The following is a 72,089-nucleotide window of genomic DNA, read 5'->3' as shown; positions in this document are numbered from 1 at the left end:
TTAATAAATGTAACTTGAAGGATCATGACTCAGTCTGAAGCTGGAACACCTCTGTGATAGCTGAGATTGGCATGAGGCGGTTGAGATGGGGCACAAACATCCTCCAGCTGCTATAAACATAGTCTATCCAGAATCAGCAAGTGCACAGCATAGTTTAGAGAGGTCAGTTTCTGTGGTGAGGCTGCCAGCCTCCAGACTAGTTATGCCCATCTCTCTTCAGGAGAACCACTGCCAGCAAGGCCAAGGTGAACAAGAATGCTGACTGCTTCGATTGGTCCTTAAACTGAGATCAGGAAGTCACAACCAGTTTCTTTTTTTTTTTTTACCTCCCCCTCTGTTCCTAGAGTGAGAAATCTGAAGTATAGGCCCTGGTTCAGTGGCATAAATGGATGAAAAGAGAGGAGAGGAGAGGAGAGGAGAGGAGAGGAGAGGAGAGGAGAGGAGAGGAGAGGAGAGGAGAGGAGAGGAGAGGAGAGGAGAGGAGAGGAGAGGAGAGGAGAGGAGAGGAGAGGAGAGGAGAGGAGAGGAGAGGAGAGGAGAGGAGAGGAGAGGAGAGGAGAGTGCGGTCCAAAAGTATTTGGTAGGTACGATGGCAAACATGATAAACAACAAACACTAACCAGAAAAGTCTTTGTTGCTCAAGGGAGAATTGCACAGGAACACGAAAAGAAGCCAAAAGGAAGACTGAAAAGAAGAAACAGGCCAGCTGTAAGAAGCAATAATTACTAGTGTGGCTAGTCTTGAAATTAATGAACAAAACAAGTTATTTGTCACATAAACTGTGAAAAGGATAACAACTAGCATCTCACTAAACATGTTAAGTGTTAGAGCTGTATTTCTGTTCTCATCTACAAGATGTTATTGCCTTTGAAAGTATTCATTTTACTTGCTTAGCAAATAGAAGTAGATTTTGATGAAATATTTATCAGACACAGGCTCAGTTCTCTGTTTGCTCTATAAAATGTCATCATTCACATTTGTTTTGATTTTACATTTGCATAGCAACAGGAGACCATTATTCACCAACAGGAGACCGTTATGCTGGGGTCTCCAAGGTATATGGCAGATGGGGTTATTCCAACTGACTAATAATTTAGTTACTTCTGCTGCAGCTATCCGTACAGAGTAATTACCAGCAGTACTAATTCATGCTAATCCCATATATGCAAGGGAAAGGACATAATGTCTCCAGATAGGATGCAAGAGAATGGTATTTAACCTCTTTCACATTGTATCACAGAAATGAATAAAAATAATGGAAACAAACAAAATATTAGAGCAGTGAGCTGTGCAACCACAGGATATTAGCTTGTGCCAGAGACCACATTTTGCTACAATGCATGTCAAAATATTGACGTTTTCAACACCAAGTATAAAAGCTACTGGAGCTGAAGCACTTGCCAATAGAGTTTTGCAAATAACATTGCTAAGCCATTCTAAATTCTCTTAGGAATTGGAGGTTAATAAAGGAGAAAAAAACATAGGAATTGAGTGTGCACATAGCAGGGCTCAGAGTCACTTTTCCCTTCCCGCTGTGTTTACTGACAAGCCAGCACTGGAATATGAATTCAGGAAGCATTGCGGTAGGCACATGCTGCATCATCTCAGATTAATATGCCTGATACAAGTCTCACTAAATTCAGTGGAAGTTTTCTAATTACCTCCAATGGACACAGGATCATTCTTTAATATCTTCCATCTCTTGTCAGGCAGAGATAAACATGATGTCTAACAGAGTGCCCAGGATGAAACAGACACTTTCCAAAATTCTGTGAAATTTTCTATCAAATGTCTCAACACTGCTGATACATGAAAATAGGTGACATATTGGCCTGACAGGAGAGCTTAAAGCCCTGAGAGTTCACTGTGCTTGGAACTCTGTGCTTTAGATAAACAAAGCAGGGGCTGAGAGGGAAAATGGAAATGTGGATGGGTGAAGGGTATTACTATTACTAAGGTCTTCTAACCTTTGTAATTCTTTTCTTGTCTCACATATTTCTTCTTGCATTCTGTAGTTTGTAGCAGACAGAAGTGTCCATAGATAGCATTGTGCCACAGTTGCTCTCTGTGCCATGCTGTCAAGTTGAGAAGTGACATACTCTTACTTATTTAGGGGAGGTGCATATGCCCAATATGCTTTGTGTGCATATACATCCATGAACAAAATATCTGAGTTTAATGGCATTAAGATAAGAAGAACAAACATTAAGAATATACACAAAGCAGGTGAAATCCACTTTCTTCCTAGTTCTAAAATCCCTGGTGGGCTGGGAATGAGAGGACAGGAAGAATGAGTGACAATCAATGAAGAATCACTGTCTTCAGTAAGTATATATAGTCTTCATAAGTGTTACCAAAGTTATGCAACATGGGAGACGAGGAGGGGTAGAAGGACTGGAGAAAGTGGGTAAGAGAATAAAAATTATACGATGAAGAAAACATTGATCAGAAAAAATACTTCGATCTGCAACATGAAGGTATCTTTAAACTTGTATCTTTCATCTTAAATTATTTGTGGAATTCTGTTACTAAGTGGAAACTTGCACCTCTTGATATTGAGCCCTTGAAATAAATAAAGGCTAGAAGACACAGCTAGATTTCATGCTGAAGCCATCTGTTTATCTTTTGTTTTGATACCATTTCATGTTGTGCACATTTTAAAGTTTCTTGCCAGCCTACTTCTCTTTGCACTGTTCTGTTTTCTCTTTCTGTTTTCAGGGACTTATTTTTCATAGTAATCTTCCTCATAAGTTACTAATTCTAGCATCAACAAAACACTGAATGATTTTAACAGGGAACTAAGGCTAGGTTTGGGTATGGTCTCATACTAAAAGCTGAACCTTGAGACAGCTAAAAACGGAAAGGGTTCAGAGTCTTATCTCAGTGTAATTTAGAACAGCTGCAGAGCAGTTCTAAACCACTCTGTCCTGCCATTTCCCAGCAAGAAAATTCCTGGGTATGACTAATAGTGGCATACATGGGAATAATCAATGCAACATAGAAATAAAATCAATTATTTTTCCAAGTACCTATCTGTCTGACTATAATATACCTTTCTCCAAGACAGAAATATATGAAATATGTTCTTCTTAATGCAAGAAGACAGAGGGCTCTAAACAAAGGATTTCTCTTCCAAGTTCTACAATAAGGTCCTTGTGCTACACAAAATCTCCTGAAAAGCAGTGTTCCGGCATCTTAGTGTGACTCAAAATAAAAACAAGCAAACAAATAACAACAATAACAACAAAAAAGCCATATCCACAAAGATTACTAGCACCTAGTTGCTGGGGGAAGATGACAAACTTGCATGACAGGACATCTGCCAGACTTGCATGTTGGGAGCAGGAAGGAGCGTGCGAGTGACTGGCAGGTTGGTGCATAGTGGTGGAGGAGCAGCAAATGGAAAGTCAGTGAATGTATCACATGAATGCAGTTATTCCTGATCCCTGAAACCTTGTGCTGCAGCCTGGGAAACATCTGAAACCCCAGCCCTGTTGCCAAGCATTGAAAACACCTGAAGCAGAATTTACTTATGAACATGGCATGTAATTCAGTGTCACAGGGAGCTGTGATTATTTAGAACCTACCACAATTATGGCAATTCACAAAGATGATTCACGTGTCATTTTCTTGTTAAAAGCTTCATTATTAAAATCCTCTATGATTGCCACAGAATATAAAATGCATATTTTTTCTCCAAAAGAATAGTTTCTTAATCAGCTTCTTGATCTTAGCCACACAATGTAGAGCACGCCTACTCATAATGGAGATACACGGCAGGGTTTCAGTAGTGGGGGTCACAGGGGTCTCTGAGGGGGCAGCTGGAAGAGCCCTGTGCTGGTCACAGCCACCGATGACATAACCCAACACCTGCCAGGACTTCAATCCATCAGAAGAGCACACGGTGCCTCTGCTCAGACTTATTGAACAAAAAGAGCAATAGCCACAGGGGGCAGGCAGCACAGGAGGACCTGAAAATGGAGAAATGGCATGTGTGGATACACACAGGGGATGTGAGGACACACACAGGAAAGTACAGCTGGAGGCATGTGGAAAGGGATATAATTGGGGACATGGTTGGACTCACTCTTGGAAAGAGGACCTCCATACTGGAGGAGGCACCTCTTTGAGAGACTGTGATTGTGGACATCAGTGCCAGGACAGGGACATACCAAAGGACCATGGCTATGGGTGACCCATACTAAGACAAGGACACCCTGAGGGACTGAAGGCCGTGGAGGAAGTCATGCCGGAGCAGACAAAGCAAGCAAGAAGAAAGGTGCAGGGGAGTAAGAAAGAAGGAGCAGCAGGAAGAAATCACTATGCATTGACCCCAACCTCCTGCATGGCCTGTCACACCTCCAAGGGACCTGGCCAAAATCTGTGCTGCAAATGAGGGGAGTGAAGATGACAAAGTAGGGAGGACAGGTGCCTTGATTGAACTTCAGCCTGTGTGGAAGGAGGAAGAAAGGACTTTTCCCTAAGTGTTTGCTTAATTTAATCTTTTTTTTTCCTCAGTACCCAAATCAGTATTTAACAATTTCTGTTAATTTGCAATAAATTAAATTATGTGGAATTCCCTGAGTCATCACTATTTTACCTGCAACCTTACTGTAGCGTAAAGAAGTTTTACTATAATTGTTTCTCTTAATTATTTCGGAGGTTAAAAGTAATAAGTATTTTCACCTTATACACAGAAACCTTGACTTGAATTGGCAGAAATACATCAAAAAACTTGATCAGTTATGAGACGCTGCTTTACAGTGACATGGAACTATGAACTGGGAGGCAATGGACCTATTCTAATGTTTTTTATTATTTCAATCTGAACTTGAGTAATTTAACTCACATCTCTGCACCTGTGATTTCTCCCTCTGCTTCTTAGATTTTCCACTAAAGAGTATACTTCTTGAGTGGTTTAACCATCTCACTAAATAGATGTATTATATTTCTTATATCAGAACCACAATCCAACTTTGGCCTGCTAGATACTACTCTAATGTAAAAGTAAAAATAAAATAGCTAATAAAACTAAAACCAAAGTACACTAACTAATAAAAAGAAGCTATAAGCATGTGAGATTTTTCTTTTAGGTCATGACAAAAGACAACATATCTCTTGCTGTCATAACATGAGCCTACAAGAGAAAAAAGCACATGAATATTGATCACAGCTTGTCTGTTTCTTCTCAAGAGACTGAGATGTATTGATTCAGAATTATTCTACAACTTCCCATTCAGTCAGGCAGAGAAAAAATGACAATTCAAGAGATGAAAATGTATTTTCTTTAGAACTCCAGTTGCATAAATTGATCCTGGGTACTTATTTCTCACATACACACTACATCATGTAAAGGTACTCAAACTTTAAGATCATTTCCAAAAAGTCCTCTAGGAAAGTAAAGTAAGATCTAAGAACAGTAGTGCCTCAGCACAAATTATGATCTTGAAAACTCTACAGTCTAATCCTAAACCCAGCTAAACTCTATAGGTTTTTAGAGTTGCAATATTTCATCTTGACAGAACAGTCCTCTTCTTCCAGGACACCATTAGCTATAACCATAACTCACGTTCTTTATTTCTACATGGATGTTCTTACTTTTGACCATTTTTAGGAGAAAAAGAGAGTTAAAAGTTTTCTTCCATTTGCTTTTACGGTATCCAGAAAAATCCATCTCTCACTGGAACTGGTAACGTGTCTAGTTCCAGGACAGTATCTGATAATTTGATTTGTCAAATGAATATGGATTCAGGTGTAATCTTTTCCATCTTAATCTTTGGTTCTAATGGAAATCTTTTGTTTTGTATAGGATCTTATTCAGCTCACCATTTAAATGTTATCTTTATATCAAAACAATGATTTCTCAGAAAACCCTTACCTGAAGTAAAAAACCACAAAAATACAATCAGTTATTGAATTATTTAAAGACACTAGTTTGAGCTGCTAAGGAAGTATTTTAGATAATGGAATGCCAGACCCAAGTCAATAATTAAAAGCAAATTTATCCGAGTAAAAAATTTAGTCTGCTTCTAAAGTTGCTATAAGAAGCATAATTTAAGTACAGAAATGATGACTAGTATCCTTCAAGTAAACAGCAAGACAAAAGCAATTTTTTGTGAGTGATATCCTTTAACTACTTTCTCAAGAATTAGGCATGAATTGGTACATAACTCAAATCTAAGTGGCGGTGCTTTTTCTACTCACTTTTTTCTGAATGAATTTCCTGATGTAGAAGGAAATGAAAGAAAGTATTTTAAAAAGAGAAAAAACTATTGGAAAAGTACTGCTTATCAAAAACATCTCATGTACACAGAATTTATGTGAAAATGTGTCTGAGGGCATTCAGTCCACTGAAACATTTTCCATATTGCCTATTTTCTGTCTTCAGTATCAAAGACTTGGAAATACTGTCTTTTTTTCACAGTAATTATTGCTTCACCGGGAGGCTTTTCTTTTCCTACTGATGCAGTAGTCAGCAATTTATAAATGCAGCTTCTGCTCTTCTGGAACACTTAGCCCCTATGTTGCTGTCAGTCACTTTGAGCTGAAAAAGCAAAGTAATTCAGAAGGGACCAAATAGATAATGTGCAGCTTACCTGGTCATCCAGTGTGCACAAGGAATCAAGTATATTTTATTCAGACAGCACGTAGTGCAAAGCCATCGAACAATTTCAACTTAAATTCCAAATCTTTTAGAAGAAAGAGGTACAACCAAGCAGCAGCGTTGTAAAAACCCATTTTCAGAAGCTTAGTACTACCAGATGAAAAATACCATTTGGATAAAATTTCCAATGCTTACTGTCAGTCCAAAGATTTGGAGTGTGTGTTTGTGAGTATAGTTGGTGAAAATCTCTTCCTTTTCCTAAGACAAAGTGTTTTTCAGCTGCTTTTCATCTCCAGCCTTCCATATTTCTCTCCCAGTGAAACTAAATAGGGCATCTGTCCAAAAAAATGCCAGATGCATCTTGACAGATGAAGTAAAAATGAGAGAAAGAGCTCACACAACACAAGGAGATGGCTGGAAATGTGAGAGAATTGCTTATCCAAAATGAGGAGAATGGGTGAAATAAGTTGTTTTGGTGTGGAGAAAAATGGTTACAAAACAAAGAATAAGCCTCTGAAATGTAATCCACATGCACAGTACCATTCTTCCTGAAAAGTATTGTTGTAACATATGCATTCTTGCCAATTCTTATGAAAGATGTGTGGAATATATGTCATATTATTAAGTATGAGCTTACAGAGTTAGACAAAAGAATTCTCCATTTGTTTCTTGTTGCTGCTGTTATTGGTTTCTACCAACTGAAATTGTAACAGATCAAAAAACAAGCTAAAAAATTAGATCTTTTTAATGCAGGTTCATGATTTTTAGATTCTGAATTATACCTCTGCAAACCTTGGCAATTGAAGGTACCATATAGGATACATCCTTGTCAATACTAACAAAAATGTTACATATTTTGTAGTAACTACATTTGGCCTACCTTCTGCCACAAAAGAAGTGAAAGCAACAAAAATGTGCTGTGCTCAGAGGAAGGCAGTTACAAGATTACTGATTTTACCATGATCACTCAAGTCTGCGGTCAGGAGTTGTGACCTTAACATGCAAGACATTGTCAAGTTGGCCATTATCTAGAAGGTTTGTGTAATTATAACCAATGAAGAGGAGATGGCAGAGAAGGTAATATTAGGACATAAGCCATTGCAAAGCCAAGTATCTTGTCTAAGTAGGTTCAGCTTTCACTATGGTCACAGAGAGACAGGGAGATGAGGGGAACATCCCTGTAAGGTAGTATATCTAATCACATAAACAATATTAAGATAGGCACTTTCCAGAGATGTTTGATGTGGATGACCAGCTTCAACTAGATCCCTAATTTTCACTAGGTGACAGCCAGTCCATCTGTACAAACTTTCTGTGTCATTTACTTAGCTAGGATGTGTTAAAGTCTGTAGTCCATCACATCACTTGTTATCTGCTGTAGTTAAAGCTTCTGCGTGTATATGTGCACATCTTGGAGTCAGATATGCAGTTGCAGCTTTGTTCTACCTGATACAGAACCAGGTAAAATTAATTTCAAAAGTTTTGTGAAAGGGACCATTCCAGTAACCTGACCAGGACTGACACTGTATTTAAAGCAAAAGAGTTCTTTAGAAATAAGAACAGAACATGATGTTTGTGAGATACTTTCAGAAATGGTTATCCTAGGTAAACAAAGTCTTAGGTGATTTGAGTAGTCTGAGAATGCGGCTGTTTCTCCAAGACCAAATTATACTTTGCTAAACTTCTTGGAGGTACTAAAAACAGACTCCTGAGATGTTAGGAAGATTTAATTAAAATATCATGTACACCAGAAGCCTGGAAGGTGGTGAATAAGTCCTTGCTCTTTCTGTGAGACATTAAGAATCAGTTTTAGATTTGCAAGGATCATACCTAAGCCACATCAAAACAATTGAAAAAAGAAACCAACAAGTTGTTAGTGACATTTATACAGCGTTCAGATATCTGTAAGGGTCCATGGGCAAATGAGTGGAGTTTCTGTTCTTCTTGTTGTTGTTACATTTTCCAGAAAAAGATATTCAAAAGCTCTAGAAAGGCCTATGGAACTGCAAGTCATTAATAAAGCACATGCTCCATAGCTAGACAAATCCCCTGTGGCAGAAGTAAAGTAAATCTTCGGACGGCCTTCAAAATCTGCCTTTAAAGCTATGGAAGAAGCAAACATTTTTCTTTTTTTTTTTCTGGTGCAACCATCTTTGCACAATGCCTGTCATGTATTCACCAGTGCTGTGATGTTCATCTTGAGTATAGGGTTTCCGTATCTCTAGGGAGCCAAAGATCTGGCAATAGCATATACAATTCAGATTTTAAGTCCAAAACATGTTGAACCAATTGAATTTCTTGAATACATGCTTACTGTCAAGACACATGCACCCACCTGGAAAGTGCTGCACCTAACATGCCTCATTTCTATTGTTGACTAAGGAACTTCACCAATGGAAGGAACATACCTTGGGTTTGGGCAAATTCTACGTACTTGCAGAGACTGCAACAACTACACAGCAAGAAACCATGATGGTCATCCAGAAGTATTCAAATTCTGTCACATTAATTTTTTTAACTGGAAAGAAAAGCTGACTCCATTGAAAACTAGAGATATGGTAGCCCTCTCTGAACATAGTCAGTGTAGAGCTGTGATAAGATTCTACAGATTCTTCATGTTAATAGCCAGAAAATGCTAATAAATAGCATGTTATTAAGTATTAACAAATCATCATGCTAATAATAAACAAATATCCTACATTAGCTATTACTTGCAGTTATAAAATAGTTCAAGTTTTATCTTATTTTTTGAACGGTAGCATTGGGCAATATTGACTAGATGAATGACCTGCAGGTAGAAAACTTCTTTGTTACTGATTGCAGCTTCTTCTCCGACTTTATAGAAAACTAACGAGCTATGATAGTTCTGTTGTTTATCTCCCCACTCCCAATACAATTTGTGTAACGTTCCACCTCTTTTTGTAATTTTATTTGATACAATTACATTAAGTACACGAGCCGGTTGGTACAGCATCTTAAACTAATTTATAGCCTCTGGCAATCACTGACTCCTAAAGTTTCATGCCAGTGCCAAATTTCTGTAAAACTTTCCTTTGCAAGCCACCTTCAATTATAAGGAATTTATCATACATTGTAGAAGGACATTAATTTTACGTGTGGTGTCTACTCAGCCAGCCTACTTATTGGTTATAGCAATTCTAAATTCATATTTTAACAGGAGAAAATAAAACCTGACCTCTCCACTCTTACAGTGTTGTGGCCCAAATGCAGGTGCAGATGAGTAAATTCTCACATAACTGCAACCATGCTCTCTATGTAGACATGTCTTAGAGCGTAGTGACAGAAAGAGTCCAATTTGTGGGGTGACATTCTGGGCCCATTAAAGTCAGTGACAGAATTCCCCCTGACATCAGTAGGGATTTTACTGATCCATTTCTTTGTTAGTGTGGAAGCTCTGATTACTCTATATGCCATAAGGCCTAATCCTTCATACTTTCCCATACCACACATCATTGTAAGGATAAAAGTCTGCTTTTGCTAGCATAAAAAACATCACCCATTAGTTCCTTTTACCTTTTTTTCTTTTCTACTGCCCCCAGCCCACATATATGCATAGTCATCTTAGAAAGTATAAATAAAAGGCAGGAGAAGACAAAGTATGACAGTAGGACAATGGAGCATAGAGAAGCCTTGGTACAACGTGTTGACTATATGTTCCTGCTGCCTGGCAGATCCTGGTCAACTTTGCACAGTATAGCAGCCTTGGCCAAAGGGCACTATACTTTCTTCTTCAGTGTAACAGAAACCTAAATTCTTGTGATGCTGTTTCAGCTCCTGTCTGTAATATGTGATTTGGGGTTTGGTTTGTTTCAAATCATAGGTACGGTTGAAGAGTCCATTGTCATCAGGATCTCCCTCAATGAAGTGAACAGGTGCCTATACTGCACATTTCTGAGAACCTGAAGTTGTAACTATTTGGAGAAAAAAAAACTTATTCAGATTCACCTTTATACACATCTGGAAATATTTAGCTACTCGTCACATAGATGTATTCTATAGATTTGGCATAATACATAGTAGTAAGGTTGGAGCATTTAATAAAATCCACAAGTATGTAGTTCAAAATATTTACAGGGACTACATTTAAAACTGCTAGGAAAAGGAAGGCTAGGTCTCAACATTTTGTTTGCAGGTTGTTTATGTTTTTTTGTAATTATGATCTTTTAAAGCAAAGTATAAATTCAAGATTAACTGATATCATAAAGTTGACCAAGTAAGGAACCAATTTATATAAATTCACATACTAGATATCAAGCATCTGGCTCTTGCTGTAAAAGGCATAAATGGCACCTAAATCCAGTATTTACATTGGACACTATAGATTCAGTTATCAGGCTTTACAGTCACTGCTGTAACTTTATTTTTATCTGCTCTTTATTATATATCCTCTACTGAGTACGTATTTTCCTCGGGTAGCTGGAATTCCAAGACTTTTGGTCATCAATCAAGTCCTGCAGAATGATAAAAAATAAAATAGGACTCTTTTTGAGGCAGCTGATATGTATATGATTTCCTGCAGTTCTTGCATAAGCAAAATTTCTTTAAACAGATAAACTGACTTATGCAAGAGAAGTGGAAGTTAAGAATTACAGCTCTGGTCCTACAATGAGATCTTTCTGTGTGAGACCATGGCAGGAGTGCAGTCTGACTCATAAAAGCTTTAGAGGTACAACACTAAGGCAATCTCTATAATGGCAGAGCTGGAAATTCATTTAATACTGCTCACATTTTTAAGAGTGCACTCTGTGAATATTCTTTAGAGATTCAAATAATTGCCAAGATGTCCATCATGATAAAATACCTTTTTTATTTTGTAACTGGGAAATCGAAGAGTTAGTTCACTTGTATCCATTTATCTAATAACCATAAGTGTGAGCAAAATATGATTTGTTATAAATCCTTTCTTTGTTAATTATGTAATGTTATCCTAACTTTGTCTTCCTCTATTTTTTTATATATACTGCATCTGTAGGATCATCTCCTATAAGATATGGCCCAGGGTAATTTTACTTCTTCACATAACTATTTCACTGTATAGTAATTGCTTTTAAAATGTTGATATAGAAAAAAAATAAATTGTTTTAAGAAGTCATTCCTACCTAACACAAACATTTAAAATAATAAAAATAACCTTATTAGGTTTTATTAAATAAGTGCTCATAATGTTTATTCAATAATATGACTATTAATAATGTGTAGCATTCCTTACAGTGTCTATGCACAATTTTTTTCTGGCAGTTCCTACCTTTGAAAATGTGTCTATGCAAAAGAAATTAAGTTGTTTAATATGGTACTGTGTAATATTATGCATACCATTAAATAATATTTTCAAAGGTAATTTCAGATCTCATTACAAAAAAAAAAAAAAAAAAAGTGTAATAATAACTGGCTTAGTGAAGAAACTTCTTTATATAGGCATGCTCTTGTTCTAAAATGGAGCCATACTGGTGTGGGCAGGACACGATAAAATTTGACTGTATGTAGCAAAGAGGATGTAAGAAAGAATTTGCTCATTTCAGAGCCACAAGTTCTGGTTTAGTTGTGCAATTTTTAACATAATCATGAAGATCAATAATGGATGCAAAGAAGAAATTCAAGTATCATTTTAATTTGTTATTAACAAAACAATATTAGCTTAGATTCATAGTGGTCCCTGTAGGCAAAGTTCACTGCAAGATGTAAAGGATGCACAACCAGTTGAATAAGATCACCTGCTGGGCTAACAGAATTGCACGAATTTACACACTCTGGCATTTAACTGTGCAGTTTTCCAGCTTTAGCTTAAGATGACTCTTGCTCACTTTAGCAGCACATGCCTCTAATCCATTAGATCTGACAGTCACAGATGGTTTCACAGAAGTTTTTCTGGTATACTGGCTACAAAAGCTGGTTTGGATTTGGAATCAAGCTGTTTATTGCCGAGTATGATGTAACACACTGATGGTGGGGAATCAATTAGGTGTTTCTGCAATAGTTTGCAGAGCAAAACCAGCATTTACTGCCAAGTAGTAAAATGATTAAGTAGAAAATCTGGAATCTACTTTTTTTCAGGTGACTAGAGAGAACATTACCTTTTATAATCATTTGGAGGTCCCAGAAAGCAATCCAAATTTATGGCAGTGTAGGCAGGAGGCTCATCAGCTGGTGGGGTGTAATGGATGAATTATGTCCTGGTTGTAGTAAATCTGGAAGTATTGTCATACTCTGCACTCTAGTGACCAGATTGTCACAGCCTGTTTATATACCTTTCCTCTTCCTCAGGCCCAAGCATGCTTTACCTTAGGCATACAGCTGACGCAATAACAATATGTGCTTGTCTCTGAGCTAGGCTGCTGTTCTCTTTTTCTGTAAAGGGTACTCAGAAACCCAAAGAAGACAGAGAGATTTCCATACACCTTAGAACACACTTTTGATGTGTTGGAATTTTTCTACCTTGCACACACCATTACTTTTCTCTGTATAATTTAATGTTTCTGCCACAGAATAACCTTCATTTACTTCGTTCATTGCTTTTCATTACATCTGAACAGAATGAATTTAGTCCAGATTCCATCAATACACTAATCCCTGTGCCACTAAAATCTAATATAAGATACAGAATGGTTCGTTAATGTCTGGATTCGAACTCTGTAACTGGTGGTGGGCTGAGTACTGGGCTTAAACTTATTGTAAGGGTTGAGAATATTCACATACTGTAGAAATCATAGCCCTGAAAGCTTTGCTACCAGAAAAACAAACAAACAAATAATGCAACAACTTAATTTTGGTAGAAAAAAAGTAAACATTAAAAAATATATATAATCACTCTGTGATTTAACGTGATTTTTCAGAATTTCCTTCCTTATGCCATTGGTATACTTGATACACAGATTCTTCTGGTTGGGTACAAAATTCAAGCCCCAAAAAGCTTTCAGATACTGTCTTACACTCTCATAGACTCATTTTGGTTGGAAAATGCCTTTAAGATCATTGAGTCCAACCATTAACCCAGCACTGTCAAGTCCACCTCTAAACCATGTCCCTAAGAACCTCATCTACAATTCTTTCAAACACCTCCAGGGATAGTGACACAACCAGTTCCCTGGGCAGCCTGTTGCAATGCCTGACAACCTTTTTCATGAAAAATGTTTTCCTAATATCTAAACTGACCTTCCCCTGGCACAACTTAAGGACATTTCCTCTTGTCCTATCCCTTGTTACCTGAGGCTTTTGCTGGGATAAGAGTTAATTTTCTTCCTAGTAGCTGGTATAGTGTTGTGGTTTGGATTTAGTATGAGAACAATGTTGATAATACACTGATGATTTAGTTGTTGCTAAGCAGTCAAGAACTTTCCAGCTTCTCATACTGGCCTGTTAACAAGAAAGTGGGGAGTGGACAAAAGTTTGGGAGGAGATCCTAACTGGCCAAAGGGAGATTCCATAATATATGACATGATGCTCAGCATAAAAGCTGGGGGAAGAATACAGAAGGAGTGGACATTTAGAATTATGGTGTTTGTCTTCCCAAGTGACTGTTACATATGATGGAGCCCAGCTTTCCTGGAGATGGCTGAACATCTTCCTGATGATGGGAATTAGTGAATTAATTCCTTGTTTTACTTTGCTTTCCCTATCAAACTGTCTTTATTTCAATCCATGAGTTTTCTCACTCTTACTCTCCTGATTTTTTCCTCCCTCCCACCAGGGCAAGGAATGTATGAATACCTGCATGGTGATTAGATGCCAACTGGAGTTAAATCATGACACACTTTTACAAAAATTACATGAGATGCTATAGATTCTAAGTCATTGCTAAAAATTAACACTTCCCTTTTTGTCCTTTTTACTGTTAGAGAATGACAAAGATTTAACGATGTTAATTAGAATGTAAATAAACAATTGACCAACCAAAATCTATTTCTTAAACGTAGTCAGTATGCAAACAGAAAGTCAGTTAAGAGACCTGTATGGTTAGTAAAATGAGAATGAATAAAGCAAATCCCTTAACATATACTCCCTTATCCAAATGGGAGGTTTATGCTTAGCTTTATGTTATGTTATGATTTAAATGTAAGCATACTACTCCTTTTAAAGAGCACAGAGTACTTTCTCAATGTAGAAGAGATATAAAGATTTGATTTCTTATTTTGTTTTAATTTGGTCAAATTTGTGGAAGAGGTCAAAAACATTCCATACTGTTTGCTGCATGCATATTCTCCCCAAACGTATCTGTCACATCTCTCTTTCTTTAACCAACTATGTACTTGTAGTTATATTCTATACAGTCTGTTCTTTTAGTACACTGGACACTAGATAGAAAAAATTCCCTTGGCACAAAGTCCTATTGCAACAGCCAGACATATTAGTGAGTACTAATCTGCGTTTAACATTACTTAGATTCAAATAAAATTCAACTAAACAGGCTTAGGTTCTAAATTCCCCTCCTCCTAGCCATTAGTGGGCCGATTCCAAATATGTTGATGGGAAAAACCTCAAGAGTTTTAGTAGTCTTTTGACTGAGCTGTCAAATATCTACATTATAAATCTTATTCTTTTTACAGTCTTTTTCCTTTTGATTCAATAGTAGAAAATCAGGCTATTCAAAATGCTTACCACACACCACATATATTCTGTGACAGGAATGAATCTACATTTCAGATACATAACTGTGGGGTAAAAGGAGGCAACAGAGTTAGTCTTCATATATTCATTGGAGAGATGAAGGAGGTATTGATTATGCCTTCCACCCATCAGAGAAGATGCAGTCTAAAGTGGACTTCCCCAGCCAATGCATTTAGGAAAGTCAAGAACCTGTGGAAGTTGATCCAGATCCCTTAATGAAGGTATCTGCCTCTTTCCATTGACAGTATATGAATTCTACTGGGAAGTCTATAATGTCTGTAGCTACGTTAGGTCCAGGCTGTCTAACAGTACTAACTCATTCTCAAATATCTAAGGGCTAACGCATAGCATGGTTAACTCTTTTGGCAGCACGAGGTGGTGATGCACTTTATGATTTTCTCAGTAGCTTTGCAGTTAGAAGACTTACTTTGGAAGTGTAGGCCTCAGCTGCAGGATCTCCACTTGTGGGTGATGACGTAAAACCAATGTCTCCTTCATCACAGTATCTATGGCATTTTGCTAGGAGCAACACCTGTGCCCTTGACTGTTCTGTTTTGGAGTCTTTACTGTTTTGGTCACCATCTCTTGAGCCTAATCACTGTGCATTTGATGTAAAAGAGCTAAAGACCCTAACTTTCACTTGACTTTCACAGCTTTTGTCAGAAAGTACATTCATCTAAAGGCTTGTAGGATAGAATCTGAAAAAATTGGTAGGAGTAGGGTAAAACTGTAGGTCTTACTACCACAATTTCCTAGCAATAAGCATATACCTGCTAAGCTTGAGATAAGTTCAGCACCCAGGTTTCCTCTTCCTCAGCAAATATTTTAGTTAATGTCATTGTACAAAAGCTGAAAGATCCCATCACAATTAGCTGAGATGCTTACGCAGTAAGTCATCACTGGAAAATACAAGAAAAGTGTCCTGTGTCTGCATCTGGCCAATTAAAGGGAGATTCAGCTCTGTGTTAACTGGGCAGGATGCACACCTTTAAAGGAGTCTACTCAAACACTGCAAACTATTCCCCTAAACCTGCTGTCCTCCTTTTGTGTTTTGCAGAAGGCTAAACAAAAAGATCATGAAGCTCTTTCTCATCACCTAAAGTTCTTCTGAGAGCATGTTGTACTCTTGTCATTTCTATTGATGACATGTGTTCTTATATTCACATTTTTCTTGAAACGTGTAAAGCCACAATATTTCAAGTTACACTATAAATCAAATTAACATGGGACAAAACATCACATTGTCACACATTTTCTAAATTAATAGTATTGTTCATGTCGTGGTGTTCAAAAATCAGGTCTTTTCATTTGCAGCTTTTTAAAGATAATTAAAAAAACATCACACTGTTTTCAGTAATTATCTTGTTATTTTGCCTGTCTAGCTTTATTTGCCCTAAAATGGTAAGTATATCTTCTGAAGCAAGTTCAATGCCCCGGGTGCAATTAATTGATTGTAGTTTCTGCTAGTTTAATTATGCTAAGCTTTGCAACTGAAATTAGAATATGCCAATTAAAAACTTCATCAAGTTGTAATGTATCAAATGGTAAGTCTATAATAGATTCTCTTTCCTGATTTTTGTAAATACATTTAGTAATTCATAAACCATCGAACTTATTGCAATTCATAATTATGAGATGGTCACAAGGTTTCGTTTAATTAGGTAGTGTCACAGAATACATTAATTTACTGCAGTAAATTATGGCCAAGCTTCACTAGTCTGCATACAAACACATTTCAGTAAGAAAACTTGACAACTTCGAAAAATGTTTTTGAGGGCTGATGTCTGTTGTGTAGTAATTCATGTCACAATTTTTCTTAAGCTCTTTAGCCTTCCCTGTCAGAGAACACATTGTTTTATACATAACTTGGCTATGATATTTTATTCAAACAAAACACATCAGTGGCCACTATATACAGTTTGAACTAAGCAGGGTAGTAGAAACTTGGAGCTTCGATGGTCTAAAACTAAGGGAGAAGCAACTTGTGCTCTGTTAGCACTAGACAAAAGACATCAGGCTCATACCTCAGCTCATTCAGTGGCCACTGGAGAGATTCCCTCGTTTATTCATAGCACTGAACAAATGATGACGTCTTTACGGAGGATCAGTAGTAAAGCTTTCAAAATGTCACCTTGTTTTAAATCATTGCTGAAGTCAAGACACTAGATTAAATTAGCAAATACTTATACTCCTTAATAACTTCATTTTCATGGCTCTTTACATTACGGAAACATACATATAAAGGTCAGGTTCAATGAATGAAATTCAGAGTGCCAGTAGAATGTAAACTACTGAAGCTGAAACTGGAGCCCTGAAAACCCTCTTTCATCAATGTTTTTTAAATTTGAAGCCACTTGGACTTCTAAAATCTCTTGGTTTGTGATTCCAAATATAGTCAGAAACTAGGCAGTTCTAACATATCTAAGACTCATGGCCAAGCTCAGCCATGGCACGGGATCCAAAATCTCTGACTCTCAGATCCAAAATCTGAGTTTCTGGAATCATTTCATCTTGTAATTATTCACTGAGGATGGATGTTTAGTACACTGACAGGCTGAAAATCCTCAGAAAATGTGCCAATAATCTCATTTTTCTTTTAGATTACAACCAGAAATAAAACCTTACACTGTAGAAGTCACCCACACGATGCAGAAAACATTTCTGAAGAGACTTGGGTGCATTGCTCCTGTGTTTATGGAGACACTTTGCTAGTGTCTACCCTGGTGTATGAGGCACATGAGAGGAAGAAGCAGAGGAAAGTTTCACCATGAACTGTATTGTGGGATGACAATGCAAACTCCTCTGGCCTTGAAGGAGAGCACAAGAGCAAGTTTAACTCTGTAAATTGCCTATGTTTGCAGGTATACTTGTATTATGGACTGTTCTTTTCCATAGCACGCAAAAAAACAAATCTCTGGAAAATGTACTAGGTCCTCCTGAGGACAGGATGCCTTTGTGCTGATGGAAGAACTAGGTTAGCATCCCTACTGTTGCACTGGACCAAATGTCACTGGTCATAGGAGAATCCCTCCAATATCAAGCAACCCTTAATGTAGAGCTGGTGTGCCCAGTCACACCAGTTACCAAAGGAACTCGTGCGTATCTCCAAAGGAAAATGGCCAGGGATAGTTTGTATCCTAGCACTCCTTGGTTTCTTTCCTGACAATCACGAGTCAGCCAATTAATACATGGCATCATGCATCACGGTTTAAAAAAAAGCACTTGAGCATGTCCAAGTAAGAAACTGTTTGCAATTAACTGTTTCAAATTAAATTCATGTATAGGCTGTTCTTATTGTGGTGTGAATCTCATTCAGTTTAGTATAATTCAGTTCTGAAATTAAACATTTCTTTGGATTAGAGTGGAAGAGTTACACCTCACTCAATTGCCAGCACTGGAGCAATTAATTTTGGAATAAAGCATTCTAGTTTATTTTCAATTGTTTTGCGAATAAAATGTGTTGAGTTGATAAAATCATGGATTGTCTTAGAGGTGAAATACAGTCTCCCTAAGATTGTTGCAAACAGTATATTCTGCACGGTGCACTTCATTTTTTTCCCACCCTGTTCTCAGTAATGGGCCCTTTCTGCTCCATTCTGTGCTGGTGAGGGGGCAGCACACATTGGGGGCAATTAGTTGAGCAGCAAGAGTGACAGAGGTTTGGAAAACATGGCGAAAATGTTCAGTGAAAGAAGCAGGTTTGTTCAACCAACAAAATAGAGTCCTCTTGACACAGGTCTTTAGATATGTGAAAGGTTTCTCAATAGATTTGTTTTCCCCAAACAGCAGGTATTACAGTGTATAAGAGAAATGCAGAGCTGCAGAACGTAGAGGAAGCTACTGAAGGAATCAGTTTGCTTTTCAGTAAGTTTTAAAATCCATGTATAAATGTTCTTCATACCTTTGAGCCTTAACAGGCACGTTTCCTTCAGTATTTGTCATATCTTTCAAAACAGCTGCAGAGCTGAATGACCATATTTGTTCTCCATATCTTCTCCTATTTTATTCTGTTTGATTTTAATGCAGTAGTTGTTATAAGAATACATTTGTTTGTTCCAAAGCACTAAAACTAATCTAGATATCTCAATGTTTTACCTAAGTAATCATTACAATTTAAGCAACCAATAGAAGACATTGTAATTTTTACTTCATATTTTAACATTAGAGTATTAAAAATATTACGTTTTATCTGAGGTGTTACAAAGAAATGAGGATGTTGAAATTTCTTTAAGCTTTAAACTTTCTACAAGGAGGCCAAAAAGCTGTGAGATTCACTTATTCTGAATATTTCAGTTGTAGTGTAATTTCTTCAAAATAGTTCTGATTTCCAAAGATTTGTATTTTAAGTAGTCTAAAGAAAAAAAATCGCTCCTGAGCTGAAATAAATTGCCTTCTCCTAGAAGTGGTATGAATTATCATTACCACATTTATATATAATCTGAATTTCTTATCAAGGAAGTTAATATCCATCAGCAAAGTTAAATGACTGCAGAGCTATCCAAGCATGTACTACTTGTTAGAAATTGTTTCACAGATCTTAAAATAAATTTTTACCATGGACACGAAGAAATCCACTGAACTCAAAAGAAATACTTCCCACTTTCCTGCAGACAAAAATGTAAAATCTTATTAACTGCTAAGACTTACAGATCTCACATCAATGTGACATTTGAAATGCAATTATGTTTATGATTGCATTTTATTCTTGATGACAGTTGCCAGCAACTACAAGTACTGAACTTTTCTAATGAAGAAGTACTTTTTCTGTTCTCAATTTTCAGGAGCTGCTTTCAACAATTTTTCCTCAGGTTTGAAGATCCCATTGTGAAGTGCACTGGTGCCTAACGCTTTTGATTGATTCTTCTAACTAATGAGGTCATACGAATGTTCTCATGCTGTCATTCCTTATAAGCAAACACAATTCTCTTTCATTAAAGACTAACTTAAAGTAGGAGTCATAGCCTGGTGTTTTGAAAAACAGTGGTGGCCTAAAAGGAAAAAAAAAACCTGTTAGGATAAACAGTCTCTTTACATATTCAGTGCATTAAAAAAGTATGTCACGAAGTGCCCAAGTGATTCAAACTCTATACACACTTATATATACATCATTTTGCGTATACAGCTTTTGCTTTTCCTGTTGCAGTGTAAGTCAACAAAACCCACTTCGTTGTGGATTCTTGCTTTCTGAGTGACATCTACATTATCACCTCTTTTTGAGTCAGCCTTTTGTCCTTGTACTACTGACATTCCTGGGGAACTCTAGTTCTTACTTTATTCCTTTGCTTTTGAGAAGACCTGTCTGTCACAAACCAAAACTGCAGATGTAGTATTATGTCTCAGTCATGCAGGCACCTCTGCTGGCAGAAGTGAAAATGTGCATATCCCTTATCAAGGCAGAAAATTCCACATCCCTCAGATCTCCCAACAGTGAAAAAAAAAAAAAAAAATTAAGACTGATAAAGCTGGAGAAGGAGAAATAGATTCACAGAACTAAACGCAGGGCAACTAGAAGGGTATATTTGTACACAGAACTGGGTTTTAAGAATGCATATCTCTAAAAATAACAGGTGTATGCACTATTAGGCCATAGATGTACACTGGAATTTATGGTTTCAGCCACACAATTGCAGCTGAAAAAGACGGAATTGGCATAGCTTTCTAGCCTCTCAACTGGTTCAAACTGAAAGCTTTCCCATTTTGAATTTGAATTTGTCAGTGATTGTTATATGAGTCACAGGAAAAAAAAAAAAAAAAAAGAAAAAAAGAAAAAAAAGAAAAGAAAGAACTTACTTGCAGAACTTACTGTCTTCATTTGACTGCAAAGAGCTTTATAATGTGGCCAGGGATACAACTAAGGGTTTTGAAGGAAAATACTATTTTTATTATTTTTATTAAGAAGCAACAACCCCCACAAAAATACATATTTGACCTTGTTCACATGCACAGAACAGTTGTCATATTGGTTTCCATTGGTGAGGGTTAATCAAGCAGAGCATCTGAAACTTGCTCCACAGATGTTCTGTTGCTGTGAAAGGTTAAAATTAAGAGGGCAGATTGTAAACTTGGTCATAAAGGATTTGCTTATTGACATTGCCACTGGCAGTGTTCATTGGACCTTCCCACCACTAGGACAATATTGTCATGGCTGCAGGTGGGGTCTCATTGGTTTTGTGAGCAGTTGGAATATGCTTATACATTGTTATTTTGGGTGTGCTCACCTGAAGATTGTGGCCAGACAGACATTGTACCCCAAAGCCAAGGTCATAAACTGTGTGAGCAGGAGAACAGATGGTTAAATAAAGTGGGTTTGGGCTCTAGGGGGTTCTCTTAGAGGCTACAGACCAGTTTTCCATGAGCCTTGTTTGTTTTCCAGGTATGGTCTGATTTGCCTAAGATGAAGTATTAGCATGCTGCCAATTCAAATAAAAATCAACATTAGAAAGGGGAAAAAAAAGAGAGAGAGAAAGAGAAATAAATAAAAAACTTCTGGGAAGGAACTTCCATGAAACTGGCAGATAGAGACATAATGGAAAAAACTTATTACTCCAAAAAGAAAATTGGCAAAGAGGAGGAGATGTTTCGTGGGCACAGCACCAGAGTGCTTGGCTCTGAAGTTATGTTATTTATGACTGCTGCAGTGCTGGAAAGTATGTAAATAAATGCTGAGGTTGTATCTTTGACTCCGTGTCAGCAGGGAAAATAGCCTCATCACGTCTCAAATCATGACTTTTCATGCATATTCTTGCAAATTCTTTGGCTATAAGATCAAAAATGATCTGAGGCATAAATAAGAAAATTTGGAGGAAAACAAACAAACAAAAACCAGGATAATAAATACCTGAATGACCTTTTATATTTCTCTCAAAATATAAAGGATGGAACAAAAATATCTCTCTTAATATCTCTGAAACCTTTGTTCTCAGAAAGATCACTAGAGACAGATTTATTGTTTTACATGATGTACTCTTACTTCTAGAAAATGGTAATACGAAAAACACAGACTCAAGCGATAAACAATTGCTTGCTGTGAAGAAATGTAGCTTCAATAAATGTACAAGTGAGGCAAGATATTTTGAAGTACTGATTAATTAATAATAATAATAATAATAATAATAATAATAATAATAATAAAGGTAAGGCCACCAAGGAATTTGTTAACATTTGGTACTGTATTTTCAATAAATATTTCTCATCTCATATGATAGTAGCATACACTTCAGAACTAATAATATAACTTTCCAATTAGGTGTTTTGCAGATGGAAAGAGCTTGGAAAGTAAACCAGAGATTTATTTTGTAACACTAGGATTATATTGTTTTTTTACTCTTAGGCACATTGGAGCAGTAGGAGCATCAAAAGGAATCATGCAAGAATGTGAAGTTCAAAAAGTGCAATTTGTGCTTTCTCTAGAGGTGGCAACTATTGTCCTTATTCCAGTTTCTCCAGTTTTCCCTTTAAATCATATCTACCTGGAACACTGCTGTCTGGGTAGGGTGAACTTAATAACAAATTTCTTATTTTATTATCCTTTTTTCCAATTCTGTACTGAAGCTCATTGATACTCCTCACTTTCTGTCAAGGAGAAGGTAATGACTGGACCCTGCACACTGGCTTGTCTTCTCAGAAATAACAGTGGAATGTGTTTACTTTGTTTGGAGGAGTGGTTGGCTATAATGTACGTGTAATTTCCGTTGTTCAAAAATGTTCACCTATCAGGCAATTTGGCTCAGATATTGATTCTTCTCAGGTACCCAGGCAGGGATAATACTCTCCTATTCTCTCCTGCCCATAGAGAATGGCTTCTTTATGAAACAAGCAAGCTCAAATTATTTGTTGGGTTGATCTTCTTTAGACTACTTCACTTGGCAGAGGGCCAAAAAGCATGTGGAAAACTATGTTTAACAGCACCACCTGGTGATATTGACTTCTTAGAGTTACTTGGTGTAACCCTATGAAGCATCCTGCCTGTGTTGTGTGGGACTTGTATTCAGGGCAGTAGATGGAAAGAGTGCTGAGTTGTATTAACACTCTTAGCAGTCCCTTCTCTTGCGGATGAGGGAAAACAGACTGTAAGCTTTTGAGTCTTTGCACTCAATGTCCTATGAGATAGCAGAGCCTCCACCTGCAAATAAATGTGTCTGCAAATAAACAGGTTGTCAAACATGTCATTCCTTAGGAAAAAACAGATGTTTCAGCCCTCTTCTCCAACCTGATAAAGAAATCCTGGTCAAGAAAGGTATGATGTGTTGAGAGAACTAATATCTAGAGACTTTCAGCACCTTGGGAGAAAAAATAAGCAAGCCAAACTCCTGTGAATTATATGGGACATTTGCTACTGACTTCTAAAATGCCAGGGAGTGAGAAGTAGAGACTAGGACCAAAGTCAAGGATTTCCCACATAAACTCATTTTTCTTTCAAAAAAAGCTTGTTTCAAGGGAAACTACTTTGAGGAGGGAAAAGGATTATAACAACAAACCCAAATTAATGAGGCTGTTCTGTCAATATACTGATAGACAATTTATAGAAAGTGGAAGTCAAACTCTTCTTTGGGGTTCGTTGGTTGGTTTTGGTTTTGCTCCTGTTTTTATTTTTAATTAACTTCGTTGTTTACCATTTTTCAGGCTAATATATTGACAAAACTGGATTATTCACAAAAAGGTCACAACTTCCCTCATAGTCTGTCCTATAATCTTTCCATGCACCATGTGAGGAAAACTCTGTGCCAAAAAACAGATACTACCTGCTAAAGACAAGGGCTTATCACCTGCTTCTCTGAGAGCATGAGGTTCCTGACACCCATGGGAGGGAGACAGCACCCTCCATCCAAGAAGCATGTCCCTTGTACCTTTTGTTCCTCTCCCTTCACCCCACACCCTCAATAATTTCTGGCTCAATTGCCAGATTTGGTGGACTTGGAATAATTCAATCTGTGCTTCCCAAGGGAGTTCGTGATGAGCGTGGCCAAATCATGCTGGCACCCTGAGCTGTTGACCGTGCCACTGCCTCCTCATGCTCTTCCAGTTCTCATGAAATAACTGAAATTCACTATACCAAAAGGAGAGCAAGAGAAAGAATGAGTACACAGAGAGTCCAGAGTACCAGTCCCTGCTCCAGTCAAATCTTAATTCAAAATACCTACTCCTCTTATTGTTCTGTTCCAGTTAAATACCCCCCAAACCATCTAAGAGACAGTCTTTTTCTTTCATTACTTGTCCCAAAGCAGACATAGTGCTTTGTGTGGAGCTCAGATCAGTTAAGTATTTGTTAACTTGCAGCATGTCACCGACTGTGAGTCAAAGCTCTTTTGAATCAAAACCAACTGATAATTGCCCCTATTAAAGATTAAGAATAGAAAAAGAAAAGTAATCTATGGGTACATAGATGGTTAAGATAAGCAAATAAAAGCTTTCACAGCCCAAACAAAGCTGCTGGGTTTTGAGCTTTATTGCAGTAAGCAAAAAAATAAATAAAGCAAAGCAGTAAGTGTTTAGTAAATTTACAGACTGACAGGCCTTAATTTTACCTTAGAGAAATTTTCTAAAGGTTTAAGTTTTCCTTTCAAAAAGGCAAAACTTCTTTAGAATCACCCTAGTTATACCATGCCAGGAGAAAAAGGTAAAACAGTAATAGTTTTCAGTAAGATATGGAAACTGTCTGGTAGCCTGGCCTCAATTCACCTCTCAGTAGGTATTTTCATATTTGCCATCTTACTTGCCTTGAGGTACTCAGCATCACCATCTATCATAAGTTCAAAGACCTCCATTCTGCCATTTTATCTGCAAAGTCAAAATACACAAATGTATATTCAAAGCTGCAACCAAAGGGCTAAGTAACACACCTTCTAACTACTGCATCAGATTTCTTCTGGATTTAGAAAGCTGGTGAAAAGGCTCTGAGTAGTTATCTGCTGTCCTGTAAAGTAGTGCAAAAGATGCTATTTGCTATTTGCAATTAATTCCGGGGTATGTCTATTTTACAAAAATATCTGAACTGCTTTAAAAATTGTTTCAGTGTTGCAGAATCTTTCAACTTGCTGAGTTGTTCCAATGGCTGCTAACCACCAAGCTCTTAGCTATAATGTCTTATTTCCACTGTGATTTTTCTCTAATTCAGTTTTCAGACTGTCAGTTTAATATTACCGATATTACCGTCTGCTGGACAAAGAGCTTTTTCTTCATTTTTTTTTTTTTTTGCTTGTGTTGATATTCATAAACTGACAAAATTAAAAGCTTCTAATCTTTTCTTTGCTAAAGAAAATAGATTCTGTTGTGTGCTGTCCCTCCATTGTCTCTCTCTCTCTGTGCCTGTTTCCCAGTCTTAAAATTCTCATCTTGCATTTAAATCTTCTGTGATTTCTGCTATGCTGTAAAAATGAGAACAAGGCACAATACTCCCTGTACTAAATAAAGATAATATCTGTCCTCCTCTCCCTCCTATTGGTATTATTGTTTATTTGTCTAAGCTCTCTATTAGCCATTTATCTGCACTGTCTCACTCAAGACCCTGTCTTTATTTGATTTTCCACAACAACCTCTCTCTCTCCCTCCTTTACAATCTTTTCCAAAGGTCCTGAGACAGATACATCCACTTCCTAGATATGAACTACAGTTCTTTCTGGCTGCCTGACTCTACCTTTGCCAGGTTATACTTGGACTCTTCTTCACAGAGGACTCTGACCAATCCTGGGTTTGTTTTTTTCGGAGGGAGTTGGGGATTTTGTTTATTTGTTTGTTTGTTTTCCAGAGGTTACTTCTCTCACAGATGTGCAAGTGCTATGTGTGTCATTACCTCTCTTGGCTGGTTCTGCAGGATTTACAGGGATCCATTCAAGTCTTTTTAGTAGCAAATGTTTCTAACCCTGACCTTTTGACAGGAACCAGGTAAAGGGAGGCGTGAAACCTGCAGTTACTTGTGCACATCTGAGGTGGCAGGAGCCTTTGGTAGGAGTTTCAGGGGTGGAAAAGGCAACTGGTTTGGTTCAGTCAAGGGCAGGACAAGGCAGCTGGCAGCAGCTTGAAAAGTGGTCCTTTCCAGAGCAAAGAGGCAAGTCACCGAGGAATACATCACTAAGGCTTTCTCCTTCCTTTGGATGCAAAACTTCCTTCTCAAACTGATTTTTTTTTCCTAGCAGCCTTTCTCACGTGTCCGCTCCACTGAAACAGGTCATATTTCTTATACTTATATGAGCTCAGCTCTCTGAGAGGATATAGGGGGAGTGTCTTGTTTTTAAAGACAATACAGAACTTTGGGGTATTTTTTTCTACAGAAGCTGAAATGGTAATGTTGATTCTGATGCTAGTCAATTGAGATGTGTCTTTGAAATGAGAGAAGTCAGGAATGTTTCACCAAAAAAGAGATTTCCATCAAATTTGAAATATTTTTGCCCAAATTAAATGTGAAAGGCAGTTGACAATAATTTCTGTCAACACTACAGTACTGCTTTGTCTTTGTTTCAAGAGTCTTCCATTGAGTTATTTATTGCATATATACTAGGAAAATTTACTACAAAAAAATGGACTAACTCTACAGTTAAAATAAAGCATGCATTCACACACTTATATGAGAGGGTAAATTTAAATCTATATCTATAGGTCACTACCTCTGCATATCAGAACCAGAACCAGATGTTATAATTTTAAAAGCCTGAACCAGAGGTGTCTGGTCATCTCTGCTTCAATATAGTTCAGCAAGTGCCAGGGTTCTTTGATAGTTATTGTGACATTATGCATGTTTGGCCATTTCCCTCTGTTCTTCTTTCTTATTTCTTATGGAGTATTCCCTGAAATGTCAGGGAGGTTTAAAACTGTGAAGATGTTAAGTGCTGTGAAACTTGGAGCAGACAGTAAAATAGGTGTCATAGCTTCCTGTGATCTTTAAACTTCTTTCACACTGGGGGGGTTTTCTTTGCTTGATTGTTTTCTCCTGGGTAATTGTCGTGCTGATTTTTTTATATTTAACATTGTGTAAGCGTCGGGAGATGGGCACAGCCGCAGGCTGTGTGTTGGGTGTGACACGCTTCTCCCTCCTGCTGAAGATCGCTTGACAAAGCGGCAGGTCCGCTGTCAGAAGTGGATGGGAGCAGAGCGGGGCTACAGGTGAGCTCTTAGCGGCCGGGGGACGAGCACTTACCCTTCGGTCCCAGCGGGATGACCCCTCGGGCGGGGAGCTTTCGGGCGGCGAGAAGCCGGGGTCCGCAGGACACCTCGGCAGTGACCTCTCGCCAGTACCCGGGCAGCGGGGCTCCGGGGGAGCTGGGAGGGGTGTCCGCAGGATCGGGGCGGCGGGGCGCTGGGGCAGCGGGGGTCTGCGGGAGGCGGATGGTGGGTCGCTGCCGGAGCGGATGGCGGGGTCTGCGGGAGCGGGGCGGCCGGGGAGCCGGGCAGGGTGGCTTGGCGGGAGCGGAACGGCGGGGCGCTGGGGCAGAGGGAAGGGTGGGTCCACTGAAGCCGGGCGATGGGTCGCTGCGGGAGTGGGGCAGCGGGGTGGCTCCACCGGTGGGTCCGAGGGCAGGGAAGGCGCTCACCCAAGGAGCGCCCTATGGGGCTGACACGGGCGCCACCGCTCCCTGATGCCGGACCGAGGATGCTGCAATTTTCTAAACTTTTGTGCTCTATGTGCTATCAGCCGTGAGGGATTTCTTTCTTTTTTTTTTTTTTTTTTTCCTTTTGTGTTTTGTTTTGGTTTTTTTAATGAAAAAAATCACTTTGGGACTGATGTTTTTCTTTAGTGGAAAGGTGTGCATATGCCTTCAGTCAGTGTTGAAGAGGGTTAGTTGCTTGGGAGAACAGTAAGAATTACTTTATCTCCAAGCCTGTCTTGGAAGGAAAGATACTGTGCCATTATTTGAGGCAAAGTGCTTGGGATGGTGGTTTTATAAAGAAGCAAATAGGAAGCCTAAGCAAAGATTAGTGTGATATGACAGCTAGGTTTTAAGTCAGCAGTTCAACTTTTTAAAATAATTCTAATTTTCCAATCTTTCTTACTCATTAGAATGAGTCAGAATGACCTTTTCTGCTGATCATTCATTACCTCATATTTATCGAAGAAGACAATATCTTTCCTTTGCAGCAGAAATTGAGTCAAATGAGGCTGGGGGGGGGGGGGGGGGGGGGGTGCAATTTTGTATAATCACCAAGCATTAAAATCGGGGTTAAAAATCAGATGGGGACTTCCAGCTTAAACGGTGTTTCTCCTGACACTGTGCCTTTTTTTTCTTGTGTCAGACTCATGTAAAGTCAAGTCACATCATGTGAAGAAAAATATTTTCTTTTAATAGTTTAACTCAGGTTCATTCACCAGAGTTCTAGAAATAAACAACTGCTTCGTAATGCCAGCTAAGGAGTAGCTAGGGATTTACTGAAAAATTCTGTGGAAGCAATCCTTTTATTGAATTTATATGTCTTACATAGAAATCTCCATGCAGAGCTTCTGCTAAGATGTCATTAAAATTCAATGACTCAATTAAAATGTCATATACTGAGCATTTTCAGTATTTTCTAGGTTTCTGTCGTCACATTCCCACCTGCCTACCAAAAAAACCCCAAACAAACAAACAAAACCTACCAAAGGGATAGTTGTTTCTCTACACCACAGTGGTTTGTTAATCCAGGGTTATTATTTTGGATAACAATGTGAAAAATTTAATATTGGTTTGGAAAGTTGCAGTTGCCTTTGTTAAAAGTAGAAACCCAAATTATCTGCAGTTAACTGTCATACAACTGTGTGGGCAGTAGACTGCAGGAGAAGCCAAGGAAAGGCAAGGAGAGTCTGTTGTGAGTAATGGAGGAACACCCAGAAGGTTTCTTACCTCTCCTGGTGGTAGGCAGTGCAGCACACACAAAAACTAAGTTAGATTGAACTTGACGAGGAAATGTGATATCACTTAGCTACGACCTGGTCTTGAGTTTTTGTTGATCAGATTGGTTATGTGAAGGCAAAGATACAGTGGAGCTGAATGTATAGTGAAACAGGGGAATATAGAAGAAGCATGAGTAGCAGTTCTCCCAGTTCTGTGACAACAACCCACTGAGTTAAAATAGCAGGACAAACCCTAAGCAGGCCAGAGATTAGAGTTTCTGCATTCTCATTTATCTTGGTGTCCAGTTCATTGCTCATTCTGAAATTTAGCACTATGTCCAATAATGGGAAGTATCCTATATTCACTCTTATAAAAAGCCATGTAAGCTGTTCAAATATATGTGCTGTTTCAAGTTCTTCAGCCTGAGAGGAATTAAATGGACAATCTAAGCTGTGTGATGTTTAACTTGCATTTCCAGCACTGGTCTTATGATAATGGTGCAAATGGGCTTGCTGCATGATAGTGGAAGGGCCTGCCTTAGTGATGCTTTACAGAACTAAGGAAGGTATTCTGTGGTCCAAATTTCTTCTTCAGTTCTTAGGCCAAATAGGTAGATATTGACTTAATTACTTTCCTTCTCTTCTGTTCTTCATTTGAACACAGCTACCTTCACCCAATTTTTAGTACAACCCAGCCTTGTTTATGAACAATCTCATTTATCTGAATTTATTTCTTCCTAGAAATAAGAAACAAAATTGTATCACTTGCAAGAAGGGCATGGTTGATACACAGCTAAACTAGTATTTCTCTCAAATTTGTGTCAGAAAAGTAAATTGACCCATTCCACAGCTGCTATGCACTTCAACAGCTTAGCAATAACCCCTTGCCACATTATGCATGGCACGCTGCTCACAGCAAACAGACTGCAAATTTTCCAAGGGAAATATGGTCAGGACATTCTTGTTAACATAGCAGTGTCCCAGCATCACTGAAGTCCTAGCATACTCATTCAAACTGATTTTTGATACAAGGCAACAGTTTTATTTAGGTGGAAGATGACCAGGCTAAACAGTGCTCAGAACATACTTATTTTAAACAATTTGTAGGTAGACTTTTTCAAGAAGCTTTAACAGTGAAATCTCCACAAGTGCCAGAGGAACCATAAGAAGGGAACCAACTAAGGCATTTCAATATTTTGGAAATGGATGGTGAAAAATGTTACTCAAAGGTAGGATATTTCAGCACAAATCACAGTAATTTCCTTAGACAATAACCTTAGACAAATAACTAGTTAACTTTTTTCCACCTTTATTGCCACATCAACAAAAAGGAAAAGATAATTCTTAGCCTTTGTAAAGGGTTAGAAATTAATTAAATTTAGTTTATTAGCTAAATTCAAATATTAGTTTGAGCTTAGTGATCGCATCTTGAAATGGATACAGTAAATGTCATCAGTGTTCTCACTTGCTCCTGTGGCCAGGTTTCTGAACTGATTCAGATTCTGATTCTGATTCTGAACTGAACTGATTTCTGGATGCCCTACATTTTTATATAACTGCTTCAAACAAGTCAGCATAAATTTCATATTTCTGCTCCTGAGTTTTGGTCTTCAGACTTGTCAGCTCAAGGCTCTTTTCATTTCCCAAATCTCTCTTTATCCCTTCTTCTTAATTTGTTCTCTTTTAAGTTTTGTTTTCTTTCATATCATGTAAAATAATATATTTCCACAACAACAAAAAAGAATTAAAATGTATCAGTCATTTGCAGAATTCAGACCTTTACTGACTGAGATTCAAACCACACTTCAACATGAGAGAAGTAGTTTTAGAAAAGAAATAATTTCATAGATTGTTATTCTTCAACTTTGATCACGTGCTTCAAAACCAGAATAACCGTGTTTCATTTCCATCTTTCCAAAACATCCTGAATACCATTCTCTACCTGCTTATACACAGCATCCTGCACTTCCCGAAATATGCCCACTTCACACAAATTCCTTAATAACTGACAGTAATTCCTAGCTGAGAAAAATTAATTACTAAAGAAGATCACTCTAAAAGCAATACACGTATTTTCCAATAAACATCAAAATATTAGTTCTTATAAATCCTTTATAATTGAACAAAGAAAAGAGATTTAAGAGCTCAACCAGAATTAGTACCTAGTTTTAAATAGATTCTTGCAAGATACTTGTCTAAGATACTGGATGTCATGAAGTTTGCCATTATTCCAAACATTCCAAATATATTTTAATCTAATCATATGCTCTTCTCTTTCAATCTACAGTTGCTATTTCCTTCTCTACACTCTGATGGGGATACTTCCAAACATATATTGGTTTAGAGAGAGTCAATTCAAATTGTAAACAGCTGTTTCTAGAGAGAAACAATGTACTAGAGAGGAGCTAATCTGCCACACACAAGAGAAATTATCTAAAACAAGCTATCCACATCATATTCATGTCTGTTGGAAATCTAATAAGTTCTCTGGTAGGGTTGCCTCTGTCTTTTCCTGGACATACCCTTTCTTTTGTCCCAGAAACTGTCTCAGTAAAGCTGTAGGAATCACCAGAGTTTCTTCTACTGTCTAATTTCTAATCTTAAGTGTATTCAAGCACAGAGGTCTCATTCTCAAGAACCCTGAGGTACTGCTGCATGTGCGAAGGGGAGATATTCAGTCAAATGCTTTAGAAACTGGCTGGAATTTGATCTTACACTTCTTTTAAAAAAATTGATAATCAGTGATTTCCAATAAGTAATAAATATTTTAATGAAAATGAGCAGTAACTGGGTTAGAGTTAAGAGAAAGTGAAGTTTTCAGTTCTGTGTGAAGAAGAATCAATGAATTCCCTAATGTGAATTACAAATACATTGAAAGTTGTATGCGCTATTTGATCAAGCATGATAGTGTATATAGCCATGTAGACACTTATTTATCTTAATAAGGAATAAAAACAAAATAACAACTTAAGAACATGTGGTCTATGACTATGAAAAAAAGTTCCTAAAAGCTAAAAGACACTATAAAAACTCCTGCCACCAGCAGCCCAGGTGAGGGTTCATGTTTGCCCTGTACAAGCACAGGTTGCACCCATTGCTCTCTGCTTTTCTCACTTTTTATTAGAACCCTTGTGACAATGCAGCATTGCAATTGAGAATATAGTGTATTTGTAAGATGTAGATTGAATACCAGTATAGAGAATATTTTCTGTCTCTGAATCTTTTGTTGCTTTCCTGAAGGGCAAGGAAAACTTCATAAGCGTCCACATTTTGCAGATGGACTAGCTGGGCAACAAATGACATAATAAATATGCCTGAGGTTGGGCACTGAATCAGTGGCAGAAGCAAGAATTAAACCCACATCTTCTAGTTTTTCTAGAATACAGGAAATGCAGAAGAAGGCAAGACAAAGGATCAAAAAGCAATGAGACAGAAGATATCTTTCCCTAACTAAACAAGAGAAGCTTCTGACTCAAAACATTCAAAGTTAATGCTGAAATCAGTACCAAACTGTAGAATCTTGCAATGGCAAGATGGCTTTCGGACAAAATCTGAGCATGTCAAAGGCATCACAGAAAGTGAGAATAGTTGTAAATGACATCAAAACTGAGTCAAGCAATAGTCAAATTCTGCAGTTGAATTTTCCTGTGTAGGAGACAGTCTGTAACTGGGTGGAACTAAATGAAAAGGTGATTTGTTTGTTTGTTTGTTATTTGATTAAGCTGTCACCAAGAATAGTGCCTTCAGAATGCAAAAAACTGTAGATAAAAGAAGCTACTGTTCTTGTATGGTTTTGCCTCTAGTTAAAGTGTGTTGTGTTACTAAAAATAAATCAGGCTATGTGCTCACTCCTGTAACAGTCCCTGGCAGTTATGAGGAGGAATAAATTTGTAGTATAAATTCGATCTGGTTTAAGTGTCCGAATTGCTTAGTAACAGATATTTAATAAGAAACACATCTGTATACAAGAAGTGAAATTAGGCAGCTTGTATAAACATTTCAGTAGTGTAACTTTTCAGTAGATACAGTCTTTAAAAATCACAACAATTCTATGGAAATCTTTACACAGTTTCATTAGTCAGTTTGATTCAGACCTCCAGAAGAAGCCCTGATCCATGCCCTAAATATCTGTTCTGCCATACTTAAGCAACTTCCTCTTTTCTCAGTTTTGGGGTGGTTTTGGTTTATAGTTTTGTTTTTAAATCAAGTTCACTGTCACAGCGAATTTGTGTGCAGCTGGCTTCTGTGACCTTAAGTGATGAAAAACTATTGGTTTGGATTTCCCCTGTAAGTCTAGTTCATGCGATGGAGTTTGGTTGATTTTACTGAAGATGGTGGCTTGCCATGTCATAGAGGAAAGGACAGGATGGATTGCAAGCATCAATACTCAGCATGTTACCATGACTTTAGCATAGGTCTTGCTGCACTTGCAAGAGTTTGTTTCCTGGCCAGAGTGAGGTACAAGAAGGAGTTCATCAGGGCTCATGAGAGGACATCCCTTTGTTTATCTTCACAATGCTGACTGTATGGGATTTGCTTCTATAGTTGAACTTAGGTGTGCTAAGATGTTGTTCTTACTGGCTCAGCTTTCCATCTTTGTATGGTAATAGCTTGTCAGAGGAAATGCAGACACAGAACAGATGTATTAAAAACTTGAAGCTTCAGAGAGCATATTTTAGATTTTACTTTTTTTGGCACTGAAAAAAGTTGATGATATACTTTTTGAATAATCTGTCCTTTCAGGAATTATGTTAATTTAATTATAAGGCCTTATTTTCTACTCCCTGGCTGAAATTTAAAGGGTGATATATGTCAGTAATTTTGGAGGCAAGCACTAAAATAATGGTCTTTAATAAATCAGTTGAGAGGGGTTAGAAAAAAAAAAAAGGACATATTAGCTTTAAACCTGGTCTCTTGTATCTGACACTCTACTTACAAAAATAAATTATTATCCTTTTCCCAATTCTTTCACAAAGTGTTAATTTTCAAACACTTTTTTTTTTTTTTTTAATGGGCTGAAAAACTCCCACCTGTTTGTTTTACAAACTAGATATTACTCATTTACTTCACAGAAGCTAAGCACTGAGCAGGCATAGTTTTCTTTTTAGCCCAGTGTAACTTTTTATTATTAAATGATCAATCCCTCATTAGGAATGAGAAGTTATACCAATCACAGAAGTAGTTTTGGATTTTCCACTTTTTTAATTCTTGAAAGTGAGTGATTTTGCTATAATATATGTAAAAATCATGCCTCTAATGTAACTTACAAACACTTTAGTAAGGCATGGTTTCAACCATATGTGTGAAGATAAGTTGTTTTCACCGTCGTAGCCAGATTTATTTTGTCTTCACCAATATAAGTAACTCTGTTGTCACGTCATTCACTCAGAATTTGTATGGAACAAATGGTATTTCACCATCAAAAGATACTTTCCTGTGTTTTCCTGTGCTTTTCTGTGAAACATAAACTTTGTAGAGTTCTTGGTGGTCTGTGACTTAAATGCACTATGCAGGTGTAAAAATTACCCCTCTACTTAAGGAACATATTGTTGCAGGTTTCTTCTCTGTAAACAACAGGAAACTGCTTATTTTTAAATTAGATTTTCAAAAATCTGTCCCTGCATTTTATTGTCATTATTTTTTCCTAATTCTGGTAGCCTTCTGGACCCCCTGGTTTTGGCAAGTAGATTCAGTATTTATTACCTACTGCCTTCCTTGTATCTTGAACAGCAGTATCTTGCTATTGTTAATTTGATCTTATTGAAGAGCAGTGACTCATCATCACTTAGTAAAGACTAAAATCCAGGAAAAGGGTGATTTTATTCTTAAATACATAAAGGAATTATATAGTATATAAAGGATTTTTTTACTTCACCTCAGGCTACAATTTTGCTTTAAGATAGTGTATCTACTGAAATAACAATCAAATTTGCTAAAGACATAAATTTAGCTCAAAGTAGGATTAAAAATACACAAGTATGATTTGCCTCTCAATTTCCTGTTTTTAAAGTTGCATATGGGTGTAACTGCAAGGCAGTGTTGTTCTTCAGTGCCTTATCTGAAGTTGCTGGACTCTCAGCAGGGCTTACTGAATTATTTTGAGCAGAGTGCCTTCACACACGTATTCAGTTCCTACCAGCCTGAAGTTACACCAGGCAAATAAAGCAGAGACTCAGGCTGCAGTTGCATAGGTGAATTGGTGGGAAAAGATGATCTCAGAAAAAAATATATCATCTTTACTTGAGGAAATATAGGATTGTAATACTAGGTAATTAAGAATCTTAAAAGTAAAGATGAGTGTATGGGTCAGAAGACAGATATTAACAGTTTTGCTGCAACAGCTGGAGCTGTTGAAGAAATAGACTGTATGCATCTGCACCAATAGCTTTGTCCTCAGGTGTAACTTATAGCTGAGGAAACTATAGTTTTCTTGTAGCTTCACAAGATTAGGGGTGATTTTGAGTTAAAAAAAAATCTAACAACATATTGAACATATTGAGCATTGAACAGGTGAGGTATGAAGAGACAACTGGAGATCACTTAGTCAAACATCCTTCTCAAAGCAGGGTCTACTTGAGCAGGTTGCTTGAAGCCACATCCAGGTGCTTTTTAACACCTCAAGCTGATATTCAAAGAGATGGAGATATGTAAAGACTCAACAGCCTTTCAGAGCAACCCGTGTCCAGGATTTAACCACCCTCACAGGGAAAATTGCATTATTGTGTTCAGATGGATTTTCCTGTGTTTCAGTTTCTGCATGTTGCCTCTTGTCCTGTCACTGGGCACCACTGAAAAGAGTCTGGCTCCCATGTCTTCACTCCCCTGCAACCAACCATTTACATGCATTGCTTAAGTTCCCCTGAGCCTTCCCTTCTCCAGGCTGAACACCCCCAGCTCTCTCAGCCTCTCATACGCCCGATGTGCCAGTCCCTTCACTAACTTCATAGCCCTCCAGTAAGTCCCTGTCTTTCTTGCCATTGGGAAACCGGATCTGGATCCAGCACTGCAGATGCGTCACCGGAGCTAAGCAGAGGGGAAGAATTGCCTCTGTTGTCCTGCTGGTAATGCTCTACCTAACGCAGCACTGGATGCTATTGACCTTTTTTCCTGCATGGGTGCACTGATAGCTCATGTTCAACTTCTTGTTTACCAGGTCCAGCCCAGTCAAAGACAAAGTGGACAGTGGGTTTTCTGAGAGTGGAATAAAAACTGTGATTCTAAAATAGTGTGTCTTGGATGATTACAAAATTATTTAAGTTATCATTGAGTTACTACAACACAGATTTCATTCTGAAAACAATGACATCCAGTTTTTTTATGTCCGATCTTGAATAAACAAAATCTTTTGGTGTAAGGTTTTTTTATGAAATTGAGATAACCATTAAACAGTAGGGTACACTTAGATACTAGAATTAACTAATGATATTCAAATTATTAGTCCACAACTAATATATTTTCTCTTGCTCCTACAGAACTAAGTCCTAAAGTTGCCGAAGAATGAGTGAATTCCAGCTCTCCTGTAAGAACAGTACACCAGGCTCCTTTAACAGCTCCTGGAGTGGACAACACCACTACCAGGTGATTGGTGCTGCAGAGACAATCATCCTTCCCTCTCTTATTGGGGTTATCTGTTCAACAGGCTTAGTTGGAAATATCCTCATTGTATTCACAATAATAAGGTATGGAATTGAATGCATTTTTCAATAAGATTTATTGCTGAAAATATAAGTGAAGACTGCACTAAAAAAATGAATTGCCCAGCAAAGACAAGGATAGCAAGTTTTTCGTGTTCCATTTAGTCACTGACATTTACTTCTCATTAAAAAAAAAATTAAATCATTACTAGAGATAACAGTAATGTATGCTTGCTTAGCCTTTTCTGTTATGAGAAAATGCTTAAGTGCATGGTTGAATTCAAACATATTAAAGGAAACAAAAACACATGCCTTGTTCTCTGGTTTGCATGATAAGTGGCAGCAATCTTCTCAGTAGCATATGTAAAAGCTAGACTGGGCTTTAGTAATGGTACTAGCCAGGCATTGTAATGTTCACAGAACTCTTTTAAGATCAGTTGAAGTATAGTGTTTTTCTGCTCTGAAAACTGCACTGCTATCTCAGACTATTCTAATAACAGAACTCCATTTACCCATTTACATTCCTAGACTTCGTTGCTTTTTTCCAGCATCCCCTTGCTTCTGGAAACAGGGTCTTAAGTGCCAGATGAGGATTCTCAAATGACAGGAATTAATATCTCGAGATATTTTTGTTGTATTCTGGGAAGGTAAAATTGCTGAAGTTGCTAAATTTTGGGGGGTCATAAAATCTGACCCAGTCATCCTTTGTGCAAGAAAATACCTTCTAGTCTCTTAATTTTAACAAAAGATGTCTTTTTCTATATAATAACTTAATTACAAGTGGCTGATGCTACGAAAAACTCTAAATCCATAACCATGTATCTTGAAAAAATTACTTTTATCTTCAGTGCAAATTTAACATAAGGAATTATGACAGCATAAGTCTGATATATGTCACACTCTACAAGGATTAACAGAGGTACTCTACCCCTACATATTGTGCTTTTAAAGGTAAAGATTTCCAAAGACCAACCTAGGACTAAGTGCCTGTCAGACCCTGAGCTTTAGTAAACTTCCCTTGAAACTACCAGAAATCCAATGTCTGGCACACTCAAGAACATTGCAGCTCATGATCTGAATGCAAAAGAAAAACATATGGAAACAGTACATCTAAAGTTAACACAATGGCAATATGATTTTCTAAACGTAAAAATTAATAGAAAGGAAAAAAATAAATCGAGTTTCTAAAAATTAGTGTCTAAAAAAAAATAGAATGTAAGGAAACTGAGAAGGAACAAAGTTTTCTTAGGCCCTGGTTAAAAGCTTTTTTCTATCTTAAATAAAAATATGAGAGACAGAGGGAATAGACACAGACAATGACTTGGGCGGGGGAAGAATATAATTTAAACCGTACTTGCATTCAAATTATGGACATGAACATTTATACACAGGAAAATAATTTGAAAATAATGCGTTAAAAATTTAATGTGGTAGTTACCAACACTTAAAAAGACAGCCACAAACTTTAGACTCTGTGGACGAATCCACAATCAAAATGTAGCTCCATTTTGAAAAATAACCATGTCAAATTCTCATCTTTACACTAAACAGACACGATTCTACTCAGTGGCTCTGTTTCTGAGTTGCATCTTCTCTCTTTACTGAACACATTTTCTCATGCATAAATTTAAATTTTGTTAGCATTACAGAGTCAATTCTTTCAAGAGAAAAAGATGCTAGATTATCTATTTGACTAGAAAGTTATTTACTTCCCAGTAGCAAATACTTTATTGATGATAGAACATGGTAAAGAAATAACCTTGGAATTTCAGCTTCCCAGTTTTGTTTGCAGGTCTGCCAGCTAGGGACAAACATTTCTGTGCAAATTAAAATTATATTATTTGCAACTCACTTGGAGAAAATAACCAAAAGTCCTAATGAAAGTTACGTTTAATAATACACCTGTGCATTGAAATTTAGTTTAAAAATTAGTAAGTCAATGACTTTTGTCTGGCTCTCCATGTGTGAATGAATTTCATCAGTAGGGAATAATAGAGGCATTTGAGATATGTTGCTATTTAATTAAAAAGAAAATGGTGGAGAAAATGCTGCAAGAGGTCAGTGTCAGTCAGAAGTACCCAAGAATCTTCATCCTATAACAGCACCCTGGAAAAACTGGTCCCCAAAACTGCAGTTCTGCTGGAAAACATTTTATGTAAAATTACTTACTTTGTCAGACCAGCTGGTGGGAGAATGGTTATGCTTTTGTGTGGAGGGAGAAAATATGATCCAGAAAGCATCAATTAGCTGCGTTAGCCTGACTTTATATTTTTAAGGAAGAGTATGTTACAGAAGAGAAAAGGGAATCAAATAGAATTATTTATAAGTACAGCTTTTCAGATTAACTTGATTTTTGGTAAGGCAACTAATAGCAAGTGATAAAATAGCATTTCCTAAAATAGATTTTGTAAATAAGTGTCACAACGCTTTTTACTTGCATTCTGAGTCTTCAGCTGGAGAAAGTGTATTTGCAACTGAATATAGGCACCGGAAGTGAATTTTTGGAACTGCTACATACAGCAAACCTATCCAGATCAGAGGTTTTATGTTATCCAGTTCTATATGCTATTTACTCAGCTAAAGAACAATCTAATGAGTTCAAGAATTATAACGTGAAAAAAAAATAGCTGAAATGTGGATGGTACTGGGTGATGTTTATAAACAAGAAGTTTCCTGAAAAGATTTTCAGGAGAAATAGGTTAAGAGGGAACTTTCAAGGACTGATTGTGGGGCCAGACAGATTTCAAATTTGCCCTCAGATACCTGAGGCAAAGTGTGAGAGTGTGTCAGTAGTGTTCCTAATGACAGACTCTGGGAAGATGTGGCTGATGCGAAGATGTATAAGACTGTCATACAGAAAGAACCAGATAGAGAATAGAGGAGGGACTACAGTGAAAGAAATACAGTAACCTCTAATAACAGAATGCACAAACCCATATAATTTTCTTATTATTTTTTCATTAATGGAAAACACTGGTGTCAGAAAACAACAGAGGACAAACTCCTGGGATTTCTTTGCGTTTTCAGTAGGCTAAAGCTGCGTGAGAAGCCCACACAGCTGTAATATGTGTAAGGCTCTGCCATTCCGGGGGAAAGAGGGAAATGCTAATGCCATTTTCCAGGCTCAGAATAAGGCCTGAAATACAACTCTCACCAGCTGTTTCCAAGAGAGATAAGATATTCGGACTGGAATAGTGAAAAGTGTCCCTGCCCATGGCAGGGAGGTTGGAACTGGATGATCTTCAAGGTCCCTTCCAACCCAGACCATTCTAAGATTCTATGATTCTATGAATAAGAGCAGAAAATAACAATTGCTAGAACCAGAAGAATGGAGAACCATGAAAATTCACTTTTTAAAAAAAAAAAAAAAAACAAAAAGCGGGCTCAGAGATGTGTGCTTACTCTGCATAAATCGGGATCAAATACAGCAGAAATGGTAAAGGACTGTTTAAACTAAAGGCAGAAAGTGGTACAAGAGCAACTGCGTAGACCTCAGGCAGGATCTATTAAAGGCTGTTGACTGGGAAGGTGATTTTTACCTTCTAGAGCAGTGATGCCATGTGATAGGCTTCAGTAGGAGTAGTGGAAGTGAAATAATTATTTCTGAGATAATTATTCTGTTATGAGGAAGTCTCTTCTGACCTTGCTTCCTGTGACAGACAACGACTCACTTATGTGATAAGGGTTGTTTGTTCCAGTCTTAGGTTCCTACTTTTCCTAAGTCTAGCAGAAAAACTCAAACATGTTAAACAACATACCCAGTGTCTTGCAACATATATCAGCTGTTCTGTTCTTTATTCCTCACTGAGATGGGAAAGCTAAGCGTTTCTGCACTGAGACAGAATGCTGTTAGTTTACTCTGATTTCTATGAATTAATTTTAGATTTGTTTCAGAAACAGAAAAAACAAGCTAATGTTAGAAATGTGAAACTTCCCACAATCACATTTGGCACAGCAACTGATACATGTCTCTATGTGATGTTATATGGCCTAACTGTGAGATTCAGTTAAGCAGTAATATATTTTTGGACCAGAATATCTAGGACAAACTTCTATAGCTGTTGCTAATCTAATGTTAAACATCAGATAATGTTGTTATCCAACAACAAATTAGATAGTTTAATTACTTGGAAGTATTCACAACTAGATATGGTTAAGTGAGGGAAGGCATAGAGACAGACATATAAAGCAGAAATGGCTGCTATTTCTTTCTGCAGTTTTTCATGCCTGGTACTGAGAAAGATTCAGTCTCAAAAGATTTTATAGGCCTTACCCAGTCGTACAGATGTGAAGAAATTTTTCCATCCCAACTTTGATTGCCTAAGCCAACTCATCTGGGTCCCTCCATGGAGAGGTACTTCTGAGAGCAATACATTGGTTTTTTGTCATATACCTATCCGAGACAGAATAAATTGTTCCCAGAGTTCTGTTTCTCTGCAGTGATTGTGGGAGCCAAGATCACCTGGAGACACTAGAGGTTTAAATTTCAAAAAGAAAAGAAAATACTTAAGAAGAACCAAACCCCCCATTCAAAGGAGAAAAGATAGTACAAGTCTTTCCTGACAAATTATTGAGATGGTTTTTTTCATCCAGTAGAGGAAAATAACACACACATAAATTATCCAAGATGGATCACATTACACATTTACCAACAGAAGCAAGTGTTAGGTAGGTACAGAACTACTGCTGTTGGACCTGCTCTTCTCAGGGACTGAGAACCTAGGTAAACTCCAAGTATGAGAGCAGAAGGAAACGGACTATGGTCAACACCAGAGTGGGAATTTTCAAAAAGCTTCCTCCAAGACAAGCTGTTTTGCTGGGAACTGATAGATGTTGTATGGGAGGAAGGCGTGGGCAGGAGGATGACTTTAAAGCTGGTGCTACCTGCCATTGAAGACCTAGCCCACAAGGGATGCCATTTTCACCTTTCCTATTTGAAGAAAGGGTATGTCCTTGTGTTTTTAAATGTGTGATACTTATAAATCATCTTGTCTTTGACCTAAAAGATCACTTCTAAAGTAACACGTAAGATTCTAGTCAATGAAGACAGTCTATCCAGGAGGGTATAAAAAAATAATGATGACAGCACATAATGCAGTCAGAGTGGATACATAATGACTGATAACAATAGATAATGTACTTGTCATGTTCCTTGAAGTTGTTACTGGAGTGACAGCCAGTATATGGATTATCACAGTGTTGTGTCTGCTCAACACTTCTTTTTGTAATGGATTGGAATGAGTTTAATCTGTAGAAGTAGAATTGAAGAGAATGTAGGATGAATCACAGATTTGACATATTCACAAATTTTGCAGAACAACAATTCTGCTTTTGTAGATTTTTCACATGGTATTTCAGAGGTAGAAATTAACCTGACATGGGTGGAGGGATGAATTGACCAGCCAATATCTGAGGTTTGGGAAACTGCTGAGAAGCTTTCAAATCTGTGGCAAGAAAGTTGAAAAAACTAAAAGAACAAAAGAGAAAAAAGTTTGAAATTGAGGGTAACACTATTATTTTCCTGGCTTTTTTGTTTTTTTGGTAAAGTGATACTTTTAATGGAAGGTAAGCACCACTATCTTAATAAAATATAAGAAGCTAATAAACTGTAAAATGTTGCAAAAATTATTTGAGATTATAAAGTCTGGTGCATGAGTTACCATTTAAATATTGTGGCTCTGAGCCACCACAGGAAACCATCTGAAAATCTGTACAAAAATACATGTCCTGGCTTCTGGACACTGATCTAAAAAGGTATTGTTTTCTGAACCTCAGTGCAAAGCATTAGACAGTTGATATTACAACACTTCACTTTCCATCAACCATGGGACAGCTGTTCCATGTGTATTCTTTGTTGATTTAATTAAGTATAAAGTTTGCAAGTTTAGAATTTGAGATTCTCATTCTGAGTCCAAAAGTCGTTTCTAAGTTAGTATGATTTATCCTGTTCATGTGACTGAAATAAAGTAGAAAACCACCATTTTAACTTTTCCATTACATGACATATACAGGCAGTTTCAGATGCTTTGAAACCTGTGTATTTGACAATAATAGTACCATTTGATGCCTTGCAGGAAACACACTTTGGGGCTTTTATTTTCCTGGAGATTTTGCATCCTTCGAAGTTCACAAAGATAAACGCACTAGAGAAAAAAAGATCACATATGCGTCATTCTCTCCACAAGCTCCAGTTATTAATGCCAGCAGATATACTTTATAGATGTCTGGCTTTGGTTTCAGCATCATAACCAGATGACAGTGAATCATACTTCATAATTTATTAAAAATGTTTCAAAAAAGAAAAAAACAAAACAAAACAACTTTTATCTGGCTCATTCCCTCTAGCTTAAATTTGTTTCTCTGGAAACAGTTATTTCATAGCTTGTAGCATGCAGTGAAAGCAACAGGAAAAATGTGTAATCAGTAACTCTTCTCACATAGGTATTTTTAGGAAATGATGGTCATAGAGTTGGACTTCTGAATGTGGTTTGTTGGCAACCAGGTGGAGTTCTCCCAGCTGTAGGTTCTACTGTGTCTTCCAGGAAGAACGACAAATAAACTGGTACTTTGAAGTAGATTGTAAGGGAAAAAATTATTATGAGATACTGAAAGGAAGCCTAGACAAGTAGCTTAGACTACATGTCAAATTTGTAAGTGAATTTAGGTAAGTTGACTTCTACATGGAGACTGTGGATAAGGACCTTTTTAAGAAAGTCCTGTAATTAAAAAAAACTTTAGAAATGTCAGTGCTCTTCCAAGATGCTTTGTGTTTCTTTCCTTGATTTGTATAGAATAAGGCAAATTAAAGTCAGGAATTGTTTCAACTGCATGTATGACATTCCTCCGAGACCAAATAGTGATTACATTTTGGTAAGGAATTCTAGGAAAGCATATATATCACACAAAACCTATGCAATATAGACATTATGAAACTGTCAAATCCAAACTCTCAGTACTTATATCAGGAGTGGTTACATTTATACAGTCCTAAAATTACATTTGGCCCTTTGAAGGCAACTGCAAGGCTGATATGGCCCCCGGTGAAAATGAGTTTGACTCCCCTGACTTAGATGACTGTGCATGCAGTTTTAATTCAGTTGTGTTTCCTATATATGTATAAACTTCACAAGACTATCTTTAAATATTTAATTGCATACTATTTTTTTTCCTAGAGGAACATTTCTCTTTTACCAATTTCCTTTTCACCTTGAGCACTCGAGACCTTCCTGTCTGTATCTTTAAACAAGATCCAGCCCTGGGTCAACTGTACCACAGGAAGGCTCTGATGTCTCTTCCTATTTCTGTTAATCTGGCATTTCTAGAGTTCCTATTACCATCAGACCTGCACTTATTTTGAACACTTTCTAGTTTTCAAATGGGCATATGGATAGTTGTACTGATGTCAATAAATTAAATAGCCCATTCAGCCTCACTGGAAAGCAACTTTATGAACCGTATCTTTTTCTTGACCCTAAAATACAAGGTTTGAAATATCTAAACTCTAAAATAGTGATCCTGATAGTGTACTTATGTGTAGTTCTGTTTGGAGGTCTTCTCTATCAACAGTATAGTTGGAAAACAACAGAGTAATTGTCACGGAGGCACCCCAAAGTTAGTTTAGATGGACAACAGGTTCCAAAACAAACTTTTATTCGGTACAGAAGGTGCAGCAGATTAACTGGTGGAAGGTGGGTGTTTAACCCTCCAATAGTGACATAAATACAGGTTTGAGTATCAGTCGAGGTAATTATTAAATGTGCAGCAAATAATAACAATGGAGATCCACAGTGTGCATACACGTGGCTCACCAAAAACAATGCCAGAGCTGTCCCTGACTCCGGGAGAAGTACACACTTGCCTGAATCTGGCAAGGAATTATTAAAATTTTACACGTGCTTATATTTAAGCACGGAATAAGCACCCGTGATCCCACGAGGAATTATTAAAGAAGTTTTACATGTGCTTATATTTAAGGATGGAATAAGCACCCGCGATCCTGCAAGTAATTATTAAAGAGAAGTTTTATCACTCACCCACTTGGCTCGGTGGGGTAATCCCAGTCCCAGGAGATTACCTCAGGCAGCCATCCTGCCTAAGGGGAGGGCTCTCGGCCACAGCACTTGACCTATGCTCCAAGAGGTCCACACAACGGGTGGCAAAACCTCGGCCGGAGGGGTCCCGTTTTTAAAGCCTTGTCAGATCTGACCGTGGCATTCCAGAAGCTTCTCTGCACCCCCACTCTGGCTGTGTGGTGCCCTGAAGCTTCTAAGCAACCCCACTCTGGCTGTGGGTGCCCAGTGGCTTCTTGGCACCTCTGCGCCCTGACTCCATCTCTCTCCTAAGGACCCTGATCAACAGGTTCTGGAGTCAAAACACAAGAAGCTGTTAACCCCATTGCAGGAGAGGGGGGGTGGAGGGAGATGTATCTGCACCTTCCATATCGAAGGAAGGGAGAGGGAGAAAGGGGATGTGCATCTGTCACAGTAACTGACAAGTAACCATCTCCATGTCTTTCCATTTATTTCAGAACTCAGAAGAAAACTATCCCAGATATCTACATCTGCAATCTGGCCATAGCAGATTTGGTTCATATCATTGGCATGCCCTTTCTCATTCATCAATGGGCACGTGGAGGTGAGTGGGCTTTTGGCAGCCCCCTTTGCACCATCATTACCTCCCTGGACGCAAGCAACCAGTTCACATGCAGCGCCATCATGACTGCAATGAGTTTGGACAGGTATGTGGTTTCAGATTTTTTCAGATTCTATTTGACTGTAAAATCACCCCAAATTCACAATAAAAGCAAGAAACCTAATTACACCTTAGTAAATGCTATGGCTAATGCAGCATTGGACAGCTTCATGTTCTCTTTCGGATTTCTCAAAAATAAAAGCACTTCTAAAGGAAGACAGGAGCAGGTCAGACCTGGGAAGGCACTTCTAGAAGAAGTCTAAGCTGAACAAAATTACTACCACATGCAAATTAATATCTGTCATATTGCTGGATGATGCTTTTATTCCCCTAAACCCTCTACTTCATAGTAGGAGTGAACCATGTCATACAGTGTTCCAACAGAGACTTTATTATTTCAGCATTTCTTTTTGAAAAACAAATTTCTTTATAAGATCTTAAGAAGTGGCAAAACCAGCTGTTCTCTCCATGGAGCTTTAGGGGTCAAGTTATGAGGGGTACAATGTATAAAAGTTTGCTTTTCATTACTCGCTTTAATATGAAATAAAAAACATTAAGAAAAGCTGTAAAAACTATGCAGCTTGAATATGTGTATTAAAATTTATGAGAAAGTTTCCTAAACTGACATCAAACACATTTTTAAATACAGATTCCTTTTTATGCCACAGGCCAACATTACACAAATTAAACCTGAATGAAACTTTGGTAGCAGAACTTTTGCCTACCAGTTAAAAGAAAACTTCCTAAGAGGCAAACCACAACACCTGTTCTCTGGATGAGGATAAATACAGACATACATAGACAACAATTCTAATATAATTTACCCCCATGTACACCAAAAATAAATTCAACTGTTCAATGAAAATATCACTTGCCTAAGTGAAATCAGAACTGTGTATGCTGCAGACAGCACTTCCTGGATATATCGATATATTCTTCTGCTGCAGTCTCTGACGAGAAAGGAGAGATGGTGAGATTGGTGAAAAGGGGGTCCAGTATGATGCCCTACAGTAATGTTGTTACCTAGAACATTCCAATAATCCGTTTGACTTAAACTGAATATGCAATTAACAATGTCAGTGACTTTTTTTCAATGACGAAGGAACTTTTTGGCCTGATATTTTAAGAAAAGAGCCAAGACTTACATGTTCAAAATAACTGATGCAGATTTAGAAGTCACATGACTCCTTTTTCATTAATAGTAAACAAGATGCAGCTGGTAAAACCTACGCCAGACTTTCTGTGACAGGAGGCTGGGAGGCACATCTCATTCCCTGTAAGATGACTCTACCAGAGCACGTCATAGGAAAATGTCACTGTTTGGGTCCCTTCTCACAGAGCACACCTGCCTCTGACTACTTCTTCCACAAACTTTGTTTCTAAGAAAAAGTGTAATCCTGTTAATAGGGTTTCATCTGTCTGTTATCCAAGGCATACTTTTGGTATGGCACAGATGTATAATCTTGTCTCAGCCTCCTAAGAAAACTACCAAATGCTAAGGCATGTGAAAGTACCTGGAGGAGAACCTTGTATGCTAAGAAAGGTAAGATTGCAGCCAGAGATAAAACAGTTGAGATGGAGACTGTTTGCAGCTCAAAGGTTCAAGAAGAGAAACACTAGCATGAAGAGGTACAAAATACTAATGAGAACCAGGAATTCTGAAGATGCTCTTTCACTCACATTGACAGCTGTTCAGCAGAGACTCAAGGATGTCAGGTAGGGGTGGTAAGAGTATTAACACTTAGCCTAGGAGCTTGCTAGTCCTACCTGCCTATTGTCTATTGGAGTAGCAAATAAATAATAGCTTTTTGTGAATATCCTGCTTGCACAGTGTCTCTGTGCATAGGAATAGGTCCCTGAGCAAAGTTCCCAAAGTCTGAGAGTTACATAGGGTACCAGTCAGTTTTGAGGGCTTCATAAACATTTATTTAGCCTATCCTTTTAAGGCTTTGGGAACACAAATGGAAAGGTGAAGCTAGGAAGATAAATCTGGAGCAAGCAGCTCCATGACAGCTGAGAAGAAATGGGCAGGTGTTCCAAGTGCTTGCAGAAGCTGAGATTGACAGGCATGAGAAAATGTGTTCCTGGTTTGCCCATTGTTGTAATGTTGCTCTAGGAAATATTTACCAAAGTGGTATCGCTAGTAGGTGGGGCCATATCTCTATGAAAGTTATGGGTTTTCAGTTATTTAAAACCAGAACCACCTGATTTGCCATGGACTAATCCATTTACTCATTCTTCACACTACTTTTCCTGCCGCTTCTTGCTTCACTTCACATGCAGTCACAAGCACCCCAGATAGAGGAAAAGGGAAAAGCCTTTTAAAAGCTCAATATCCTGAGCAGCCCATCATTAGACTCTGAGCATAGTACACTTTGCTGCCTCCTGGAGCAATCCTAACAGCAGAACATTCTAAGTCAATACAGATAATAAATTAATAATTAACATTAAGATTATAATTTATGCTAATTTGTTATATTGATAATAATAATATTGTCAGTATACTAAATTGTGACCATATGCAATGTATAGTAATAATGTTAGACCATAGGATGTCAAATATGGCAAGTTAAGATACGTTCAGAGGTAGGAAGGGAAGGAAAAAAAATAAAATAAAATAAAATAAAAGGAAAATCCAAGTTCTAAGAGATGTTTCCTTTCTACTTGTCCTATATGCATGACAGAAGTATGATTACGTGTTTATGGCTCTGCTAGAAGTCAGACATTAACTACTACAACATTAACTAGAAGCACATGCTCCCATGAAAGACTTTCTCTTTCAAAGTGTCAACTTGGCTTTCACGACTGCACTGTGTACCTTTAGTGATGGTGGGTCTCATAGACAGCAAGTTTGGCGGAAAGGTATAAAGAAATGTGGTAATAGGCACAGGTAACGGGCACCACGTACCTGGTGCCTGGTACTTTTTCAGAGCTCTGCAGGCTTCATCTCTGCCTCCTTCTCTAGACCTCTGTGCCAGGGACATGGCTCAGACACTCTTATCTCTGTTGGATTTAGGTAAGCATTCTTCAGACTTTTCCCAACAAAAGACTATTTTATTACTGATAATTACTTTGTCATATGAGGGTACGTGATGTCTGCCTTCACATTCCACACTCTGCTTGAAGTGGAAGTTACCCCATATTTTTGTAACAGCATATTCTCCTAAATGCACCATTCACATTTCATTTCACAAATTTATCATCTGACAATGGGCAAGACTGAAAATTATATCCAAACTGAAACAACCAATAGAAAGCCACCACCACAAAAGAATGGAGATAAAAGCTGCTCAATAAGTGTTTAGGGTGAGATTAATATCTTATTGTCTGGGGAAGGGTAAGTCAGAATGCCATCAGGCTGGAATAAGTTTGAGTTCTATCTAGAAAAAGAATCATTTATATTTTCGTTGAATTGAATTTCTGGTGGTATTTTCATTCCATTCAGTCTAATGATTTCCTTTTCATTTAAATTTATTAAATGACTTTTTTCTTTTGCTAAGATGAATATTAAAAATGAGAATTAGAAGCCTAGGGAAATTATCCTTTATAGTCACATATCAGTATATGAAAATTTCCTAAAAAAAAATGATCTGGAAAGTGTGAAAAGTCATTTTATAATACATGAGGAAATATACATATATACAGGCCTGATTTTAGTTCCCTGACCTGCATTGTTAGTAATCTGCCCTGTTTACACAGCAAAAAGAACCAAGGTCAGACAGCCCATAGGCAGTGGTGGGCACTTTTGGTGGTGGAAAGTGTGGATTCAGTACCTATCCCAGGCTAAGAAGACAGTTTTTCACTTGTCATTCCTTCCCTTAATGATCTCCAATGCCCATTAACCCAGATAGTTTTATTACAAACTGCATCAGTCTGATAAACACTGTACTGCAGCTGCTATCAAGATGAGTTCCATTCACTGATGATAAGTCCTGAGCTGTGCTGGGCTCCGGTCCTTTGAGCAAATGCAATATCATCCCCTAAGCCACACGTCACATGGTGCCTTAAGAGCCTTTTGCATCGCTCACAGCCCTCTCTCTGAAGCTCTTTAGCTGCCTTTCTGCTGGCAGCTCTGCGACTGGTCACCCAAGCCTTTCCCAGAGACTCTGGGGTAGCACTTTCCCCTTGTTCCCACGCTGCGGATCTTGCGCGGTTATCCTGCCAGCCCTGCACCTGCACAACCAACCACGCTGTTTTGGGGGGTTCTCATGGGAAGTTACTGCCACCAGCATGAGAATCACCCTTTCTTCCCCTCCCTTTTCTTACCCTGTGGTCAAAGATTCCAGTTGGCATTAGTGGACCCAAAACCACACATGCACTAAACTTGACAGTACAATAGCATGCAGCCTCAGCAATATGTGCTCTCAGCAATAACAACTTGTAGGGAACAAGTCCTGATGAAAACTATGTTGATACTGTGGAAAAAGCATTACAGGGAGAACCACGCATGGCACTGGAGAAGAGATGCAGAAAAGGATGCTTGTCTGGAGACCCTCCGTAGCTTCTCTTCCCAGCTGGCCACTCAGGACAGCTTTATCTTTCCACGCTCTTTCTTTTCAACTGCAATGCTATCAGCTATAGACCCTGGTAACAATTCTCCATGCATCTGAACCTGTTTTAAAAACCTTTGTACAATACATTGCTCTTAATGAATGAGCTAATAAGAAATAAACAGTGTTTTTGTGGTTAGGTACCTTGTGAATTTAAACAGCTTGAAACAAAAGCAGGATCTCACTGAAACCTTCCTATGAAGGAGAAGCACATGAAAGCATTAAGGAGTTTTTGTGTAGGCCAACTGTAGGCACCAGATAAAGTTCAGCCTCATTAATGTGTGTCTAAGAGATGACTCACAGGGTGTATGGAGGGCACAGCAGAGGATGGAATATCATGTCCTGTCACTCTCCTTACAGCCTGCATGAGGAGAGGTGCCTGGTTAGGTGTACTTCTTACTCCACGTTGGCTACTAATATCACTTTTCTGTACTTCCCCTACATGCCCTATTTTAATCTCACAGACGTTCATTTTCTCATAGTTGCTTTAATTCACAGTTTGTTTGCTGATTTTTTGGTAATATCTGTTGTAACTCTCTTCAGTGTTCATTCTTTGGAAACATTTCTGCATCAGATTTTAAAAAGAGTTGCAGTATTGTTCTCTTACTTTGCACAGATATGTTGCTTGCACCACTTGAAAAATGAAAGCAAGTTCAAAGCATACATAGTATACCATGCTTACATGGAGACTAAGAGGTCAAATTTTGTGTAAAGCAGGAGTTTTAAGTTTAAATCACAAGTTTTAAGAACCTGAGAAGCCTGTAAATTACTCTCAATTACAGTGATCCTGTAAGTAATATCAGTATCAGAAGCTATTTCCATGAGGCAGCCAGTGAAACAGGAGAGGTAGCTGTACCAAGAGTGGTACAAAGCAGTTATACCATTGCAAATGCAGAGGATTTCTGGTCTTTCTGTCACCATCATGAGGACTGAGAATAACTGCATGAAATTAGACATAGCTTCTTGAGATATCATATGCCAGAAAAGCCTTTTGTTGATTCTAGCAATAATGGCCATTACTTTAACCTTATTTAGTGAAAAAAAAATGGTTATTGCAAAGCTTGAATAATGAAATCTATTTCACACTCAAACAAGACTGAAAATAATTTAATATCACATAAATATTCATCATTCTTGATCTTATGCACTGGTTCCTGATCTTCATCTGCCCAAGGGCAATAACACCAAGAAACTGAGGTGCTGCAGGCACTTTGTTCTGACTGGCTGGTGAACCCGATCTGTGAAAAACAAGTACAGGACCTCGAGCAATATCCCATTGTTTTGCATGCAACGTGTTGCCGGCACCTACAGACACAGTTTCAGTTTATCTTCAGTTACGTGGAAATCAAATATTTTGGTTACAACTGTGAGAGACTTGAGCACTCCAAGAGCTAAAATATATCAGAAACATATATATATATATATATATATAATTTTTTTAAATAGCAGTCTTGCCTATACTAACTTATCTCAAATCCTTTTCCAGACTAACTTAATCTTAGGTTTTGTCTCTGCTTGCTTCTTGTATGTCTGAGTTTTTAAATTCTTAAAGCACTTATCCTATTAATCAAAAAATGTTGTGACCAAAAGAATGATCAGTTATAAAAATGCATGCTGAATGTTAAGGAAATTGCTTGAATAAAAGCCATTCTGGCATGTTGTAGGAGATAACTTCAACAAAAATAAGCTTCCTTCCTTTGTGATGGCTATTCTTAGTATTTTTATTTTGCAGTCAATAATATTAACCTAAATATTTTATTCCTTTTTCTGTTACTTTGCTCTGTTGCCTGCTTTTACAGGTACGTCGCTCTTGTCCAGCCATTTCGCCTAACCCACCTGAGAACAAGATCAAAGACAATTCGAGTCAATTTATGTTTATGGGTGGCATCGCTTATTCTGATGTTCCCAGTGTGGGTCTATTCAAAAGTAATAAAGTTCAAAGATGGTTTGGAAAGTTGCGCTTTTGATCTAACCTCACCTGATGATGTTCTCTGGTAAGTTTTCAAAGCTCAGTGGGTCATGTCTTCAGTTAGTGTTGAGGATACCACCTATTTTATACTTGACATCCCTGACAGGCGGTCGGATGAATGGAAGAATGGATGGATGGGTTGATGGATGGATGGGTGGACGGATGGATGAAATAGAATTAGAGGCTGAGGATGATCCTTGTATCATTCAAATCATTGCATCTCAGATTGTATTGGTAATATAGAGGCAGCCCCAGCATGATCAAGTTCAGCAAGACAGATCCTGTATAGCAAATGTAACAGTGAAAGATTTCTTATGTTCTCTTGCTGCATTTAGGTAACTGTTGTTCACAAATGGAATCTCATTGCCCTTTCTGACCTGGCAGACTGTCATCTTTGGAAGATATAGATCACAGAAGAGATTAAACACTCCTCAAATTGCATACATGACTTTGCAGTATCTCATGGCCAAGCAGATTCCTGCTTATTTGTTAGATTCAAACTAGCTGGTTCAGTGATGACTAGCAAGGGACGTAAAATAAAAATTTAAAAATCTTACATAACAGAGAGCAAATTTTGGCTGATACTGGGTGTTTTTATATTAGCATGTTAGTTTGGATAAGGAAGGTATTTTTGGAGTGTGTATCTCAATTATCTCTAATTACCACACTTGAGTTCACGTTATTCAGCAGTCTCAGAGCACACAATCTGTATTCTTTTCAGGTGAAATCAGACTGGAAAAAGTGCTCCAGGAACTCAATGAATGGATTCCAACCACTCTTGTATGTTCAGTCCTCAATCCACAGGATCCAATTAAAGAAAATTCAAAGTTAAAACCCCTAACATGAGTATAATGTGTCATGTCCTAAGCACCAAGTACTTCACTCTACAGATTTTCACTACTCATTTGTACTACTCATTAATGCAGACAAAGCCTAAAAGAGTGTATTTGAGCCTTTTTTCTTCCAGTCTCCCTTTCTCTTCCCCTCCCCCAATTAAATTGCAACCAGATTTTTAACTGAATTAATTCTAACTCTGGAGCACCAGAAAAAGAGTAAATATATGTAACGGTACAGAAAATAAATATTTTAATGTCAGCAAAGCTTGACAAAATTCACTGCTAAAGACTTAAGGTATTCGTAAAAACAATCCCTGAAATATGACTATTTTCAAGAACTTGTGAAAGACACGAGACCCCCAATAACCTGAAAGAAAACAGAGAAAATAGGAGAAAAACAGGCTTGAAAGCATTTGGGGAATTCAGTCTAGTCCTTCCTCTCTCATATGGCATGACCAATCACCAGAGGCTTGTTTAATTCCATATTAGAGGTTTTAACACAGAAAAGTTTGAAGTCAAGTAAAAGGAGACTTTGGTAGATAGAGTAAAAAAAAAATGAACTTCAACAACCAGAAAGTTTAACAAAATATTACGATCTCTATCTGTGAAGTGATAAGAAAATATCTGTGTCTATTTGTCAGGAACAAATTACAATATCACCTAATTTCATTCTTTGATGGAAGTTCTCCAATTGATAAAGAATAATTAGAAACAACCTAAGTTAAATTGTAACAAAACACCCACAAAACAACTAGGAAAGCTGATATAGAATAGATTACACTAATGATGCAAGAATGGTTGAAAAAACTGTTCTCAGAAGGTGGTCATCACTTGTCTACTATCAGACCAGCAAAATATCAGGGGACTAAGGAGACTGTGTTTTGCATAAATGCTTGCAAGAGTTTTCAATAATTATACAGGTGCTGGAAAAAGCACACACATACAGAATTTGGAAAGCTAACTGGTATAACCTGTAACTATCTTCTTGTAGTCAACAGTATTCCTAGAAGTGCTGAACACAGACTTTAATACTTAAAAGTACTTGCAGTTCTAGGTACTTGCTGCTATCTAAAATAGTTTTCAGGTATATCTAATCAAGAGTCGCAAATCAGGGACCACTTTATGAAAAATGTTATTTATATTTTTTTTACATTTATGAGATGCTCTTTTTGTAACCACCTTGTTTGTTCTTTTTGCATTTTGTTTTACAGGTATACACTTTATCTTACTATAACAACTTTCTTTTTTCCTTTACCACTGATATTTATTTGCTATATTTTGATTTTATGTTACACGTGGGAGATGTATCAGCAAAACAAGAAAGCAGGAAGGTAAAGTATTATTCACATTTCTTCTAATATCACATGTTCTGCTCAGACTGTAAAGGTTTTATATGTAACAGCCCAAAAGGAACAGTCCTAAACCAACATTTAGGCACTACATCATGTAACTTCAGACACTACATTAGTTTCCCAGGAAACAGACTGGGGACGGGATTTAGTGGAGGGTGCAAGATAACCCAGGTAGAAGGAAACACTGTGGAGAAAGTTAGGGTTGAGGTCCTCAGCTTATCTGAGAACAACAAAAAGGCATCAACCCAACCCTGATCTGCTGGCTGCAGGAGGACACCTGCCCATCCAGGTCTCTCGGCTTCAAGTTCTCAGTTCAGGGATTAGGAAACTCTGGGAGAATGTGGGTGCCAGGTCTGGTACCAGCTGCCATGCCCCAGGGAGCTGCAGGCCCCACAAAGATCCCTGACCACTCTTCACAGCCTTGGGAAGTCTAGGCAATAAAATAAAATTGACACATCAAACAGATACAATACTATTTCCCAGTTTCTGTGACAGCAGCCCCTGGTCAGCACATTTTAGTTCCAGAACTACATGCTTTGCATTTCAGCTTGTACCAATTTTCTATGAAAAAGGAAATCTATTTCCTTTTTAGTGTGGTTGTTAGTTCCTCAAGCAAGAGGATCATTTGCTTCTTTGCCCCTTTAAGCTCATGATAGTCATGTTTAAACTGGATATTTCTGTTCCAGTTGTTAGCAAAAAAATGTAGTCATAGATGAAAAGGGATGCAAAGCTATATAGCTCCCATGTTTAAAAAGAGTAATCACTTTTAAGGAAAGATAATTGTCAGTGTTTCATCACATAAACTATTCTCACTGACTCCTGTATGTGTGTAGTATAGGATCCAACTCAGTCTAAGCAGAAGAAACAATAATGTGCAAACAACAACAAAAAAATGAAGTTGTTGAGAGCTGTCCTTTGCTGGCACTGTGGATGAATTTGGTCACAAATAGCTGCTGTTCATTAGTACACTCAAACCATGCCATCACTTTCCCACACTGACTTTCCATTCCAGGGATCCTTCTTTGTTTTGCAGTTACACCACCAGTATCCCCAGGCAAAGGGTCATGAGGCTTACTAAGATGGTTCTTGCTCTGGTCAGCGTGTTTGTAGTAAGTGCTGCCCCATTCCACGTGATCCAGCTCATGAATCTCCAGGTTTCTCAGCCAACCCTGACGTTCTACCTGAGCTACTATGTCTCCATCTGCTTCAGCTACGCCAGCAGCAGCATTAATCCCTTTCTCTACATCCTGCTTAGTGGGAACTTCCAGAAGCGTCTCCGGCGATGCACGAATGTGGATGTTAGAATGGCAGAACGGGATGTCAACATAATTGAAAACACCCTCAAGTCAAGTTTTTGAAAGGAGGGTCTTCTTCCAAGAAAAATGCATTATCTGTGTACATATGTCTTCGTTGAAATAGATGGACATGATTTCACTTCCTTTGTCAAAGTGTAACTCAGAAGTGGCTTTGTTGCTCGAATTCCGTGAGTTGATGTGAGAAGAGGATCTGCATCGTTGTTTGAAAGGTTAGAGCTTCTAGAAGAGAGACCGTCTGCAAAAATATTATTTGTTACTGTGCCGTTCCTTTTTTTATGATGATTTGTACATAGATTGACCAAATGCATCAATACAAAAGTGGATTTTAAAAAAATGTAGTCCTCTGGTAGTAAGAAGATAGAATGACTGTGGCAGGCATTTGGGATCTGACACTGTGTCATGGAAGCTGTAAGTTAATGACTAAAAGAGACTTAGTTACTAATGACTCAGAAGGGGGTAACAATTAGTTTTTATCCTATCTACGCCTGTCTCATCTGACACTCACTTTTCCAGCTATTAAAGGCAGGGGAGAGACATAAAAAGTCCCTTTTTGAGGAAAACTACTTTTGAATTAACCTTTGCACATGTACTTGCAAACAAGTAAGTGAATTCACAGTGCATCATTGGAAATTATTAAACTTAAGTTTTGAAAAGAACTGTATGTTTGAGGGACATGCTTCTCTTTTTTCAAAATCCCTGCTTCCAAGACAGCTCCAAGAAGGGTGTTCAATCCTGAAAGAGCTCAGTGCTGATCTCACTACAAGCCAAGATGAACTCAGAGCTTGCCCAGGATGCACTCTCACTCATTTCAAGAGGGCCAGAAGAATGTCTGCTTATTGCTGACATTAATCCACAAGATTCTTAGTAGTAGGACACAATCAAACAGTCTTATTAGGACTTTGCCAGCTAATACAGAAAATTGGTGAAAAAATAATTCCATTGAAAAAATCTAGTGTTCTTGAGGGATGTTCACAGTTTTGGTGTTCACCAAACTATGAGTTTATCTACGTCACATTCTTTTCTTAAGCTGCTTTCTCTTATTTCAGGAAAATAATATAACATTTCACCAGGACTAGGGGTTTTTGACTACAGTATTCTTATTCAGAGACCTGATGAATGTGAAACACTTAGAAAACACCTCCTTATGCATGCAGTTAGCTCCCATCTTCTTGTCCCACCCCAAATGGGCTTTTTATTCATTTATTTGCAGCACTGTGGAGGTCACATTTTGTGATCCCACTCCATGATTTGCCAACCCACTGCATGAGTCCTGACCTGGGAAAGAAGGAAACATCTTCCACTAAGGGAAGCCTGGGCTACACATTCCCAGACTGCAGGTTGAGGTACTGCCCCATCTTCTCCTGCCATCATGTGGTATCTGCCAGCCCCATAGGGTCTCACACATACAGAAAAAGGAGTTTAAGAGTTTTGAAATCACTATTCATAGCGTAAAGACAAAGCTTTACATAGAAAATGCATCATAAAAGATTTTAAGTGGTGTTATTGTAACCATGTAAGCCTAAGCGAATACTCAAGATAAGCTTTAGGAATGGAGGAAATATTGTCATTAAACCCTGCAAGATGGCTGCAAAATGATAAGATTTCAACATGTAAAGGTTCAGATCTGAAAAGGTTAGTTACTTTTCCCAGCTGTATGAATGAGTCTGTTAAAAATCTTTACCTACAGGCTTTGTCATCAAAAATTAATTCACTAATTAATTAACAGTCTGCACACAAAGTGGTTTATCAACTATTATCAAAATATGGCCCTGTTAAGTGCAAGTTTGTTAGCTCACTGTTTCAGTCTGTGCCTGCAAGTATTACCTTTGCTTCTGAGTGACAAGTGTGGCTTTAAAGGTTTCAGGTAATTTTCTTCTTTTTTTTTCCTTTTTTTTTTTTTAATTCCTTTGCCTGGCCTTTTGCATCAAAGCAGATCACTACACACAAGTTCTCTCCCCAAAGGAGATTTTTCTCAAACTTGTTTACCTGTTCAGTAAGTTACATCAGTTACTCAGTAACTCAGGATCCAATATTTAACACTTAAAAAAATGCTAAAATAGTCTTTTTTATATCCTTAGTATTTTTCTCTTTTGCCTGTCACACCTCAGCTTTAAAAGTTTCTGTGCTTCAAAGGTCATAGCAGTGAAACTGAATCACAGAAGCACAACTTTGTGAAATTATTCTAATAACAGCAAAGTTGACAGGACATTGAATGTCCTCTTGCATGGGACACTAATAGCCTAGTTTACAGTTCAGTATTTTTTTGACCTTCTCCATATTGCTTTAGCTCCCTGTATCTGAAAATAAAATGGATGAATTTCAAATAAATTTATATAAATATTCAAACTTTTTATTTACTAGTTACCAAATTTCCTATGTTGACGAAAGTCCATAAAGGAATATCATAGAAATAATTATTTTTCTTTAAAGTTTTGGAGCATCTGGTCTTGATTATGTTGTTTCCCACACAACTAGAATAAGCAGTTCATTAGAAAATAAGATCAGCCTATACATATGGGGGAGGAAAAGGAAGATATCGCAGTCCTATTGAATTTAAAATAGCTCTAAAAGGTGCTAAAAATAGGTGATTTATTATGTCTCTCAGTTGAAACAGCACTTGCAAAGAAAAACTGGATCTGAAGGAAGAATAGAATTGTGGGTCTAGAGAAAAACTACAGGAGTCAGTCTATTTCCTAACAGCCATGTAAAGGCAAAGTATTGCTGGAATCAAAGTGAAACACTGAGTCCATTCCCCATTGCTGATGTGCATTTTCAGTGTAGTTTTGTCACTACATAATCACACATAACTATAAGCCACACAAAAATTATAATTTCAAAAAGTTTCTTTCAAGATACTTCCTTGCAATCTGTTGAGTTGTATGTGAGTTCAGATAAGAGGTACACTCATACCTTCAAATAATTTTTTGTATTATTTATGTTGCATGCAACACTTGTTTAAAATGCAGAATTTTTAATCAGGACTATTAACTGTGTGCTACAACCACCGTCCAGTTCAGCATTTCAAGCTTCTGTTGCGTTTGAACTTATGGTAATAGGTTGAGGGGGAAAATATTCAGTCATTAAATCTGAGTGTTCCAGCTGAGAGTTTCCAAACTACCAGCAAACCAGCCCTGACTGTACTCCAGGGCACTAGGGACCTGAAACTGCTTCCAGAAAAATTAATGTCAAAGCTTTGGGATTTAATAACGTATCACCTGTTACATACATTGTGATGATTACTGTAATCCCATCATCCAGCCTAAAACACTGCCTGCATGAGCAAACTGGATGCCTGAGTGAAACTGGATAGTTTAGGAGCTGGTATTGATATGATATATGCAGCATTCCCTATCCAGTAAAAGCACTTAACAGACTTACTGCATTTTAAGCATGTAGATAGTGTCACGGAAGTCAGTGCAGGCATGTTACTATGTGATTTGCCATACTGGGGCCCAAATCTTCTGTTCAAATGACACTACCAGCTGGAGATTAATTTACAGGACATACTCCATTTAAAGGTATGCGAAGAGGTAGAACAGAGAGAGAGGAAATCTGTGCGCAGGCAAGTGTATGGAAATAGTCTCAGACATAATTAGTACCTGAGAGGTGATCTTGCTGAGGAACACAATAAGAAGACTATTCTTCCCTCAGAATTATTTCCTGAAGCTGGATTTCCAAGGGCTGAGTTTATACCCATGTATGCATTTGGTCCAGGATCCCTTATCATGGCCATGCTGCTATACAACAATATTCTGTCCCTTGTGCTGTCTGTCAGCTTCCACCTGCCTTGAAGGAAAATCAGCATCACCTGGGTGACTCCTCAAAGGGATACAGCACCATCCAAAACAGCAGCAACCTCAATATTGCAGTCATTTCCTGTTTGCTTACGCACACAACACATTTGAGCATTTGAATATTTGTGGGGAAATTTTCTACACAGTTTAGTGTACTATGTAAAGCTAAAAGTGTAATTACTCTCCAGCAATTCAGTTAAACAATGTATGATGTAGTGTTGAGCCAATATTAATGACTATCATCTCAATCATTTAACCAGCTTTTCACATACCTTATTATTATTTTAAACATCAGACTTGAAAGTTGCTTGACAGACAGAGTTTGGGATCACATTGCTTCAGAGCAGCTTCTGTTAATATATGCCCCATTTGTCCTTCACTGCTAGAAGGTGTTGTGAAAAATGTCTTAGTCTTCAGAGTCCTTGAAAGAAGTAGGAAAAAAGGGAAGTCTATTCCTAGACTTTTATTAGAAATACATAAACTGCCAAAGGCCTTTGTGCTTGAGGAAGCCCACGGGTCCAAGCATCTGTCACCACAAGTCACATAATCACAGAATGGTTGGGGTTGGAAGGTACCTCTAGAGATCATTTAGTCCAAGCCACTTGCTGAAGCCGGTTCACCTGAAGCAGATTGCACAGGAATGTATCCAGGTGGGTCTTGAATGTCTCCAGAGAAGGAGACTTCACAATCTCTCTGGGCAGCCTGTTCCAGTGCCCTGTCACCCTCAAAGTAAAGACATTTGCCATTGTTGAATTTCATTAGGTTCTTAACTAGGTTCTTAAGTCAAATGCCTGGACACCAACATTCAAATTGCTTAGGTTGCAATCACTTTATGTCTTTAATCAGACATTTTAATCTTTCACTTGCAGTTTTGCAAGACTGTGTGGAACAGAAAATTAGTTTCCATAGCATCACTGGCAAAACTGAAAAAATACATCTACGCACTGCACAAGCTCTCTTAAATTGTTCATTCCAAAAAGACCCTGAGTTTCATAAAATAAGTATTTTTTTCATGTGTTTTGTTCCTTTTTTTTCTTTTTTTTTTGTAATTATCAGTGTTCTCTTGCCTTCCCAGCCAGGAAAAACAGGTCAGCCCTCAATTTGTTCTCGTACTGTTTGCTGGTATGCACAGTACTGTGCCACGAGTTGTTTGCACACACACTGTGAAAGAGGACGGACTGTGTCCAAGTACAAACTGTCTCACCAGTTAGATAGATAGATAGATAGATAGATAGATAGATAGATAGATAGATTATGCCTTCTAACAAACCACACTATCATAGGTGGCTACCTTCTCCATTGATCTAGGGAAAGTGATGAAGTTGAGAGGACCATTAGTTACCATTGTACTTTCCTGTTTCAGAGTATGTAATGGGAATTAACTACCAAGACCTGAAGGATGTATACCAGAAATACTGATACTGATACTAGTTTTGTTCTTATCCAGATTGACTTCATACTGCTGAATCTTTATTATGTTGCTAACAATAACCCAGTCCTCTTCCTGACACTAAATAAATCAATAATAACATCTGCTTTCTTTAGCTAGACATGAGATAATAAACCATATCCCTTAATCAGTTTTCCAACCCACAAGACAAAATGAAGCACCTCTGAAAGGAATACAATAGCTGTATGAACTGTTTGGACCATTAGCTTCATCTTAAGCTTTAAACTTCATCCAAATGTCTTTTTCTTTTGCAATACTCTATGGAACAGGAGGGATGGGAAGGCTAGCGTGTTTTGTTTAGGCCATTTATACTGAAAATTTAAAAATACTAAATGCTTTAATAAAAGTATTTTTAATAAGGTCTTTAAGACAAAAGTAATGGTTTCTTCCTTTTATCGCAAATATTTCTGACATTTTTGTTCAATGAGGTTTTAAAGAATTCTTCCCATAGGGGATTTGTATAATAATGTCTCCGCACTTTCCTTTTTTCTTGAGCAGTGATATTCTCAGTGGTTAATAAGTCACGTTACAGAATCTGTAGATATGCCCTTTAACTTTCTGTGGACACAGTCATTTTAGAAAAATAGATCTTTGTATATTGCAAATGTTGTCTGTTCTAAATATATTGTAGTTGTAGCTCTGATTCAGCAGAATACCTATGCACCTGCTTCTGACTATCTGATTCATCTAGATTTAGGAGTATGGTTGAATACTTTGACAGGCCTATCTTCTGGTCTCCTGCAGAGAAATGAGAACATCAGAGCTATTTCCTTAGCTTTTTGTAAATCACCCCTTGAAGACAATGAAACTTTATCTTTGTTTTGTGATATGATGTACTGCTTTGTTTCCAGTATGGTTTAGGATTTGTAGGGGCTTTGGCCAGCTCTGGAGTCACAAGATAAGTGGAAAGAATTAGGACACTTAAACCTGCACCCATCACTTCAGCAAATATGTGGGATGAAGCGGACATTTGAGCAAAGATCCACCTGACCAGACTTCAAGCCATTTGTCTGGCTTAAGATGTGAGATCAAAGTGGGAGTTTTGCTTGTGAGCCTGGATTTCCTAATTCCTTCACGTACAATCACCTCAAAGGAAGATAATTGTGAAGTAGGGCCCACTGTCAAGAAGTTAAAAACAATGTCTTTGAGGGGTAGGGAGAGGAGTACAAGTGAGGACAAACAATATTAAGTGTTGCTGCAGACAGGGAGCCTTTCCCATCATTTCCTCCAGCCACAGAGGGGTGGTACCATTTTCCTGGGCTGGGAATTTGGAGGTGAGCAGAAACACCAGGATTTGGCAGGGCTGGGGAAGGAAGGAGCCAGGGGCTGGCACTCTTCCCTGGGCTCTGGGAAGGGAGCAGGGAGAAATGCCTTCTCATCCAGTCCAGTCCTCTTCTTTTTAGCTTCACTCCCCATAATTCTTATATCTCTTTCTTTTTGTGATTCAGAAATCATAGTAAAGGATGGGAGAGAGCAGATAAGACAAAATAAGGAGGGAAATGCAATTTTTCGGTATTTGAAGAATCAAAACATGGTCTTCTTGAAAGCATTTTCACTAAGAAAGAGGGAAAATACAGAAAGAAAATAATTAGTAACAAATGTATTCATTTAAACTTGAGGAGGTTTTTTTTTTCTATTTTTTTTGTTAGTGGTGCTTTTAACTGCTGCCATTCATTAGACCAGCAGTGAAAGAGAACAAAAGTAACTTTAATAGTCTCATAATCTGCTCTATTTAAGTAAATTGGGGTAAAGTCTCATAAAACAGAAAAATTAAATTAAATCCTTACATTTAGCTGGAGAGAGAACTAACAGTTGCATTCCTGGGACATAAGCCATTTTCTCTAAAGTTTATATACATAGTCTAAAAATTCAGTAAACATTAGAGGCACAGAAAAAACTGAGAGGATGGAAGGGCCTATTTTTTTTCAGCACTGCTTTCTACACCTTCCAATTTGTGTGGATGAAAAAAAGCAATTTAACCACTGAAACTGAAATATTCCTACTTTGGAAGTAAAACTATACAAGCAGAAAGAGGAATACATTTACTTTTAGATTTACATTTACTTTTTTCCAGTTCAAGATTCTTTTGTACAAGAAACCTGTAAAGATTTGGACTTTAAGTCCTAATCCTTATAAATCTACAATTCCATAAATTAAATATTTAACCTCGCAATTTTTCCATCCGATATCATAGGAAAAAAAGTCAATTGTTGAAATGTAAGCAAAGGTTGTGGTTTTTTTTTTAAATGTACACACTGCTTGGCATTTCCTCACATAACCTTGTGAACACCACATTCGCTAGAGTTTGTCTATACTTTGACTTTTACTAGAAGTAGAGATAACTGGACTAATGTGAGTACCAGCTCTGGTCCAGCTGCAGCAGCATGAACTGTGTTCATCAGAAGTATTTACTGTGCCTTTTGGCCCTCTGCAGTACTTTAACAACCAGCTCTCTGATAGACCATATTGGGCAAAATTCAGATGACTTTTTTTCTAGCAGGAACTCCTCCTTTTCACTGTATTTTTACAGCATAGGGTAACCTTGTGAATTTATCCAACTACCTTCAGCACAGAGCACAAATTAAAATGTCCTAGTAAGCCTTCTAAGTTTCACTATCTCATCAGTGAATTCTGAAATATGAGCTTTTTAAGTAAATCACTGTGGCACTATATTTAATTCACCCTTAGTAAGATAACTAACCACTTATCAGAGCTGCATCTAAACAAACAGAAAAGCAGCACAATGTATTTTTGGAAATTCTTTGCAGATCTAGATGTTGTGAGTTTAGCCCCCAGTTTCTGTATCTTAAGATTGTTATTGCAACTTCCTGAGTATTCATCTTCTGCAGTGGGGTATCCTTCACACGTGCAAAGGTCATGGTGCACCCCACACTCTAAGTCATCAACCATTTTCTCCAAAAATCCACATGAAAACATTTCAAAAAACAGATTGTTTTCAGTGAGTCAGCTCAAAGCTCCAATAAAGTGAAAAGTTCCTATACGTTGAAGCACTGTCCTGTTCTGCACAGAACAGGTTCCAAAATTTTTTATAATTATTTTCTGTTGAAAAATACCCTCTGCTTCTTGGAAAAGAAACAAGTTGTAACGAAATTTGCTGTGAGTGCAATCTGCAGACAACAATCACGAACAGCCTGGTGATGAGCATGTCAGTAAGTTTGTGAACAACCTTGGCACAATCCCAGCCTTCAAGCAGGTAGAAAATCTGTTGTGATGGGCTCAAGTGATTGAGCAAGGGAGTCTGCCTCTACTGCTTTACATTTCAAAACTATTTAAATACATAATTTCCCCCAAGAAGCCCTGAATTTTCAATTCGATGCCTAAGATCCCCTGGGGGTATGGGAAATCCATCCTTAGCTTGTGACCACCATTAAACAGTAGACTTGAACCAGGCTGTCATCCCCCATTAAAGGGTGACTAAACCAGCAACAGTGAGTGCAAGTAGGTAGCTTATTCTCAACTGCAGTTCGGCAATATTTTATGAGTACCCTGATATAACACCTGGCCATAAGTCAATTCATATTGTCTTGCATGAATGATCCCATTAAATTAAAAAGTCTTTTCAAACTGTTACTCAAAGTCAGTAACACTGAGAAATAATTGTTTGCTCCTATCTTCACTACTAGTATAGAAAAGCAGCACTGCATTTTGAATCAAGCCACCATCTGTTATTTCATGCCTCACCAACACGTAATTTAACATGCTATACTAGAAGATTTGTGGTGAAATGGGCAATAAGGTTTTGTCATCCTTCTGCTAACCTTTACAACAAAGGAGGGAAAAATCTTTGTCTGAGGCAATTCATATGATTTAGTGTAGACGTCTGTATTAGAATGAAATGACTCATACCCATTTACTGTTCTTCCTCTGATTATAAAAAGAGTCTAAGGGGCCCATTCAGGTTAGACACATGCATCACAAATGCAGCATTAGATTAGATGAATCAAACCTAATATGTCTACTTATAACATGTATAGACTACCCATATGTACTAAATATTACGCCATTAACCTCACTATTACATTCAAATGGTATCTTGATGACGCTGAATTCAGAAGAGAATAGAAGAGAATTTATACTAAACATACAGTTATGATCATATGATGGCTATAGTGATTCAAATCCTTTTAAGCAAATTTTTGGGTCCTGAAAAAATCTACTTAATGAAACAAAACTTGATTTATTATTTCTTTGAAACATTTGATCATTGAAGGCCGGGATTGGAATTAAGCTTTGGAAAACAGATCTTATAACATCACATGTCACTTTGTGAAATGCATTTCAGCATGCACATAAAACTGATCAAGTAAATAGATTTGAACAGTCTACCCTATACAAAATTCTCCTGTACAGTCTGTCATAAAATAATGGGGTTTAACTGAGAAAATCAATGGAATGAAATGCAAATTTAGGAAGTGTATTTAAATTTTTTCTTTTGTATATTATTGTATGCTTGGATGAAGCTGACTGCAGGTAAGTATAACAGAAGAAAGGGCATATGTCAGTCCTTTTCACCTGGACACCTAGAAGTAGGCAAGCATTTTTTAAATGGTGATCTAAGTAAAAATAGTTTGATCTTTAAGAGCTGATGTTTCACACTAGTAGGTATTACTATTTATGATAATCTCCAAGAGACTCTGTTGTTGTTTGGGACCTACTGAAAAATTAAAAAATCAAAAATAAAAAGGAGCTAGCTATGAATAGAGTAAGAAATGCTTAGATCACATGATAAGCAGTAGTTTCAGCACCATAGCTCATCTGAAAATCAATCCACATTTTCTGGAGGTCTGATGTTAGGTACAATGAGCTTGTGCAAGTCAGACACTTCTGGCTTTTGCCTCCTCCCCATTGCATGGTCTGAGAAATTAAAATGAGAAGAGATTCTTCCCTCCTCCTGGTCCATAAAAATATCCTGAGTTAATGGACTAATAGAGTATATTAGCATTATATGTATTGCATTGAATACTGAAATGTTTTTTTGGTTGGCAGAGACCTACTACCTCTTTTCTACAGCTCTTTCAGATAAAATACAAGCACATCTTCACCTCTTCCACACTTCACAGGATCCATCACTAGATTTATTGATTGCTATATTGGAGAGGGAGATTTGTCAACTGAAGGAGGTAATTTTAAGGGCCAGGTCACAGTTAAGGTCCCTTCTCACAGCTGCAGGGTTGGCAATGGCTGTGGTACCTCTGATCCTATGTTCCTAGCAGCCAAGTTAAGAAGGCTCATCTACCCTGCCTCCCTCCCTCTTCCACCCAAGATCCCTACAGAAAGTGCAAAGTGCCTCCAGGATCCAAGACCATAACTGCTTGTGTGTTCTGCTGCCCCACAGCTGTTTTCTTCACCTGTATGGTGTACACTGAAATGCTCTGGACTTCATCTTCCAAAGTAGTGAACTTTCTGGGACAATTTAAAATAATAATTTGAGCATACACTTACTGTTACACGTGCCACTTCAATGGAGCTGCTTGATCTGCTCCAGAGCCTGCAGGTTCTAGAAGGTTCCCTTCTTTGGCAGGTGGTGTTGGTCAGGCACGGTACCCAGACTTCTGTTTGTATCACAGGGAAAATGAGGTGCAGTATTACAGATTTATGAGGTAAAACAAATTACCCAAAGAAAGACACTTCAAAAACGTAATTTGTGCTAATATATTCAACCAGTTGAAAAGTGTAAGCTGGTGACATGAAAAGAAATCCTAATGCTAATTCAGACCTCATGAAGAGCAAACTGTGTTCAGTGACAGATGAAACAAGTGTTGTCAGAATAAGAGCTAATCTACACTACGAAGGATCAGAAAACTTACACCAGTGTTCCTTAAAAATATTGGAAATGACTGGTAATTATTTCAATAACTGTTTGAAAAGAGCATTTAGATTTGAGCAGATTGTTATGATAAACCTGTTAGATATTTAAAAGAATGATTCTTGGCAGTGAGCTATGCAGTACATAGAAAAACCTCATTCAGACTTCCCTGTGCACCTTAATCTTCAAGGGACACCTGTCTTGCAGCTGCAAAGAATGCTGCACATCGAGTCGTACACTGCTGTATTTCATTCCACTTAATGACCAGTCACTAAACAACTGGTCAGAGTGGGGATTACTTCTGCTGTGAGAAAGCCCTGGCAAAGCCCACCAGCTGTAAGTGTAGGTTGTTATGTCCTTGTTCTTTTTAACTGTAGTAGTCTGCCATATTCATTTTCTGCCACATCCAATTTTTGTGCTGTCCATTTGCTATGATGCTTTGTGAAATCTAGAGCCAAATTGCAGAATTGTCATAATTCAGTTAGATCTGAGTATTTTAACTTGACATTTGATGATAAATAACCAGGGCGTCCTTCCTCTCTAAAACTGCAAGTCTGGAATTAAGGCAATTTTTGCTATTTGAACCCAAGAGAATTGCTCCTGTGCCCTGACTATTCAGCTTGGACAATATTTTTACCTGAAATAAATTCCATGAGATTCTGTTTAAAAGGAGGTCAAGACATTTAAAACATGCCAAAATTTGCAAGGACAGACTAATCCCATATTTTTAAGAGTAAAGACTGAACAAAGAGCATATTGTACATGACTGCCAACAAAACCACTTCATAGCTGGACTACTGATACTGCTAAGCTGACAAAAACCCCCCATGGACATGGTTTACAGCAGTAAAATAAAAGTCTTTCTGCCTTCCTGGGCCATGCTGTTTGGACTGTCTGTCAACTGTGCAGGAAATTTAGTCCATTTTCTGTCTAAGCCACAGGTCCATCAAGGAGCCTGGCTATCAGGACAACACTGTGACAGACACACCAGTGGTGTGTGGACTGATCCCAGAGCTTATGAATTAAAGACAGGTCCTAACTTGTTCAAGTGTTTCACCTCCAATCCAGATAAACTAATACACCAAAATAGAAAGAGAGAATGAGAGAGATGGATATACAAGTGAGAAAGAGAGGATGGATATATAAATGAGGTCTCAAAGATACCTTACAGCATTGTTTCAAGAAAACTTGGGTTCCTCAAGCAAGCAAAAGTGTCTCTGAGAGCAGGGCATGCAGAACTGGGGGCAGGGATAGGGACTGGCCAGGCATCAGCACTGAGAATTTGGCCTTGGACCTCCAACAGGAGAGGAGGAAAGGGAAAGGGAAAGGGAAAGGGAAAGGGGAAGGGGAAGGGGAAGGGGAAGGGGAAGGGGAAGGGGAAGGGGAAGGAAAGGAAAGGAAAGGAAAGGAAAGGAAAGGAAAGGAAAGGAAAGGAAAGGAAAGGAAAGGAAAGGAAAGGAAAGGAAAGGAAAGGAAAGGAAAGGAAAGGAAAGGAAAGGAAAGGAAAGGAAAGGAAAGGAAAGGAAAGGATCCACTTGACATATGTGGACAGCCAAGACTCCAGGAGAATGTGCAGAGCTTTCCAGAAGTGTGTTGGGAACCAGCCCAAGTCACCTCCATCAATGTGTCAAGTAAGAGGTGCAGGATTTAGAGGGCTTTTCTCCTCTCACAGAAACCACCAGCACTACTTCCATGGAAGCTGTAGGAAGCCCAAGTGCCAAACCTCTGTAGCCAAATGGGAGATTCAGCTTATGGTAATTGAAGCTTTATTGACCATGATTTTTAGATATTTTCTTTGGCAGCTAAAAATGTTCAGACAAGTCAAGCGCCACCTGATGAGCCAGGCTAGCCAAAGAAGATGCTCCAAGGTGGTATCTACTGCTCTTCTGCCAGATGTTTTTCCCTCAGCCATTTCAGAATCAACAGAAACAGATCTATGTTCACCACCCTTCCCAGTGTTTAAGCTCCCAACCTGTCAGTCTGAGACCCATCAAGCATCAGACATTTTCACACACCTGCAAAGGAAAGCAAACCAAAGGGTAATAATTTTTTCAGTCACTCTGGCACAAAGTTGTCTGGAAGCCTCAACCACCCAGTAAAGATAGTGCATCATACAGAAATGTGACAGCATCCTTTCAATTTTCAAATGCAATGAAACTGTGATCTAGATTAAATAAATACCAAATCAAGGTTAATATTGAGGAAAAAAAAAGGTCCCCTTGAAGGAATTTCAGGACTTGCTACAACTTCTCCTCCAATGTGCTTAAAAATTCGTGGCATTCCTTTGGACAAATCTGTATTACAATAATAAAGCATGAATCTAGTAACAATGCATCCTCCTTTCTCTAAAACAGAGATCTCTATATGAACAATTATTTTGAAAACCTGCATTGAAGACATCTTCATCTTCAAAGAGCAAACCACTGACATGGGTCAGTGTAGAAAACTTGAAGGATTCATTTATTATGCAAGCTTGTATAGCAGACTTAACGAAGTAGATTTGGAAACTTTTCTTTTCTGGAAGTCAAAACAATCTCATATGATCAAAATGTCGGTGACTGAAAATTACAGATGTACCTTGTATTCTTTGTTATACAGCTGAGGAAAAGCTTGCCAGTTTTATGGTAGTGATTCTTTACTACAGTTCTGCATACTGCTGAAAAAAATCAAAGAAGTGAGGATTTTCTCTGGCAGCAGGAAACAAGTGTAACAACATTTTAAAACTATCTGTGTTCCCTAGACACCTACTCTTTTAGGTCTTGCCTTGGTTTAGTTATACCTGCAAATTAGTTTTATTGTTATTTTTATAACAGAGAAGTGGTTGAAACATTTCTGTTACGACAACTTTCAGTATGAAATTATTCTAAATGTCCGTAGGAAGTTTTTGTAACACTTTAGATGAAAAAATGTATTATTATCCCTTTCTGCAGGAAGAAGAGAGGAAGATTTTTGAATAAAAACAACTCAAATAATTTTCAGTTTTTAAAAGAATAGACAGAAATACCCAGGTGGTTTTATGTACAGAAAACCAAAAAGGGCCAGGGACAACTGGAAAAGCTAGCAGTGACCACCTATTTTCACAGAATCCCTGGTGGCATCTGAAATGCAGACATCTGCTTTAAACATCTCTCTTTAATTATGTCTTCAGTTATTTTTAACTAGACAAACTTATCTCAGATATTCAGATTCATGCTAAAAGCTTTCTATCCTAGATCTTTGCTCGCACCCATGCTTCAAGGGTGCTGGAACATGTTCCCCATTTTTAATGCATTTAAAATCATAATGCTGCTGTGGGTAGGGAAATCTTCCCATGTTGTTTGGTAACTGTTTTTTAGTCAAGGCTTTAAAGGAAAAAACAGATACTGAAATAAAAAGGTAAAGGAACACAACACAAGCAAAAGGATGCAAAGCTGAGTATGCTCTTATTTTCCAATACTCCCAAGTTAGTTATGAGAAAAATCATTCCTCTGGGTTTCTAGCTGTTGCTGTTAGTAGCTGAGATGCACTTTATGTATCTATATTTATATAGCTCTAAAAAACATTAAAGCCACATACATGCAGTTCCTTTCCTGCTATGTTTACAAAAGTATCTAAAGAGAAGAAAAGTAAATTCTATATAATTCACATCATCCCCTTAAAATTTCAAGTTACCCTTGGGCTCTTTTTGCTATTTAAACACCCCTGAAGGTGTTTAAAAGATGCATAAATTAGGTTCTTAGGGACATGGTTTAGTGACAGTGTTAGGTTAACGATTGGACTTGATGATTCTGATGGTCTGTTCCAACCAAAATGATTCTATGACTCTATGATTCTATTCTTGTCATTTTTATTAGATGACGATGATAATGATGATGACAAACTATTTTAATCCATCAGAGTCCCTGCAAATTCATGTAAGACAAGATTACACTTCCCAGAATTATTAGTTTAAGCTCTTTGACATTAAGTGTCTTCTTCGTGCAGCATGTCCTCATCTACCTTCAGTTCCCCTGAGACCCTCCTTCAAGCCTGCATAGAAATTGTAGATTGAAGCTGCTTTTCATATCTGCATGTCTGAGTTGTGTCAGGGACTGGTGGGTCTCCCCACTGTGAGCGGATCAACTTAAAAACATTTTAAGCCTAACATTAAGAACCAGCAGGAGGAATTGTACTGTAGAGGCAATGGCAAATTTAAACAGACTTTTGTTATCTACAATGTTAAAGATGAATCTGTAGTAATTGAAGTCTCTGCTCTTTGGCACTCTTGGCAGCAAATTTCCCCCTGTAGTCAGGTGCCCCATGTCTCCTCTAATGAACTAAAGAACTTTGTTCCACCTTTCATGGCCCTTTCAATTCGTATCTCCACCCTTTCAGTCTCAGGAAACCCACTAACCATGAATGTTTCCTGAGCTCTGTGGCTTTCCTTATCAGTTTTCTGCATTTCATAACTTATAACTTTTGATTATTTGCACACTTGTTTTCTACTTATTATCTGGGGGAGGTTTTACATACATGCGTATATATATCTATAAATCACTGTGCAGTGACTGAGAGCAGATGTGTTTAAAGATTGGAAGTGCGTCCTATCTGGGGAGGAAGTACGAAATGACGATTCAGAAATCACAAGGAGCTATTCTAACATGAATGGCTGAGAAATTTTTGTCCAATGCATTTAAGTTTATCTAGTAAATATTATAAGCTTTATTTGTGTTTAGCATTGAATGCACATTGATATGCATAAATGAAGCAAGCCAGCTGTTTCATTTCATATACAATCGCCATAGTTTTTAATACATATGTGAAAACAAGAATGTTATATTAGTAGTTTTCTGTTGAAAATTGGAGAATGTTCCCTACTGTGTTCTGTAACTTGAGGTTATGAGACATTTAAATGAATTTGTATCCCACAAGTATGTATCCAGACCAGTAGGTTTTGATCAGGAAACTCAAATAAACTAAATTTACTTCAAAAAGACCATTTGATTTTCATCAGTTTCATAAAATTCAATGACTTGCCAAAGAAGATGAACTTTTAAAGGCTTAGAAAAATAGGTAAATTTGGTATAAAAACACAATGTACAAGACTCCAAAGTCCAGTTTGAATAATGATGAATAGTAGCCTGTGTGAATTTCAGAAGACACAGCTGGTAATTATTTCAGACTTTATGGAAGCAGTTTTTCATGTACAGACAAGCTTTTGGCAAGGCTCACTGCTCAATAAAGTGAGTTCGACTGCAGATGCAATAGGAAAATCACAAGTTAGATGAACATTTTGCAAAGCATGGAAAAGATGGGGAAAAATAGGTATGGAATGTCAATAATGATATCCTAAGGAGTTATGAACAGTGGAACATGATGCCAAGTAAGAATCTCATAGCAGCAAGCAGTTATTCCTGAGTTTCAAACCAGGTTCTAGGCACTGAACCCTCCTGTTTAGCAAAGCGCTTAAACACTTATTATAAAATCAATGAAAGGCTTGTCCTGAATTTTAATGAGCTCTGTATCAGACTCCTCACTAGCTGTTCACTTAAAAAACACAAGCAGTCTCACTGATTTCAGCTACACAACTCCTGCTATGCCCTCAGTGCTGTTTCTTAAATTAGCTGTTTTGTCACGTGCCTATTGACTGTTGAAATATTACAAAAAACTCTATGAAATATCAGTAAC

The 72,089-nt window shown here is 37.8% G+C and overlaps 1 protein-coding gene across 1 annotated transcript; it reads left to right on the top strand.

Moving 5' to 3' along the window:
- Positions 1-36,521: 36,521 nt before the first annotated feature.
- On the top strand, positions 36,522-55,414 carry MCHR2 (melanin concentrating hormone receptor 2; the record flags this gene model as incomplete). Its single annotated transcript, XM_080342154.1, has 5 exons — positions 36,522-36,703; positions 45,186-45,395; positions 51,699-51,893; positions 53,916-54,035; positions 55,090-55,414. The coding sequence occupies 5 exons, from the start codon at positions 36,522-36,524 to the stop codon at positions 55,412-55,414; spliced, it is 1,032 nt and encodes a 343-aa protein (XP_080198280.1).
- Positions 55,415-72,089: the final 16,675 nt, after the last annotated feature.

The sequence above is a fragment of the Nesoenas mayeri genome (genome assembly GCF_963082525.1).
Source record: "Nesoenas mayeri genome assembly, chromosome: 3".
In the NCBI taxonomy this organism is placed as follows: domain Eukaryota; kingdom Metazoa; phylum Chordata; class Aves; order Columbiformes; family Columbidae; genus Nesoenas; species Nesoenas mayeri.
The sequence above is the reverse complement of the archived record's forward strand: the minus strand, read 5'-3'. Positions and strand labels throughout refer to the sequence as shown.